At 39.2% G+C, this 72,089-nt stretch overlaps 1 protein-coding gene across 1 annotated transcript; it reads right to left on the reverse strand.

The window, feature by feature from the left end:
• Positions 1–12,967: 12,967 nt before the first annotated feature.
• On the reverse strand, positions 12,968–53,040 carry LOC149164595 (small nuclear ribonucleoprotein SmD3b-like). The gene is made up of 5 exons (XM_089432116.1): positions 52,775–53,040; positions 14,331–14,383; positions 14,119–14,185; positions 13,727–13,783; positions 12,968–13,571 (listed from the first exon to the last, which is right to left on the reverse strand). Exons 1-5 carry the CDS (start codon positions 52,931–52,933, stop codon positions 13,506–13,508), a joined length of 402 nt encoding a protein of 133 aa, XP_089288242.1. The 5' UTR covers positions 52,934–53,040; the 3' UTR covers positions 12,968–13,505.
• Positions 53,041–72,089: the final 19,049 nt, after the last annotated feature.

The following is a 72,089-nucleotide window of genomic DNA, read 5'->3' on the forward strand; positions in this document are numbered from 1 at the left end:
TGGTTATATATACGTTATATAATATAACTTATTTAATATATTATAACTATATATATAACGATTTTTATTTTTATTTTTTTTAATATGAATGATGGACAGACACGACTGTTCTGTTCGATAGCGTGGCTATTTGTACGAAGGTTTCGATGGGGAATGGATGTAGCACGTGTAAGTGTGTCGGCTCAGAAGAAATCGTAGGGGAAAATCAATGAACGAGACTGATTATAAGCGAACCACGGTCAGCGGACTGGAAAACGCAGTGAAGGGATAACGGCAGACAAGACGTCAACGATTCTTTGTAGTGGCAGGTGACGCAGTGTGAGCATGGCAGCGGATGGAAGGGTGGAAAGGCGACGGATGGACAATTGATGAGCTGTGGACAGTGGACAAGGTTGACAGGGCCGCAGTGTTCCAAGCAAGAAGATCGTCTTGCTCCGATACCAGATGAAATAAAAAACTCCTGATACGCAGAAATATAAGTATAAATATTTTATTAAAAAGATGACTTGACAGATGATGATTGTTTACAAATGGGGTTCCTAGCTTATATACCGCCATGGACACCCTTTGGGGAAAGGGCATGATCTTATGATCGTGCCCTTTCGTCTAATTTAACTGAAAATTAAATAATAAACCTAAACTAACTAATTTTTACATAACAAACTATGTGCAGTAATAACATAATAAACCATCACATGTAAGAAACACACATGAACACCAAGATCGAAGGTGGAAACCCAATGCGGGAGAAAAACCACCTGTTGTTGTCGTCTCTGTATTCTTTTTAATATAAAGAAAATATGTTTGTAATCTTGTATTGGTGCAGACTCATACCAGTATGCAAGCACCCACCTGCAGAAGGCTACAACCTTCTCTTGTTCTCTATCTTCTATTAGAAGGGAGCTACAACCCCCTAGCTCTTGTACTAGCCAATATGTTTACTAGTATATAGGCGCCAACCTACAGAAGGCTACGACCTTTTCTCTTCTTCCTGGGACCACGTTTCATAAATTTTCAGACTAGATGCTCCTGGTACACAACAAAACAATATAAAGGCCTCGTTTCATCAAATTTTCACATTGGACCCATCAGAAACTTTGAAGCTCAAACTCTATAATAATAACTGCATCAACCAACAATCAGTCAATCTGAATAGTCAGATCACTGTCACCAGAACACTGTGTTGAACCCAGAAACCTGCATCATCATTCAGAACCAACTGCAACCTCAAAAATCATACATCAAAATGCATACGCTACTTTAATGAACCCAACCTGCATGTATACGCCACTTCCTTTAACCAAACATGCGTATACCTCCAAAACTACTGAATCATAAAAACTTCTGAATCAAATCTATACCAACCAGTAATATTTTGAACATCTACTGTCAAATTACATAGATCTAGACAGTCAGCAGTAAATATTACCTTTCTCACTTAATCAATCAATCAATCAGACTCAATCTCCTTATGCATTCAGTTCTACTTTCAGATCTAAGAAGACATCATTGACAGACAGCAGTAAACCAACAGCATTGATCAGATAGATCAGTCATTTCTGAATAACAGGTTTTTATTTTGTATACGCCACTTGGAAATTTCAAACCAACGTGTATATGCACCTTCACCAAGGCGAACCAGCGTATAGATCTGCAAATACTAACTTACAACTTCATTGCTATTCCAGATTTCAGACATACCCAGATCATGACATTTAAAGAATAAAACATGTGTAAGCAATCAGATCTAGCCCAATCAATATCAGATCATTCAATGATAAGTGATTTCAAGTCTCATGGTCTTGATCCAACATTGAATTCAAGGTGCACACAATATTTCAAATTATATCATAATCATAGCACCTGCGACATAAAATATACTTAAGATAGAAGTATTCCTAAGAAACCCTTTCACTTGCACACTTGGCCCTTTAATCTTCTCCTCATATAGTTTTTGGTCTTTCTCAATACCTCAGACCAAAACAACACTTAGAACTTGTGGTATTCTCGGACGGGATCAAATAGTCGTTACTCCGCTTAATATTGTGAGATAATACCATGGTATTGACCCTTGGTATTCTTTAATCTTATATTTCCTTGATTTTCCAACCCATACGCGTTTTTCGTCTTGTGAAAGTGTGTGCATACGTATACGCTCTTTTTGTTCTATTAACCCGTGTGTATACGCTGCTTTGACAAGGTGAACCTGCGTATACAGCTTAAACTACCTTACAACATCCTTTTCCTTCAACTTCTTGATTCTGATCGGTAGACCTTTGTTCCAATTTCCTGTTTTTTTGTACCAATGCCATGTTACCTCTAAATTGTCTCGTTACAATGTGAGTTGCCCTTTATCAAATTTGAACTAACCTGTGAGTAAGTTACCATGAAGGACAACACCTGTATCATAATGCCAACAAAAGATGCTATGGATTGGTTTAGGGTAGGCCTAATCATAGCATTGATTCATATGATTCCCTCCTTAATGCTTTTAGAGAAAAAATTGGTGATAAGAAAGAATATCAATTTCTAGCAAAATCCATTAGCATCATTAAAGAGAAAGAAAATGAGACGTCTGAAGAATTTAATAGAAGGTTTAATGGTATGCTTAAAGAAATATCTATTGATTATAAACCAACTGAGAAAATGCTTCTTGAACACTATCTCGATGCTTTCAATCCTGACACTTCTTATGAACTGAGAAGGTCCAAGCCTGGTGATTACAAGGCTTGTCAAATCACAGTTGAAAAGCTTGAAAAAGATAAGAAGGATTCTGGAAAATCTGAAGTTCCTGGGTTTGATAGATCTGTTGTTAAATTAAAAGAACCTAAAGGAAAAGAAAAGGAATCTGAAGAAGAATCTACGCAACAATTGCTTAAGAAGTTAGAAAATATGGAGTTAAATCAAGCTAGGATGATTGTTGATCATGCTAAGGAGATAACTGCATTACAGTCTAGGTTGATTCAAATGGAACGAGCTCAACCTAGGGGTAATAATAATAATAATAATCGAAATAATTGGTAGAAGAAATGTCAATCTAATGAGCAGAGGCCTCCTCACCCTCTTGAAACGAATAATCTTGTGGAGGATACCCCGCCTTATTGTAGAGCATGTGATGAGCTTCATGAAGAAGCCACTTGTCCTACTATCAAGAGAATCATGCATCATCAGATGCTTGGGACAAGCAACCAGATAAATGTGGTTGGTAAAGAATATCATTTATAGCACGAAAATTGGGAAGAGGTCAAGGGAAATAGTCAACACGTCAGACCTTTCACATCTTCATCTAGCATTAATAATTTTGTTCAAGAAACTGATGTCTTGGTTAAAATTTTTAACGAGGAGCATCCTCCTAAGCGAGTTCTTGAAATTGCTTTGGACAAGGGGCTAACCTATCAGAGAAGAAGTCAAAATGATAATCAAATTAATTCTCAAAGTCTTAACCCCGTATCAACTTCTGGTATGAATATTGATTTAGGAGGTTGGTTTAATAATTCTAAAGTTTTGGTTCCTGTCATTGAAATAGTGAAGATCCCCTCCCAGAAGGCCAAGTTACTAAGTGCTATTGGCAATACCCAAGTGAATGCAACTCAAGAGGAAACTCATGAGGCTTTCTACCAGGATGCTCCTGTGTATTTGCAAAGTATGGAATCCAATAACAAAGGGCATTCTCCTTTTTTCATTACTTTGCTTGTTAATAATTATCGGTTATATAACTGCATGCTTGACTCTGGTGCTTCCGCTTGTGTGATGACTAAGAGAGTCATGGAGCAGCTTAACTTAAGGATATCTAGGCCTTACTATAACATATGTGCCATGGATTCGAAGAAAATTGAAGTTCATGGGTTGATTAAGGACTTACAAGTCCATATGTCTGTCTACCCTGATATCATGATTGTCATGGACATAGTTGTGGTTGACGTGCCTGATGCTTGGGGTATGCTTTTGTCTAGGAAATGGGCCTCTGATTTAGGAGGAAGCATTCAAATGAATTGGTCATATGCTACAATTCTTTCCCCTAATGGTCAAGGATTTCTTAAATTAAACAGAGAGCCCGAAAGGAGATTCCATGTCAAAGATCCTAAAAGTCCCCATAATGAGATAATATGTGAGCAACCTAACCCTGGGAATCATGTTATTTTATCTAATTCGATCATTCTCGTAGAGGTCAAGGTTGATAAAAAAGAGGGTGATTTAAAAGATAAGGTTTGGTATTTATACTTTGATGGTGCAACATCTAGGCATGGTAAAGGTGCGGGGATTGTCTTAAAATCTCCCCTTAGTCATATTTTCAAATTTGCCTATCGGTTAGAATTTGAAGTGACCAACAATGTGGCTGAATATGAAGCCTTGTTGTTGGGTATTGAATAGGCAAAAGCTTTGAAAGTTAAATTTATAAGTATCAAGGGTGATTCAGACTTAGTTATCATGCAAATAAAAAATAAATTTACATGTAAGAATCAGATATTAAGAAATTATAGAAATGTTGTGTGGGATACCATGGAGTATTTTGATGCCATCAATCTTGAAGCTATCCCAAGAGAGAAAAATTTCTTAGTTGTCGAGTTAGTTAGTTGTTGTTGCTTCTACCATGCAGTTGTCTGATAAATTAATTGAAGATAAAACTAGGACAGATATCATTTTTAAACCTTCTATCTCGGATAAATCTGAACATGGGCAAACTTTTGATAATGAAACATGTGTTATTCACTTTCTAAATAATTTGGATAAGTTTCAGGGTTTTCAGGTAAATTTTGCGGAAGACGGATCCAAACGGCTTAATTTTCAGAGAAGGAAGAGTCCTACCATATGCACGATTGAAAATGGCACATCTGAAAAACAGCCTATAGATTTGCCTGAAAGCAGGCAAATGCTCAGCATGCACTACATTGAACGTATCTAGTGCCATGGGGCATCCTTTGTATTGTATTCCTAACCCTACTCCTTTTATTTCAGTGTTTTATTTTGTAGGTAGATTTATGTTTTTCATGATATTGGACTAGTTAATAAATAAAGAGCTTATATCTTTCCCATGTTTAAAATTATATGATGATTTTTGGATGGACGTTACTTATGTTATATTGTATGTTGCGTGGATGCAGATTCTGGATTCTCACATTCCTCCGGTGCAACAACGTGTCCCCAAGTAGAGCCAAATGTTGATCACTATGTGTCAACGACCCATAGCAGTGCACCCCATTTTTTTAACCCCAATAGGGATAGCGTCTGATCGATATGTTTGTGTCATTTAGCTATCGTCCTCAAACTGATTTCCAAGATTTTATAATGTAAACCATTTCTGCATGTATATGATGTAAATAATCTCAGCAGATCTATTTCATGTATGTAATGGCCTAGGTAAACCTACTTTTCTGGTGACGATCTACATTCTAGGAGGTTTCTTTTCTCGCTGATCCATTCTCGGATGGTCAACAGAGTTTTCTTTTAGTCTTACCCCAAAGCCGGAATGGATTTTGTCACTGGGATCTTATGCGAGTCCTAGTGTTTTAGATCAAGTCTATGTAAAAGTGATTTAGGAATAATTCTAACTATTTGGTTAGACTATTTTATTACAAATTGTTTGGTCAGTTGGATTATATTTGTGTCGCAGAAATGGGTAGTCTATGAGGGTCTATTACAAATGGATTTTCCCCCTTATGATGTAAAACAAATGAAAATCATGATGTAAAGTGTCTTCAAGGTCGGAAAAACAATTTATCCCCTCATAGGTTAATTAGTTAATTTTTCTCGCCAAAAATTAATTAAAATCCTAAGCCAAAAATTTAATTAATTCTAAGTCCTAGGTAAATTTAAATTCTCCAAAGGCGAAATTCGTCGGTCCTTTAAAATTAAATTTTAAGAGGTCCAAGGACTAAGGTAAATTAATTATTTGGACAAATTTTAAACCTTTGATCCCTGGGATTAAGTCAAAGTCGAGATTTTGGGGAAATTAGCTCAAAATCTAATTTTGAGTTAATTAAAATGCATTTGATTGAAAAAATCGAATTTCCCCAAGTAGTTTAAATATTTCAACGGATGAGATTAAAAGAAATTTTAATCTTCATCAAAAGTCGAGATTGCCTTGACGAGGATCACTCGAACTAGCTGTTTGAGGATTTATCTTTAAATAGGAGGTCATTTGTCAGTTGATCCATCCGATCTCTGAGTCGTGTGCTAAGCAAAAAACTCTTGTGTAATTCTTTTGGATAATAAATAAAGGCTTTGGGATTAAATTTTGCTGGTGTTACTCTTCATGGAAATACTGTAAGATGTGTCGTTTTTATGCATAATTTCTTTTTTACGCCATGGATGATAACTTCTGAAGAGTGATTTGAGTACAAGTATCTTGCTCAGTCGTTGGGGTTTAAATGATAATTTAAATTTTGAATGTAATAGCAGGTATCTCTATTTGTCTAGATTTTATGGTCATTTTCTCACTCTATTTTGATGACTAGATTAAGTTTTGCAAGAAGATCTTGATTTTTAGATCCTCGGACATTAGGGAAAGTTTTCAAGTTGACCAGCCAACTCTCGATCTGTGTTTTCTGAAGAGCCCAGCTAAATTTAATCTCGAGCTTATCATAAGATTTGTATTGGTGATGCATGAAGAGTTTCAAGCTAAGCACCTCTTTTCAAATTTAAAAATTTAATTTTTATGTGCGAAATTGATAAATCTTGTTGTTGAGAGCCTTAGATTATCTTATCTAAGAGTGGAGTTTGACTCACACTCCTCAAATCTGATAGATCTGTAAAAAAAATTGGGTTTTCTGAATTTCTGGAGTTTTATTTATTTTTGTATATCTGGGTTCTACGTGTTTTTGTTTTCAAGTATAGGTTACAGATCTGAAGGTGAAGTTTGATTTGAAACTAGATTTAGGTCCTAGAGAGTAAGATCCGGCCTCAAAATCATTTTTGCAGGGATATTATCCAAACTTTTCGTAGTCCAAGGGTTTGAAATTTTTTTTCTAATCTGGAAATTTTCTATAAGGGTTTACTGATAAATCTGAAGTAGAAGTATAACATTTTAATCAAATATTCCTGTAAATTTTTCTTGGGTTCTTCGACTACCATTTTTCTTTTGTCTGTTGGCTAGGGTTTTTTGCATCTTTGTTGCAGAAGATTTCAATTTTTTTGTTGAAACCTTGTCCCCTTCCTGCAAATCTGCAGCTCCAAACGCGGCTCCTTCCTCCATCCAGCGTTGCCTCATCAAAACCGCAACCAAACCCCCTCAAAATCGCGTCCCTCATTGCTGCTCTCTCCTAACCCGCAACCCTCATTGTTGTGTACCCTCTGCCAGCCCATCCCTCAGATCCCGCGTCCATCCCACAGCTTCGTCGCCCTCCTCTCTGTCTGCGTATTGCCTTCTCCCTTCCACGCAAACCTGCAACAACTCCTTCCTCTATCCGCAAACGGCTCCATCTGCACAACAGCTCAAAACGCTTCGACCTTTTTTTGTTTATCTTTGATTTTGTATTCGATTTTAGGTTTCAGCATATTCGACTTTTCTTTTTTTATTTTTATTTTCATTTGCATATGCATGAGTTAGGATAGCTTCTTTTTTTAGATTCGATTTTTATTTTTTAATGTTTCATTAGGGCTAGAATTTTTAACAAATTCGAATTTTCTTAGTTTTATTGTTTCAAATTTTATTTTGTGTTTGATTTTCTTCAAAAACTTAGAAGAAGAAATAAATAAATAAAAATAAAACAACCTTTTTAACCTTTGTGACATTTGATTTTTTTTTTTTGCCTTTGGTTTTTCATATTTTGACTTTTTTTTTTACAAAATTAAAAATCATAAAAATTTATAAAATCTAAAAATTTAAAAAAATTGTGACTTTGGAATTGAGAATAAAATAGATTAAAAAGGGGTTTGCGCTTTCACATTAAATATTTTAATGTGGCCTGTGGCTTATTAAAATTTTATTTTATTAACCCTTTGATTTGTTGTACTGCTTCATTTATCACATTAAAGTAATTGCCTAAGGAATAAATAAAACTCTAATTTAAAGTTCCTTGGTGTTTTTGGTGATTAAATGCATGTGATTTTCTCTATTGTCAAGGTGCGATAAATGTTTAAAAATCATATTGACTGTTAGAGAAAGATAATTTTGCTGAATTATCCTACATGCTAAAGTTTTGAGCATTTTACATTTAATTGTTCATGATCGTCGCTTTGCCACATTATAAATTGCTGTTGGTGACTTGTTATTATTTAGTCTTTGGTTAATTCAAATTAAAGGCACTGGTCTGTAAGTCATTTTTATCTAGTGATTAGTCATTTTTATCTAGTGATTGTGTCTTATTTTGATCTATCTATCTCAATTGACCGAGACTTGTTTTAAATTCATCAAGTTGTTCATCCTTAAAATCTCTTAGAGTATGTGTTCCACAGGCTATCATCATCCATTCACCATAGGGAATACCCCCCTTGACTTGTCTAAGAGAGTCTAAACGAAGTGAGTAGGGATTAGAGTGACAACCCTTACTTTGAGCGTTGTCGCGGTGCCTAGACACTTGGTGCGACAACATGACTATTTGGTCAAGAGTTGGATCCAATTGTGATCTATTTTGATAATCAGAGTTGCATTAAGCTCCCCGAGAATCCGATATTTTACGATCGATCCAAACATATAGATATCTGATATCATCATTTATGGCACTATGTGCATAGGAGGATAATATTGCTACAATACATTCCAACAGAGGAACAAGATGCAGGGGCGGGATAGGGGTGATTGAAAATCACTTTCTTACTAAGGAGTGTTGAGAAGTGTAGAAAGAAAGGTTCAATTTGAATTTGCCTTGGTCAAATTGAGTAAATTTGAAATTTCCACATAAGCAGGCAACTTGGAGGCAGTTAACTAAGGTGACATGGTTCTTGTCACTCAGTTAACTTAGTAAATTCGATAGTGGACTTGGAGTTCATTTTGTGTATACTGATTGCTAATTTGTAACAATCTAGTTCAATTATTTTTAGTTGTACTCAGTTAAACTAGTTGTAATAGTTAATAGAACTAGTTGGAAGTCAGTTGTGCAGTGGGACAATAGTCTAACTCAGTGATCATCCAGTTAACTAATCAATCAACCAAAAATAGCTCATGCATGCAAGGAACTTGAATTGCTTAGCTATGGTGGAGATTCCAAGGCAGTGTAACATCAGTTATAGACTAGTTTTGAGTATATAGGTGTTGCATGCAATCATTGATCAATTCCTCAAGACTTACGTAAGGAAATAAGAGCTTAGGTGGAGGCAGAAATTGACGAAGTTTGGGTCAGAGCTTTTCATAGAGCAAAGAGAACAGTTATTCACTTGCAGGTTGAGTTCATTGCGAGCAAGCAATTGTAATACATTCTCTATTCATCTGATTAATGTAAGCACACTTAAGGGGTTTTTACTAGTTGGTTTCCCATAGATAAATATGTGTATTTGTGTATGTGATTGATGCATGTTTGCGAATGTTGTTTTAAATTGTGAATTAATTTCAGCAGAGTAGTAGAGTAGAATTGTGTCTCATGATTTAGATTAAATTTCTTGAGCAGTTGCAATTCTATCACCATATCTCTACATTATGCATTTCTTTCTTGGTATTTAAATCTTGCCTTTGAACGATGGTCTCTTTATCTCTCAATCTAAATATGTATTGGACTTGTTGAAACGATTTATGATGGACTATAAGCCATGTGCCACACTTTTCAATTGGATATCAAGTTGACTAAAGAGTGTCCCTCTCTGAAAGTCGATGCTACCCTCTATTGATAACTGGTCGGTAGCCTTATTTACTTAACTCATAGTCAACTTGATATTTCCTTTGTTATTAGTGTGGCTTCCCAGTTTATGCAGTATCTATGAAAAAACCATTGGAAAGCTACGAAGCATATTGTTTGTTACATTAAATGTACTTCTCATTTTGGTATCAAATATTGTCGAAGTTCAGATTTGTTGGTAGGCTTCACCAACTCTAATTGGGAAAATGACAATGATAACGAAAAATCCACTTATAGAGTATGTGTTTCACCTCAGTAATGGACCCGTGAATTGGTTGTGTAAGAAACAATGTGTAGTCTCACTATAAACTATAGAAGCAAAATAGCAAAGTCCTACATCACCCAACTCTTCTATTGCAAGGGATGCAACTTTGGAGATAGTCAAGGTAGCTAGCAATTTCAGAGTTCATAACATCAATTAACATAATGGACAAGTTTTATACTAAACAAAATATACTAAATATATAAGAAAAAGAGTTGTAATGCCCATTTAGAGCTTTAGAAGCACAATCCTACATCACCAAGTCAATGGCAATGTATGTAACTCTGAAGTACCCATTGTAGATAGCAATGTCAAAGTTCATAGCACCAATCATCCACCAACACCATTGTGTTGCCAAGTAAAAACACAAGCAAGACCATTGAGCTTTCTAATTTTCCTTAAGAGGTAGGTTTTCAAGCACCGTTATCCATGTCCAGAGACTAGGTGAGTGAAGCCTCTAGAGAGATATTATTGTGAGCTACTATGTGCCATCTTTCTCACACTAAAGGGCATGGGAATTGTTGCAATAGGGACAATGCTCCATAACTCTTCCCAACCCTCGATAGATAGACTAGTTGAAACTAATGTAGTGCATAGCCTATTTATGATGTGTGCAATGATGTTGACAAATTATTTGAAGGCAACACATGGACGAACCTCTTGCATCTAAACCCCATGAGTCAAGTTGAAGTACACTTGGAAGTTTAGCATTCCCAATACTTGGAAGAAGGCTACATAATCTAATTATAACCTTTTAGAAATGGCTCTTTGGCATAGTATGTTGAATTTTAAAATTGCAAGTGGCTTTCTAAATAGGACACATATAATTACCATTTGAGTTGTCAATCACGGTCACTTTTTTAAACACCTTTAGTTTTTAGAGCAACTAATCTTTGTAAGACAAATATTGCCTCTGCTTCATTATTAACGTGTATTCTCAACCCCGTCCATCTTTCATTGTCTCTATCCATCTACGTCATAAACAACACCCCTCACCTCCCCTACCTTTACCTCTAATTTCATTTAGCCATATTATATGTTATCAAAATAATCAATATATGTACATATTTTAGTTGGCTAACTTTTCAAATAGAAATAATAACATCCACTCAATTTCAATACATCACATTTTTTATGTCACAACATATCAAAATGCAAAAACAATAAAACACTAAAATAAGATATCATAATATTATAAATATTCATTGAAATGAAATAAAATTACATAAATAAACATAAGATGAATCTATAAACATAAAGTTCATACCATCCTTTCCTCTATTTATGTTAAAATTCTAGTTTTAAAATTCATTAAAAATGAATTAATTATTATCTCTCATGTTAAAAATAATAAAAACAATATTATCACTCAATATTACATAATGAACAATTAAATAAGTTGATTGGTATGCTTACTTAATGAGTACCATACTCCAATTATACACAACTCATTAATCCATTAGCAAGACGCTTACCCATCATTAGGACATAAGACCTTCCTCTTTGCTGAATAGCAAGAAGATATTTAAACCCTAAAGTTTGACCACTTAATCTTTAAAGGACAATAATATTATAAATATTGCAAATTCAACATCCTAACTAAAATGCAACACAAGAATTTGAAGCAAAGAAATTGAGAATATTCAAAATTGGGCTTGACTTAAAAAATAATAATAATAATCAAAATTATCACCAGTTAACATGGGCTTGACTTAAAAAATAATAATAATAATCAAAATTATCACCAGTTAACATTAATTTAACGAATGTATGTGAAAATATCCAACAAACACACCCATTGAAGAGAATAGCCTATCTTCGAAAGACTGCAAATATTTTTCAATGAAAATTTTCAAATTATCTTAGTGAAATCCTAGAATTATGAGTTTGTCCTGTATTTTTGGGCAGATTTTCTGCTCAAATCTGTCCAAAATCCAGTTAGAAATTAGGAAAATCATAATTTCAAGTTGTTAAGTCTGCAAAACCTGAGTGACCCAGGAGTTTTCAGGGATGCTGAATCCATTCAAGAATCATGTCACCACATTCTAATGGAAAAGCCCAAAAAATCACCTCATTAAGACCACACCATCAATAGTTTGTAATAGAATTTTCTCAACACTTTGACAATGTTAATGGCCAATGTCAATTTAATGAAAAAAACTCAAAAATTCACCTCATTAAGACCATGCTATCAACAATTTGTAATAGAATTTTCTCAACACGTTGACAATGTGAATGATCTATGTCCACTTAATGAAAAAAACTCAAAAAACCACCTCATTAAAACCATGCTACCAACAATATGTAATAGAATTTTCTCAACACTTTGACAATGTGAATGGTCAATGTCCATTTCAGAGAATCAAATACAGGACACACTCATAATTATTTTCATATCGATATTCAAATACAGGACACTCATAACTATTTTCATATCGATATTCAAATACAACACACTCATAATTCTAGGATTTCACTAATTTATTTTAACCACTGCTCTTAACCCCTCGGGCAAGCATGATCTTCCTCACAAGATAATGGGGGTTGATTTAATTAGTCTTTTGAATAAACTTGAGAACATGCAGCAACATTTAACTGAAAAATTACTCATACGTTAGCCTGTTAAATTTTCAACTTTTCAAGTCAAAATTTGTCAATATTGTAATTTTAAACAAACTGTTTATTGTAATTTCTAACAGGTATGGTTGTTGAACATGTGACTAAAGGAAACAAATTTCTACCACCTTCTGCTTCTTTAGGCCTTGCCAAGGTCATAACTGACAGATGGGCACGTACACTTTTTACCTAATGGAATTAGCACATCACAGTAGCATTCAAATCATTTCATTTATAAACACAAAAATATACAATAGATAAAGAAGATAATATAGGTCGTTAAAAAAAAAAGATACTACAACCTAAAATGAGCTCACCAATGAAAATAGGGAACTGTCCTACACAGTACAAGATTTTTATGGTTTTCCGTTAAATATGATTCTACATAAATTGTGTATACACCTATTATATAACAATAGCCATTCTCGACTTCGGTTCACAAAGCTTGGTCCCTTTATGTTAAGATGGTTGACATATTCAACGTATTAGCCAATCTTAATTTTGGCTTATAAAGCATGGTTTCTTGGCAAAACGGTCTGTTACATTTCATGGCCAGGTTCTGCCATATGTCTCAGTTAAATGGGCATTTTCATCTAACTATTACTGCACTCTATAGTCTATACTGCTATATTCAATGTGATAAATGTTAGTGTTACCCCATAACCTTCTGACATTCAAAAAAAATTAAGTCTCCAGACATTTGCAAGAAAGTGCCAATATCTGAACAATCTTTTCAGAAGATTTGAAATTGAAAACATGCGACATGTCTATGTTACAAGTGTTTCCAAGGAGGCCCAAAGTAATTAAGGATGTTATCCTTTGTTGAGGGCTTAATGAAAGATATTTTAGCTCTCTTATGATTACCTCCTCACTGGAGCTGGACCCGCCCTCCCTGCTGGAGGGGCAGCACGTCCTGCAGCCTGAGCCTGCGTTATTAGCAACAAAGGATTAGGGGGGATTCTAATTATAATATTGCTATCTACATCTCAAACACACCAACTGCCTAATTTGAAAATCATGATTCTTTTGATCATGGCTTCTTATGGTAGTAGGTAAACCTGCTCTACTTAACATCACTTACCCTAGCTCGCATTGCCACTGCACGTCCACGACCAACACCAATTGATGAACCTTTGCCCTGTCTCAAATTAAATTTTTCACAAATGGAACATTACCCATGATGAGTGCACCATTTCCATTAAAATGAAATCAAGTTGTAAATTAATTATACCTGACAAGTATCTCTTACCACTGTCAGCCAATTCAAAAGCTAGACAAGTTTGTTTTAAATCTCAAGTTATCATATGTTAGATTAAGCCCATGGGCATCACAAAAGCTAAAAGTTAAGAACTTCTCAAGGAAATTCATTTCAAATAAGAAAAATAACGATGCCAGATACTTCTAGTGCAGTTTGTAAAGACTTTGGAGGGAACTTATTAGTGGTGTTAAGATTTCAGAGTTTGGCAAACATACCTTAATCCTTGCATCTAGACGCCTGAACATAGGAGCATTCTTAAGCATATCAGGTATAACCATAAACCTGAGGAAATCAAGGCGTGAATTTTATCTTTCAAACAAAAGAATTTGAAGCATACCGTCAAAGTCACAAAGATAAGGATGTGAATCTACTTCAAATAAACATAGATAAAAAACCAAGAAAAGATCATATCATAATTCAAACCTACCTGACTTTGCTGCCTCGAATAAAGACATGCTCCAATTGGGATACTTTTCCATCCTGCAAAGGATACAACTCCATAATTATTAACAGCAGTAGAAACAGATGTAGAAAAGAGCTGAAACTATCTCACATGACCATCAACACATTTACCCAACACCACCTAGAATGAAAACGTATAATTCAACCTGAATGAAAAACTAAACAAACTCATCACAGCCTCTTTATACTTCACTGTACGTAATATGGATTTAGCAGAAACAGGGACAAAGCAATACTTTTGATTCATTTAACATTGTTCATATTTCAAAGTTGTGCTTCAATTGCAAACAAGATCATTTATCTAAAATTTAAACAGGGAATCCTCAAACATCTATATAGTAATAACTTAAATAAAAAAAGATGATCAACCAAGTCTATGACTAATATACTCGCGCTACAGATGAGTTCACCCAAAATTTGTCCATGTACAAGCACACAGATTTGGTTGTCATCAGATTTGCATAATCATCAAAGGATGCACATTGCAGGGGACAACTTCGGCACAGATAAATGTGGAAAATTGGTGCTATATCATAGGCACACCAATATTCATGGTTACACAGTTCGAGCGGCACAACCTAATCACACTAATACATTATTATGATACTTTGGTATGTTGACTTCTGGTTATGTTAAATTTTGGAAACAATGGTATGTTCTATGCTTTAGAGCATTTTTACTTCAATTTCTCTATCCATATCCAGATTAGCAATCACATCAACATGATAGTTGAATGCAGATAGAACATAAACATAAACATAAACAGTAGAAGACAAGCCAAGACAAGAAGACACAAGATGTGGCACCAGCCAGGGACAAACCCCAATGTGGGGAAACCCTTGATCAATTCTTCTTATATATTCTTTGATAGTTCAGCAGAGAGAGAGAGAGAGTACAATGGTTTAAAGTCAATAATCACTTGCCAAATAGGAGATCTTACATCAAAGATCTTAACTATGAAGTTGACTCAATGAAATTGCAATTCTGGCACCAAGGGCTGAAGACTGCAATTCTGAATACCTGTCACTGTTGTTCATGGACTGAGCTTTGATTACAGGTTAGGGCTTCAACTGAAACCTACAGCAGCCCACTACATAATTTGATGCAGCTTCCTTCCCTTTATCATATCTGGGAACTCGCTCTCCTAGATGACTATTCCTGCACCCTTTTTAAGCTTTGATTAGACCTCTAAACAACTGCTACAGGACTGCAGCAAGCTCACCATAGGTATGTCTCCTATTTAGAAGAATTCCCAGCCATAACTATCCCAGAAAAGCCTTCTTCTATTGCTGCCTCCCTTTTATAAGCTCCTATCCTCCAAGCTGATTGACCTATCAATCAAAACATTACCAAGGAGTCATCTACAACCACCTTGCTGTTGCCTCCTTGTCATGATTTCTGTGCTTTACTGCTGTAGCTTCTTATCTCTGGTTAGGGCATCCAAAAACCCTCCAAAAATCTACCACAACAGTCCTCCAATCACTGTGTTCCCTTGTCACCCTTTGCTATCCTTCTAGGCTTCCAATCTGCTGTTGTATGTCCCAAAGAAACCACCTCAAGGCACCCTACAGATCTCGGATCTGCTACAGCAAGGAGTTTGACATTTAGACAAGGGTTTACACCTTTAGTTTGGGCTGCGGTGTCTCCTTAGGAGCTGCGGCTAGGCAAGAGGACCCTTACTAGGTCTCTCGGCCTCTCAACAAACCTCCACGCATGCTGCTGTAACATCATCACCTGCGGCCCAAAACAGAATACCTAAATACTGTAACCTTAGTCACCAGGTTCGAATTCGAGTTCGAGTTCGAGGACCTTGAAATTCGAATAAAGTTCGGCAACTCAAATTTTGTCGATAAAATTCGACATAAAATTCGACATATAGAAATTCGAAAAAAAAAATGTATATTAAAGATAGAGGGCAGATTTATACAATTATAAAGACTATCTTATTGTTAGAAATACGGATTCTAAACCCTAATTGGTTTGCAATACACATTTTCATGAACTTATTTGTATATATTGTTTTATATTTTTATTTGTATATATTTTTAATTTTTTTTATTTAACTCCAAAAAAACAATCTAATTGTATGAAATTTCTTTATATAAATGTTTAGATATAGATATCCATCATAAACTCAATTACAATTTAAATACCCTCTCTAATAATCATATCAATCACCTCTGCATCAAATTAAATAACCATACATTATTATTCATATGCCGCATCTCAAACCATGTTAATTGAGTAATGACATTCCTGCGTTTTAATGTTGCACATAAATTATTTTATATATTCCTAAATTTATAGTAGTATACTCAATCTTTTTAGGTTATGACATTATATTTTATTAATAATATTAAAGTTTTGTATATTTATATACTGATTCTAAACCCTAATTGGTTTGCAATACATATTTTCATGAACTTATTTGTATATATTGTTTTATATTTTTATTTGTATATATTTTTAATTTTTTTTATACTTTGTAAAAAAAATTGAAAATTAAATATTAAATAATATTTTTTCTTTTTTAAATAGAATTAATTTTGGCTATATTGTTTTGCAAAATGAAAGTTAAAATTTTAAAAAATGTGTTTTTCTATCCATTAAATAAAATTTAGTTTTTCAACGAAATTCATACCACATACTTTCCAGCAGAAAGAAAATCTATCTACTTATGACATTGATGATCAGTTTTCATACACGCTGCTCAACCACTTCTTTGAAAATTAATTCATCATTCTCAGGTCATTGGTTAATAGAATTTCGTCCGAATCACAAATTCTTAGCAGGTGCAAGTCGTGCTTAACGACGAAAATTTTTAATTGAAATTGCCGGAAAGGTCAATCTTGATTTTCAGATCATTCGTTGGCTACTCAAATCATCATTCTAAGGTCATTCGTTGAATATAATTTCGTCCGAATCATAAATTCTTGGCACGTGCTTAAAGAGAAAACTTTTGATTCTCAGATCATTCGTTTATGAAATTTCGTGCGAAGACCATCTTCTCAGTAGCTGGAAGAAATGCTTGAGGAAGAGATACTCTGGTTTTGCATTCAACATTTGAACTGGAGTTGTTATTGTTCCTTTCACTCTTTTCCAAAATGGGAGGAGGAATCCTAAGTTGAACCGAGAAATTTAGTGTACACTCTAGCACACTCAATTCAGACGGTGGCTTTTGGGCTTGCCGGTCCATACACAAGAAATTCGTCGCTTCTGTCACTCTCAATTTCCTTCTTGTAGTTATCGGATCTTAATCCAAGTCAGTGAAACGATTCAAGGGCGCTATGGCCCGTTTGCCGGTCTGGCAACCTACCGAATTGCTCCCGGATCTTAGAATCCGTATACTCTGTCTCTGTCGTGCGGCGGCAATGAAAACAACAATAAAACCTAATCTAAAGCCTAAGTTACCAACACGCATGCCCGAAAAACGAATTTGAACGCATTAAAACGAATTTAATCGATTTTAATGTCGAATTTATTCGACAAAAATTCGAATACGCATTCAAATTCGAATACGCCATTAAATACGCCGAATTGAAACGAATAAATTCGACTGTCCATTAAATACGCCGAATTTCGAATTTTTTCGATTAAATTCGCCGAATGCGGTGACTAAGACTGTAACTATGCACAGAAAACCCTTTAACCTTACCGCTGATCTGTGGTTTTGTTTAGCAAGGGAGACATGCCACAAACTGTCCACAGGTCTGCTCTTTAGGTACCTTCTAGCTGTGGCTTTCTCCACAGAGAAATCTGCACCAAAACGCAGAGAAGAACCTCTCCTAAACTTGGCTGCACTCTCCTCATCCTTGCCTCAGATCCACACTTCAAACGTAGAGGTGTTCTTAACCTTTTTGATTCTCTTCTTGGATGTGTATGAGTGAGGGAGAAAGCACCTCTATATACTAATCGGTGGGGGTCAAGAGACGTGACTACTGGATTAGGTGAGCCGACATATAGAAGAGGCCGACCTAGATAATTTGATCATAATCAAAATAAATTCGTAACTTCATTTGTACATGTCGGAATCAGATGATCTTTAGATCAATCCTACACCTCTCGGAGAGAGGAATCCAAGAAAAATATCAGCTGTCATAAATAAGGTGACCCATATGGAGTTTGGCCCAAGTTGCCAATTTTAACACTCCCTCTCAACTAGGGAAAACTACATCATCTGTCAGACGGTACTATCTCTGCCATCAATGCACTGCTGAACTATGAAGAAGAAGTGATCGAGAATGTATCATACCATTCTCTACTAACCCGAAGTCAGTTCCAGATAAAAGAGAGTGTGTCATACCACTCTTACTAACCCGAAGTCAGTTCCAATTGATCTTAGATCAATATAGGTCATCCTAGCATAGGGAGTACAGTAGTACACAATGCGTCCATCGGCAGTACTATGGTCCCTATCCTCATTTCCCTACTCATTGGCCAGATGAGAGGTACTTCCCATGAATCCCAGACTGCATGGGTAGGATGTCTCAGCAAGAGAAGGATGAACCACTCATTGTGCCTACATGTCGCCACGAGGCATCACAGGGGAAGGCTGAACCACTCACCCTGTACACAGCAAACCACTAGGGGAAGGCTGAACCACTCACCCTATGGTTGCTCATCGCTCCAAGAAGTACCCCAAGCCCCCCCCAGAGCTCCCAGAGCTCAATGTCCATATCATACAGGACCCTCAGAAGAGGGTCTCTCCACGACTCGAAGTCATTCTCGAAAGGTCAAGAATTTGACCTTTCCTAGGGCTTTGTCAGAATATTGGCGACCTGCTCATCAGTCCCAATGTGATATAGCCTTATTGCTAATCGTTGTACCATATCCCAGATAAAGTGGTACCTGATATCTATATGCTTGGCGCCAACATGAAACGCGGGATTCTCTGATAATCAAATCCCACTCTGGTTGTTGCAGAGGATCACAGTAGCATCCAGCACATGTCCAAACAGCTCACTTAGGAGCTTCCTCAACCAGACAGCTTCACAAGAGGCCATACTCGCAGCTATGTATTCGGCCTCAGCAGTGCTCAAGGCAACTGACTTATGCTTCCTGCTCATCCAAGATATCGAAGCAAAACCCAAAGAAAAACAGTGTCCAGAAGTGCTCATGCAATCCACCATACTGCCAACCCAATCAGCATCAAAATAACCATGCAGCCTCACATTTCCAGCAGTGTATCTCAGTCCATGAGTGACTGTGCCCTGAAGATATCTTAGAAGATTCTTGGCACCAATCCAATTTATATGACAAGGCTCAACCATATATGGGCTCAACGTGTTAACTGCAAAATATATGTCCGGACGAGAGTTCACCAAGAACATCAGTGCTCCTATGAGTTGACGATACTCAAAATGTTAAAATTGGCAACTAGGGCCAAACTCCATGTGGGTCATCTTATTTATGGCAGCTGATATTTTTCTTGGATTCCTCTCTTCGAGAGGTGTAGGATTGATCTAAAGATCATCCGATTCCGACATGTATTTATGGAGATATGAATTTATTTATATTATTTGACAATTTGTCAAGGTCGGCCAGCAACCAAATAACCCCCAGCTCAACCTCAACGTTGCATTTAAATAGAGGAGGCCTCAAGTCATTTGTTACACACATCTCTCATGATCTCTCTCCACTCGTTTGGGTTTGGTGGCAAGAGAGGTCAAGTGGGAGATTTAGCCACAGTTCTAAAGAGGAGATCTAGTTGTTGTTCTAGAGAGGAGATCTAGCCCTAGCCACAGTCACAAGCAAGCCCTAGCCGCAGTCATGAAGAAATCCCTAGCCGCAGGTGAAGAGAAGACTTAGAACAGTTGAAGGAGAGCCCTAACAGCAATTAAGGAAGGGGTTTGGCCGCAGTCAAAGGAGGCCTAAATCCGCAACAAAGAAAGGCCTAATCCGCAGCTAAGAGGAGCTGCAATACGCAGCCAAAAGGGAGCCCTAATCTGCTGCCTAAAGAAGCCCTAATATATTGTCTAAAGGAGGCCCTAAACTGTAGTTAAGAGAGGCTTAATTCGTAGCAATAAGGAGGCCTTATACCAATGTTTTACAACTCAGACTCGGACTCGGACTCGGCCGAGGATCGACTCCGACTCGGACTCGGACTCGGTAATGACTCGGCCGGCTCGATTTCAATGACTCGGTCGTTGTAAAAAATACATTAAATATTTATTTTTTTTTATAAAAAAACATAATTTTAAATATTTTAAACATAATTTTAAAGATTTTCATTCATGTTTCCAAACACACAGCATTATAATATAGATGGAAGACAACATATGATCAAAGTAGGCTCATGAATCAATCCATTATATCAAAATGGTACCCAATGGGTGGGCAGAGACTCAGCCCAAACTATGGGTGGGCAGAGACTTCAAGCCCCCGACTTAGTTTCCCAGCTTATATTTTGAGATAAGTGTTTACCACAATTGATATGAGCAATGGATGTCATGTTTATATTTCTGGAATGGTTTATATGCTAATTAACTGTGTGCACTGTGAATTATGCTTTCTTAAGGGATTGGAATTGCTCATGTTATGATAATGCTTTGATTGTTGATGAAAATGTAAATGATTACATGTGTTGACCTCATGATATGCATCTGATCATGTGAAAATTGCAGTACTCTATATGCATGTGCCATGGACTCTCGAGTCTAATTAATCTCAGCATTAAGGGTGCTTATGGACACTATTCAAGTTTAAGATGCTTGCATTAATAGATTCCTGTGTGGTAAAAGGAATGCTACAGTTCATAGCCTAGATCTTTATTAAATAAGTCTACACTTGTGTGAAATCCTACATGTTGTGTCTACACTGCTGAAAGAATGGTGATCATAATCATGAATTAACTTTAGCTATATGTGCCACAAGAATGCATCACAGTCATTGAGTGGCTGATTGTAGTTACTATGTCTAATCCTGGGCTGCAAGAGCATAGATGTACATATACCCAACTATTTTATTAACTGTTCTTGAACACCTATTTGAAACCTAAATAATACAAATGGCACCTAGAGCCTTAGTCACCAGGTTCGAATTCGAGTTCGAGTTCGAGGACCTTGAAATTCGAATAAAGTTCGGCAACTCAAATTTTGTCGATAAAATTCGACATAAAATTCGACATATAGAAATTCGAAAAAAAAAATGTATATTAAAGATAGAGGGCAGATTTATACAATTATAAAGACTATCTTATTGTTAGAAATACGGATTCTAAACCCTAATTGGTTTGCAATACACATTTTCATGAACTTATTTGTATATATTGTTTTATATTTTTATTTGTATATATTTTTAATTTTTTTTATTTAACTCCAAAAAAACAATCTAATTGTATGAAATTTCTTTATATAAATGTTTAGATATAGATATCCATCATAAACTCAATTACAATTTAAATACCCTCTCTAATAATCATATCAATCACCTCTGCATCAAATTAAATAACCATACATTATTATTCATATGCCGCATCTCAAACCATGTTAATTGAGTAATGACATTCCTGCGTTTTAATGTTGCACATAAATTATTTTATATATTCCTAAATTTATAGTAGTATACTCAATCTTTTTAGGTTATGACATTATATTTTATTAATAATATTAAAGTTTTGTATATTTATATACTGATTCTAAACCCTAATTGGTTTGCAATACATATTTTCATGAACTTATTTGTATATATTGTTTTATATTTTTATTTGTATATATTTTTAATTTTTTTTATACTTTGTAAAAAAAATTGAAAATTAAATATTAAATAATATTTTTTCTTTTTTAAATAGAATTAATTTTGGCTATATTGTTTTGCAAAATGAAAGTTAAAATTTTAAAAAATGTGTTTTTCTATCCATTAAATAAAATTTAGTTTTTCAACGAAATTCATACCACATACTTTCCAGCCGAAAGAAAATCTATCTACTTATGACATTGATGATCAGTTTTCATACACGCTGCTCAACCACTTCTTTGAAAATTAATTCATCATTCTCAGGTCATTGGTTAATAGAATTTCGTCCGAATCACAAATTCTTAGCAGGTGCAAGTCGTGCTTAACGACGAAAATTTTTAATTGAAATTGCCGGAAAGGTCAATCTTGATTTTCAGATCATTCGTTGGCTACTCAAATCATCATTCTAAGGTCATTCGTTGAATATAATTTCGTCCGAATCATAAATTCTTGGCACGTGCTTAAAGAGAAAACTTTTGATTCTCAGATCATTCGTTTATGAAATTTCGTGCGAAGACCATCTTCTCAGTAGCTGGAAGAAATGCTTGAGGAAGAGATACTCTGGTTTTGCATTCAACATTTGAACTGGAGTTGTTATTGTTCCTTTCACTCTTTTCCAAAATGGGAGGAGGAATCCTAAGTTGAACCGAGAAATTTAGTGTACACTCTAGCACACTCAATTCAGACGGTGGCTTTTGGGCTTGCCGGTCCATACACAAGAAATTCGTCGCTTCTGTCACTCTCAATTTCCTTCTTGTAGTTATCGGATCTTAATCCAAGTCAGTGAAACGATTCAAGGGCGCTATGCCCCGTTTGCCGGTCTGGCAACCTACCGAATTGCTCCCGGATCTTAGAATCCGTATACTCTGTCTCTGTCGTGCGGCGGCAATGAAAACAACAATAAAACCTAATCTAAAGCCTAAGTTACCAACACGCATGCCCGAAAAAACGAATTTGAACGCATTAAAACGAATTTAATCGATTTTAATGTCGAATTTATTCGACAAAAATTCGAATACGCATTCAAATTCGAATACGCCATTAAATACGCCGAATTGAAACGAATAAATTCGACTGTCCATTAAATACGCCGAATTTCGAATTTTTTCGATTAAATTCGCCGAATGCGGTGACTAAGCCTAGAGCAACCGTGGGTTCTTTGACTCGGCCGAGTCAATACGGACCCGGCCGGGTTGACCGAGTCATAGTTGACTCGGTCAACCGAGCCGGGTTGCTGGCCGGGTCATTAAAATTTGCTTTGGCTCGGTTCGAAACGGCCGTTTCCGAGTTGACTCGGCCGGGTTGTAAAACACTGCCTTATACGCAGTCAAGAGAGGCCAGATCCACAGCAATTGAGGAGCCCTAATATGCAGCCAAGAAGGGACTCTAAGCCGCAGCAAGAGGAGCCCTAACGCAGCTAGAATAAACCTATTAACAGCGTAAAAGTAGCATGAGTTGTTGTACGTGACAGCATTGTAATAGAGGCTATGTCTAGGCATGGGTTAAGGACTTGTTTGGGCCTGTTGAAGGAGACCGCAGCTACAGCTAGCTGCTTTGCTAGGCTGCAAGCCATAGCAAGCAGCTAAGGTTGTTCCAAGGCAGCATTGAGGTGTACATTGCTTGCAGGAGGCAGCGCAGATAAAGGGGAGACTCTCCTAGGTGGACCGTAGTCCTAGAAGGGTTTAGTTTGCTGACAGCATGGAAGGTTAAGGGCTGCATATTGTGCCCTAACCAGAATTGCATGAGTAGCAAGCAATCAGAGGAATGTTGCAGCAGTGTTATGTGGAGGGCTTCTAGATTGATGATCTACTCAAAGGATATGCTACAACACTCTTAGTGATTGGTTGCAGATTGTCATGAGGATTTCAGGGTTGCATCTTTGAACAGTCATCATTAGCAGAATGATGGACTTTATGTTGCTGTTATAAAATATCAGTTTTGTATATTTGTACTATCTCTATCTCTCTGCTGGACTATTGAAGATTATAAGAAGATTTGATCAAGGGTTTCCCCACATTGGGATTTGTCCCTCGCTGGTGCCACATCTTGTGTCCTCTTGTCTTTGCTTGTCTTCTACTGTTTATGTTTATGTTCTATCTGCATTTTACTATCATGCTAATGTGATTGCTAAACTGGACATTGATATTGGGCTAATTGAAATTGAAGTAAATTGCTCTTAAGCATAGAACATACCTAAAATTAACATGGTATCAGAGGTGAGGTGAAGACAAAGCCCAAGAAAGAGTGAAAGAGCAATCATCGAAGACAGTTAGAAAGGACAGAAGACTCAATGGGTTCCTCATCCCACTTCCCGACTGAAGACAAGCTCTGTGAAAAGTCTGAATATCATGGATAGAAGATGTCTCTTGATCTGACATTCGAAGAACAAGAAGTGTTGGATTATGTGAAGGGTAAAATCCATGAGCCTTCATCAAATGCACCAGCTGCTACAAAGAACAAGTACACCAAGATTGAAGTCAAAGCGAAGAAGATTATCAGAGATTCCATTGACAAGTGTCTGGTGGCTTACATCTCCGATATAAACATCTCCAAGGAGATCTACGCCAGATTGGTAAGCATGTTCAAAGGTTAGTGATGCAAATCAAATTTTGTTTCTCAAAAATAAGTTGAAAGATATTAAGAAGGGCAAGGACGAGGATATTCAATCCTACTTCTTAAGGATCAATGAGATCAGGAATGATCTTCTATCCATTGGAGAAGTCATTCCTGACAGGGAACTTACTATCACTACCCTTGGAGGACTCCCACCCGAGTGGTATATATTTAGAACCACTATTCTCAATAATGATCGAATTTCGGGATTTGAAGAATTGATGTCAAGATGCATTCAGGAAGAAACAAGAATGGTGGAGCAAGAAATGTCTTCTAATAAAGGCAACCGCACTGCTTTCTCCGCTCATGCCAAAAGGAGAAATAACGCAGGGTCTAAAGGACACTTCAATGGAAAGCCCGGATCTAAGGGTGGAAGGAAAGGTAGGTGCTTTGTTTGCAATAAGTATGGCCACTACGTGAGGGAATGTCCAAACAAAAGGGACACATCACATGATGATGATCACAACCATTCCAGGGCCAACTTCAACAAAAATGATCGAAGGAATGACAGGTACAATGACAAAGGAAAAAGGAATGTAGGTCATCAAGGAAATGGTCGACCCTCCAAGAAAGCAAGGAACTCCAGGTATGAAGAATCAAATGTTGTTTCTGATAAGCAAAAGGAGTATTATCTTATATCGGCCCTCTCCACTACCTCTCCTTTGGACACTTTGGAAAATTGGCTTATTGATAGTGGTGCTTCAAGGCACTTCACCGGATACAAGGAAGCTCTCTCTAATCTGATAGAGAAGGAAACTAACTTGGAAATTATTCTTGGAGACGATGCCACCTATCCCATAAAGGGTGTAGGGAATGTTACCCTTCAATTGAATCAGGCTAACACAATTCATTTACAAGAAGTTCTATATGTACCTAATCTCAAGAAGAACCTATTGTCCATTTCAGCAATGGAAGACAAAGGCTACAAGGTGGCATTCACCGATGGAAAGGTACATGTTTGGAAAAGGAATTTTAAAAATGCTTTTACTCTTGGGTTCATGGTTGGCACTTTGTATCTGTTAAAATTGGCAACTAGGGCCAAACTCCATGTGGGTCATCTTATTAATGACAGCTGATATTTTTCTTGGATCCCTTTAGTCGAGAGGTGTAGGATTGATCTAAAGATCATCCGATTCCGATAAGTATTCATGGAGATATGAATTTATTTGTGTCAACAACCAAATAACCCCCACATGTGCTCAACGTTTTAGTATAAAAGGAGGTGAATTGATAGTCATTTCCACACACACTTCACTCTTGATTTCTCTCCACTTGTTTTGGGTTTTAGTGGAAGAGAAATCTAGGAGGATAAAGCCCTAGACGCAAGAGGAAAGGAGGCTAATCTAGTTGCCCTAGCCGCAGTCCTAAAGGATGGTCTACCCGCAGTCCTAGAGAGAAGATCACTGCTTCTATACACTGCCTAAAGGAGCCTAGCTGCAGTCCAAGCATGGAGATATAACACCGTCAAGAAGGCCTATACTCGCTGCCCTATACACAGGCTTGTCCTGCCCTAGCCGCAGGCCTATCCTGCCCTAGCCACAAGAGATGACCGGATTGTTGGAAGGAGGGCCGAGGAGTTCTGCTACAGGAAGCCGAGGTGCATTTGGTGACTATCTTAGGGCTGAGACAGATCCGAGAGGGCACGCTGCTAGGCCGATAGAGGAGGAGCTCAGCGTTGGCAAGTGGGTGACTGTTTTGGGCTTGATGTGTGCGTCGTAAGCTACAGCAAGGGACAACGTGCGCTGTTTTGGGGTCATGTTATGCCCTACTCTTCAACGTGGAGGCAGAGGGTTCACACTAGGGCAGGCCACAGAGATTAAGGGTTGTTTGGGTGACTGTTTGAGGGTTGTTGCAACAGCCTGAGGTGCCCTAACCAGTCAATATCACAACAATAGCAAGTGTGGTGTGTTTGGGTCAATGTTGTGACTAGATTTAGATCAATTCATGGTGCAGCAATGTTCATGTGCAGCAATGGTACTTGGTGCAGCAAGTAAATGGTTCATGGCAAGCACATGAGACAGCAGTGTGGCAGCATGGTGCAGCAAGCACATGAGACAGCAATGTGGCAGCATGGTGCAGCAAGCACATGGGACAGCTGTGGCAACATGGTGCAGCAAGCACATGGGATAGTTGTGGCAGGAAGGTACAGCAGTATGAGATGTGACAGCATTGTGATAAGGTGCAGCATGATGTGGAATGTTGCTACATAATGATGGGCATCGTAACGAAGGGAAGTATAGCATGTTGTGTGCAGCACTTGCAAAGAGTAGTACAGTGATATTAAATGCTACTATGAGATCCAGCATGATGGGCACAGTGAGGTACAGTATGAGGCAGCACTGGTGAGTGCAGCAAGATGATAAGGTATAGCAAGATGTTGCAGTACAGGAAGGTGCAGCAGTATGATGTGTGCAGCATGGTAATGAGGTCCAGCATAGTGATGATGGGTGCAGCATGGTGCAACACAGTGAGGTGCAGCATGATGATGAGGTGTAGCACAATGATAGGTGTAGCATGGTGATGGAGTCACCGTGGAGAATCAGTTGAAGCAACGTGTCTTCAACTGAGTTCAGCTACCTCATGTATCATCTTATTAGAGATGATATATGCTCTTATTTAGATAAGTCAAAGTGTTGACTTCTGTTGTAAACGTACTATCTCTCTCTCTCTATTGAACTATTAAAGAACATATAAGAAGAATTGATCAAGGGTTTCCCCACATTGGGGTTTGTCCCTGGCTAGCGCCACATCTTGTGTCCTCTTATCTTGGCTTGTCTTCTGCGATTTATGTTTATGTTCTATCTACAATATACTATTATGCTTATGTGATTGCTAATCTGGAAAAGATATTGAGCTAACTGTGAAAATTGAAATAAATTGCTCTAAGCATAAAACATACCTAAACTTAACAGTATCAAGTTGCAGGAAGTCCATTGGGGACCATGTCTTGTGACACATCTCTTCAATCTGAACTATGGTATCGGAGGTCTGCCCATCTTTATTGTAAGGCCCTACCCAATGTGAAATAGATGGTGACAGGGATGTCTGAGTTCAAAGAAAAGCATGAAGGTATATGTCCGGGATGTATCGAGGGACAGATTACAAGAGGACTATTCCTCTCTAGTAATAGCAAGACCACGGATGTGGAACAACCCGAGGAGTTTGAGGTTCATGACCAAGAATCTCATATATGCAAGTTGAAGAAAGCTCTCTATGGTTTGATGCAAGCACCCCAGGCTTGGTATGAGAGGATCGATAGCTATCTGATGAAGTTGGGATTCACTAGGAGTGAAGTCGATTCGAACCTTTACTTTAAGGTTGAAGATGATAGATCTCTCATACTGATGCTTTATATGGATGACATCTTTCTGACAGGTGCAAACCCTCTCATTTACAAACGTAAGAGGGAGTTGGATTCCGAATTTGGAATGGTGGACTGCAAGCCTGTGACTACCCCGATGGAGCTTAACTTTAAGAAGTTATGTGGTAGTGCTGCCGGACCTGAATTGGGAAATGCTTCTAAGTATCATCAACTCATAGGAGCACTAGTGTTCTTGGTGAACTCTCGTCCGGATATATGTTTTCTAGTTAACACGTTGAGCCAATATATGGTTGAGCTTCATCACACACATTGGATTGGTGCCAAGAATCTTCTGAGATATCTTCAAGGCACAATTACGCATGGACTGAGATACACTGTCGAAGATGAGGGACTGCATGGTTATTCTGATTGGGCAGGTAGTGTGATGGATCGCAAGAGCACTTCTAAGTGTTGTTTCTCTTTGGGTTCTGCTTCGATATCCTGGATGAGCAGGAAGCAGAAGTCGGTTGCTTTGAGCACCGCTGAGGCCAGATACATAATTGCGAGTATGGCCTCGTGTGAAGCTGTCTGGTTGGGGAAGCTCTTCAATGAGCTGTTTGGACACGTGTTGGATACCACCGTGATCCTCTGTGACAACCAAAGTGGGATCCGATTATCAGAGAATCTCGTATTTCATGATCGCTCCAAGCACATAGACATCAGGTACCACTTTATCCGGGATATGGTACAACGAGGAGCAATAAGGCTCCATCACATTGGGACTAATGAGCAGGTCGCCGACATTCTGACGAAGCCCCTGGGAAAGGTCAAATTCTTGACTTTTCGAGAACGACAAGGAGTCGTGGAGAGAGCCTCTCCTGAGGGTCCTGTATGATATGGATCAGTGTTGCGGGGGAGCACCCGCCCCCCTCGCTCCCGCTCCCGATCCGCGCTCCGGGCGGGAGCGGGTCGGGAGCGCGCTCCCTAAAAAAAATTTCGCTCCCTGCCTTTTCGGGAGCGTTTTGCCTTTTTTGCATTTTTTTTTTTGTAGTAATGTTCGAAATGCAATTTTTTTTGAAAGAAACAAATAGTTTTTGAGTGGGGCAACTTAATGATCAAGTCTAGGCCCTAGTATTGATATGCTATTCATGGTAATGTTAAATTCTTAAAGTAAAAGTGACATTTTCTTTAATTTTCATTTTCATCCTTTTACTTAAATTTTTAACATTACCATGAAATGACTCAGGATGTTTGAGAGTGGTTTCGTCCTCATTGGATTTCATATGGAGAAAGTAGAATTTTAGATTTCATTCAAAATCCAGCAGACTTATCAGTTTTTCAGGATTTCAGGATTGGGAGATTGCAATGTTTCCATTGAATTTTGTCATGTATTAGGGTATGGAACTCATATTTAATCAAGAGTACCAATCCCTCTATGTACCTTGATGTTAGTGACATTGGTTGTCGAACTCCTCTATCATGACCCTTCTAAAAATGTACGCATCACTCAAACAAAATCTTGACTTGACATGCTATGCTTTTTCTATATTATGTTAATGCTTAGAGGGTGATATTAATGACAAAGATCCCTATACAGATACAAAGGTAATGACAAAGATACCTCTGGATATTAATGCTTGGAGGGTGATATTAATGACAAAGATCCTGATTTTGCAACAAGACTAAAAAATTAGACATTTCTCGTGGTGGCAAGAGGCCCAAGCATAAGAAATAGATAATAGATTTACTTCTCTTTTCTAGTTTCTAGTAGCTTTTATAACTATTGACTCTTTCATATTTATTATGATATTTTTTTAAACAATATATGACAATTTAAGTTTGAAGTTGGCAATTATAACTCATTAGTAATGAAAGTTGAAAGTTGAAAGTTGTTTCATTTCATTTCATTTTATAACATTTCATTTCATGTTAGATATTATTTGTTGTAATGGTTACACTTAGCTTACAAGTACAACTTTGGTGATCAATGATGATAAATGTTATATATTGAATTTTGAAAGCTTGAAACTTTAAGATTGATGAATCATGAGACTCAATATGTTGTATGTTACTATGTTACTAACTTGCGGACGTGGTTGATGAAGATTATAACTTCTAGATGATTGTTGTTATATGGTTCAATCTATGCTTTTTTATGTTTTTTATATCTAATTCATCATTCTACATGTTTTTGTTGACATATATGTATCAAAAATTAAAAAATATAAAATATATATATATATATTTTTAAAAAATCGCTCCGGGATTCGCTCCCAAACCGGGAGCTTCTGAAAATGGTCGCTCCCGCTCCCGCTCCCAAGTAACATTGATATGGATATTGAGCTCTGGGAGCTCTGGGGGGTATGGGGTACTTCTTGGAGCGATAAGCAACCATAGGGTGAGTGATTCAACCTTCCCCTAGTGGTTTGCTATGTAGGTAGGACGAGTGGTTCATCCTTCTCCTGCTGAGACACAATCGTAGGGTGAGTGGTTCAGCCTTTCCCTGGGATACCCAGTGGTGACATGTAGGCAGGATGAGTGATTCATCCTTCTCCTGCTGAGACATCCTACCCATGCAGTCTGGGACTCATGGGAAGTACCTCTCATATGGCCAATGAGTATGGAAATGAGGATAGGGACCATAGTACTATCGATGGACGCATCGTGTACTATCGTACTCCCTATGCTAGGATGACCTATATTGATCTAGGATCAATGGAACTGACTTCGGGTCAGTAAGAGTGGTATGAAACACATTCTTTATTTGGAACTGATTTCGGATCAGTAAGAGTGGTATGAGACACTCTTTATATATGGGACTGACTCCAGGTTAGTAGAGAATGGTATGATACACTCTCGATCACTTCTTCTTCTTCATAGTTCAGCAGAGCATTGCAGGGCACTGCATTGATGGCAGAGATAGTATAGACTAGCAGATGGAGTTCTCCCTAGTTGAGAGGGAGTGTTAAAATTGGCAACTAGGGCCAAACTCCATGTGGGTCATCTTATTTATGGCAGCTGATATTTTTCTTGGATTCCTCTCTTCGAGAGGTGTAGGATTGATCTAAAGATCATCCAATTCCGACATGTATTTATGGAGATACGAATTTATTTATGTTATTTGACAATTTGTCAAGGTCAGCCATCAACCAAATAACCCCCAACTCAACCTCAACGTTGCATTTAAATAGAGGAGGCCTCAAGTCATTTGTTACACACATCTCTCATTATCTCTCTCCACTCATTTGGGTTTGGTGGCAAGAGAGATCATGTGGGAGATCTAGCTGCAGTTCTAAAGATGAGATCTAGTTGTTGTCCTAGAGAGGAGATCTAGCCACAGTTCTAAAGAGGAGATCTAGTTGTTTTCCTAGAGAGGAGATCTAGCCCTAGCCACAAATCTAAAAGGAGACCTAGCCACAGTCACAAGCAAGCCCTAGCCGCAATCATGAAGAAATCCCTAGCCGCAAGTGAAGAGGAGACTTAGCCACAGTTGAAGGAGAGCCCTAGCAGCAGTTAAGGAAGAGGTCTGGCCGCGGTCAAAGAAGGCCTAAATCGGCAACAAAGAAAGGCCTAATCCGCAGCTAAGAGGAGCTCCAATATGCAGCCAAAACGGAGCCCTAATCTGTTGTCTAAAGAAGCCCTAATCCGTCGCCTAAGGGAGGCCCTAAACTGCAATTAAGGGAGGCCTAATTCGTAGCAATAAGGAGGCCTTATACGCAGTCTAGAGAGAGGCCTAAGACGCAGTCAAGAGAGGCCAGATCCACAGCAATTGAGGAGCCCTAATACGCAGCCAAGAAGAGACCCTAAGCCGCAGCAAGAGGAGCCCTAACGCAGCTAGAATAAACCTGTTGACAGCGTGAAAGAAGCATGAGTTGTTGTAGGTGACAGCGTAGTAATAGAGGTTATGTCTAGGCATGGGTTAAGGACTTGTTTGGGCCTGTTGGAGGAGACCGCAGCTACAGCTAGCTGCTTTGCTAGGCTGCAAGCCATAGCAAGCAGCTAAGGTTGTTCCAAGGCAGCATTGAGGTGTACATTGCTTGCAAGAGGCAGCGTGGATAAAGGGGAGACTCTCCTAGGTGGACCGCAGCCCTAGAAGGGCTTAGTTTGCTGACAGCGTGGAAGGTTAAGGGCTGCATATTGTGCCCTAACCAGAATTGCAGGAGCAGCAAGCAATCAGAGGAATGTTGCAACAGTGTTATGTGGAGGGCTTCTAGATTGATGATCTACTCAAAGGATATGCTACAACACTCTTATTGGTTACAGACTGTCATGAGGATTTCAGGGCTGCATCTTTGAACAGTGATCATTAGCAAAATGATGGACTTTCTGCTGCTGTCATAAAATATCAGTTTTGTATATTTGTACTATCTCTATATCTCTGCTGAACTATTGAAAATTATAAGAAGATTTGATCAAGGGTTTCCCCACATTGGGGTTTGTCGCTGGCTAGTGCCACATCTTGTGTCCTCTTGTCTTGGCTTGTCTTCTACTGTTTATGTTTATGTTCTATCAGCATTTTACTATCATGCTAATGTGATCTCTAAACTAGACATTTATATTGGGCTAATTAAGAAATTGAAGTAAATTGCTCTTAAGCATAGAACATAGCTGAAATTAACACAAAAGCATTTCCTAATTCAGGCCCAACAACACTACCACATAACCTTTTAAAGTTAAGTTCCATTGGGGTAGTCATAGGCTTGCAGCCAACCATCCAAATCTTTCACAACATATTTTCCTTGAGATAGGAAATTTTTCCTGGCTTTTGCCAAACCTCCAATCCTAGGAACTAGTGCCTAGGTCCTTTATCTCAAATTCAGAAGCAAACTCCCTCTTACATGAGAGGATCTCAATAAACATCATGGCTCCCTTTAAACATTGGAAATGTATGCTTGTTCAAGGTATATCCATCAAGCCATCTGCACCCTGCTATTCATCCTTCAGTCTATACATCAAAGTCAGCCAAACATGTTGCCTCTCAAGTAACAAGGATATCATTTTTAGAGTCACCAAATATCATATCAACTATCACGAATCAGCACCCTTAGACATGGTTATCTTTCTTGAAATACTCTAATTGCTCCCTCTGAAGCCCATACGTCAGATGGTCATTTATCTTTTCGCGATGAGCTTGCTAAATGATTTCTGCCATGTGCATGAAACTACTCAACAAGGATGATTTTCTCATCCAACCATTTGTATCCATATGACCATGATAAGTGACTTCAGAATTTCATCATCTCCCTGTGAATTGAGGAAGTATAACATCAACTACTGCACGAGGATAAACAATGTTGCTATATCAAAGATATCCAGTTTCAAATCATTTGATGAAATGAAGCCATTCCTCACCAGGATATTCCGTTATGTTGTATTCCTCCCAAAACTTGTTACACAGCGACTTTTGTAATTCATCAGAAGTCGTTAGTGCAAGACAAAGAATTAGATTTGTCCTTAAGTTCATCAGACTATCTCGAACTTACACATCTTGTTCACAACTTCGATTGTGAACAAGATTCATTGCCAATGCTTCTGTCATAGATGACCTTCCATGCTTGTTGTTGAGTTATTGCTAATGTACTGAAGTACTTCCAAGATCAAAAGGAAGGTACTTTAAACCAGTGAAGATAATATCGGCGATATATTGCCGAATATCAGAAATATCGCGATATTTTCGGCAAGCCGAAATATCGCCAAGAAAATATCGCGATATTTTTGGCTCCCGAAAATATCACGATATTTCCGAGATATCGGCGATATCTCGGCAAAATATCACGAGACGATATAAAATATCGCCGGGCATGTTTTGCCGCGGCTAGAAAAAGGAAAAATCATTTTTTTTTCTTCATTTTTGTTTCTGAGTGTTGGAGAAGGAAGGGGAAGAGTTTTGTGGTGGTTGTCAAGGAGGGTTTGAGGATCAAACAACGATTATCACCACCAACTAAGATTTTTTTGTGGATCAAAGATTGAAGAATAGTGAGACAAACTTCATTTCTTCCATTAACAAGTACGTTCTTAAAAACCCCTACCAACTTTTTGTTTCTTTGTTTTTTTCCATTTGCTATGATTTTCATGCCCATGAGCCAATGCAAGGGTTTTCTCCATATTTGGACAGCAAGCTTCATTTTTTTTTCAACTTTCTTATGCACCCTCTTATTGCCATTTTTCATTCACATTGCAAAATGCAAATAATGTAGTAATTTTTTTTAAATGAAGTGGTTATTACTTATTATTTTTTGTGTTGGGGGGTTTAATGCCAATTTTTTGTTTTTTTTGTGCCCTAGGTTTGAATTAGTTCACTACAAATGTCAAATATGCCAAAAGCCTTGGACCTATTTTGGGAGTATGGGGAGGCTGTTCGTGGGGCAAATCAGGCATATATATCATGCAAATTGTGTAGGACTGAGATGTCAGGAGGGGTTACACGATTGAAATACCATCTGGCTAGACTCTCTGCACATGATGCAGATGTAATGCCTTGTATGGTTTCTAGTGCAGAGGTTATACAAAAAGCTCTTGAAGCAATTGTTGAACAAGACAGAAAGAAAGCTGCTAGGGAGAGGCCAATGGTCTCAGATAGATAGCTGCTAGTTTTATTTGTTTTGCAACTTTTGCTACATATAAGTTTATAACTCATGATGATGAAATACTTTTAAAGTTTTATATATGTGATGTTATTTTGTTTGAGTCCTTGATTGGACAATTATCAAGGATCAGCAAGATATGTGATGTTATTTTGTTTGAGTCCTTGATTGGACAATTATCAGGGATCAGCAGGATTTGGTATCGCCTTTGAAGTTTGATGTATCATTTCTATTTGACATCATATATATCAGTGCTTTCTTCATATTTATGTGCCAATGTGTTTAGTTCATGTTGTTATTGCTTTATATGTTTAGAAATCTGAAAAAAAAAATGAATATATTATGCATTTTTATGCTTGCTGATATTTTGCCGATAATTTTGCCGATATTGCCGATAAGATATTTTCTGGACCCTCGCCAATATTTTGCCGATACCGATATTTTCAACACTGCTTTAAACCGATGAAGAGAACCTGACTTCTCCCCTCTAGGTTCTGGTGCTTGACATGGAATGATGAGGGACTATGAATACCTGTTGGAGCCTTGATTTATTTCATAAGCCAATGGAGGATCCAAACCAGTGTTTTCAGGTATGGGCATTATGAGTTGGTCCGAGCCAGACCCCCCAGCTATGACCCGGCCTAGGAAACAGTTCGGCCGGCCAGGTTAGTACTGAGCCGGCCGGGTTGTCTAACGACTTTGCCGGCTTGGTATTAACCCGGCCAGCTCAGCCGAGTCTGTAATATCTCGGTCGGGTTGCGTACTGGGCTCTTAACAGTTAACACACTCCTAAATTCTAATATATACAATATGTGCATATAATTAATAGGAACAAAGTATGATAGAAGGATTATATGAATATCGATTAGTAGCTAAAGCCTAAAAGTGGCTAATGGGATTGTGAAGGTACATTGTTTATAATACTACATCTATTTCAGATTCAGCATAGAAGTTAACAGATTAGTATCTGAATCAGCTATGAGATGATGAAGGATTAGTGCCTAAATCAGCCCAAGCCATCAGTCTTCCTAAAGAGTACATAGTCATACTAATCTCCCAAGATTCACTTGAGAATAACTGCAATCTATGGAGAATAATTATCAAATATAAACAAGCATGAAGCATAGCACCATAGATCATGCTTCGGAATTCAACTTAGTATCTTTAAATTTGCAATGATTGATTCAATCTAGTTGACTGTTGAACATAATCAACCATTCCCTTGCATTATTGTGACACTTGGAATCTTTGAACGCAATACAATACAAGAATAAAAGGACATGGCAAGTCTGTGGTTATTAGTCAAATTATGATTAGTTGCTTATTTAAAGTTTAGTACAGTGCACACTGGGTGCCATTTTGATATAATGGATATATTCATGAGCCTACTTTGATCATATGTTGTCTTCTAGCTTCTATCTATATTCTAATGCTGTGTGTTTGGAAACATGAATGAAAATCTTTAAAATTATTATTTTTATATATAAAATATATATATATATATATATATATATATATATATATATATATATATAATGTATTTTTTACAACGACCGAGTCATTGAAATCGAGCCGACCAAGTCGACACTGAGTCGGAGTTGGAGTCGGAGTCGACCCTCGGCCGAGTCGAAGTCCGAGTCGGAGTTCTAAAATATTGATCCAAACTGCTTGAGGCTTGTAGATCTCTTACTCTTCAATGTGCTCAAAAGTTTGCTGATGAATAAAAATATTGCCGCTGTAAGTAAATAACATTTCACAGGTCAGCTTGACTGACATAAGAGATTCAGGCTGTGAATCCATGTATGAGATGAAGGCACACTTTATGGATTTCATCACCCAGGATATGAGTAGATGTTTAATCCTTTTATGCTATGAACCGATACTGAGGTCAAGGTGATGACCTTACTGGAGTTCATGCTCAAAGTGTCCTCAAAGTCAACTTCGGACTGAGTATTTACGCAGGAGTAAACTCATAATTTTAATTCTTTTCTTCTAGAGTATGAATAGGAAGGCCTTAAATGCCTTCCAGCATTGGAGATCAGACCTTCTCTTTCTATGACATGCGAGTGTCCAGAGGATTGTACTTCTGTGATAATCATTTTGTGATATGACATCTCTGCGAGCTTTCAGAAAATTTGTCCTCACTGTGTCTTAGATGCAGAGATTGGATTACATACCAAAAAGTGCAATCAAGAGAGAACTGATAAATTAGCTTTGGGTTCCTTTGAATAGGGCTGAAGTGCCCTCAATTAAACATGATTTGATCCCCTCAACACAAGTAGTCTATACTTCATCAAGTTCTACACTTCAGCCTTCAGCACTTCAACCTTGAAGAGGAATTCAATCTCTTGTCATGTCTACCTAACTTGTTTCAACAAGGTATGCTCCTTGGCATTAGCATGTGCAGGGGCCATGTCAACAAATGGTATTAATGCCTTGCAATCTTTGTAGCTACAGTATCCAGCCTTATGCAACATTCTTCAGATGTTCATCAAGACATATCACTGTAATGTATGGATTTGTATTTTCAATATTCCAGCCCATATCATGCTTGAATATACTTTAGACTGGCAGGAGTCAAGGAGGCTTGTCAACGAACTCTTAGAGATTGCTTTCTCTCACTCTTGCTTGGGCTTTGTCCTAACCTAGCTCTGATACCATGTTAAATTTTGGATACAATGGTATGTTCTATGCTTTAGAGCATTTTTACTTCAATTTCTCTATCCATATCCAAATTAGCAATCACATCAACATGATAGTAAAATGCAGATAGAACATAAACATAAACAGTATAAGACAAGAGGACACAAGATGTGGCACCAGCCAGGGACAAACCCCAATGTGGTGAAATCCTTGATCAATTCTTCTTATATATTCTTCGATAGTTCAGCAGAGAGAGAGGGAGAGAGAGTACAATGATTTAAAGTCAATACTGACTTTCCAAATAGGAGATCTGACATCAAAGATCTTAACCATGAAGTTGACTCAATGAAATTGCAATTCTGGCACCAAGGGCTGAAGACTGCAATTCTGAATACCTGTCATTGTTGTTCATGGACTGAGCTTTGATTACAGGTTAGGGCTTCAACTGAAACCTACAGCAGCCCACTACATAATTTGATGTGGCTTCCTTCCCTTTATCATATCTGGGAACTCGCTCTCCTAGATGACTATTCCTGCACCCCTTTTAAGCTTGATTAGACCTCTAAACAACTGCTACAGGACTGCAGCAAGCTCACCATAGGTATGTCCCCTATTTGGAAGAATTCCCAGCCATAACTATCCCAGAAAAGCCTTCTTCTATTGCTGCCTCCCTTTTATAAGCTCCTATCCTCCACGCCGATTGATCTATCAATCAAAACATTACCAAGGAGTCATCTACAACCACCTTGCTGTTGCCTCCTTGTCATGATTTCTGTGCTTTACTGCTGTAGCTTCTTATCTCTGGTTAGGGCATCCAAAAACCCTCCAAAAATCTACCACAACAGTCCTCCAATCACTGTGTTCCCTTGTCACCCTTTGCTGTCCTTCTAGGCTTCCAATCTGCTGTTGTATGTCCCTAAGAAACCACCTCAAGGCACCCTACAGATCTCGGATCTGCTACAGCAAGGAGTTTGACATTTAGACAAGGGTTTACACCTTCAGTTTGGGCTGCGGTGTCTCCTTAGGAGCTGCGGCTAGGTGAGAGGACCCTTACTAGGTCTCTCGGCCTCTCAACAAACCTCCACGCATGCTGCTGTAACATCATCACCTGCGGCCCAAAACAGAATACCCAAACACTGTAACTAAGCACAGAAAACCCTTTAACCTTACCTCTGATCTGCGGTTTTGTTTAGCAAGGGAGACATGCCACAAACTGCCCACACGTCTGCTCTTTAGGTACCTTCTAGCTGCGGCTTTCTCCACAGAGAAATCCGCACCAAAACGCAGAGAAGAACCTCTCCTAAACTTGGCTGCACTCTCCTCATCCTTGCCTCAGATCCGCACTTCAAACGCAGAAGTGTTCTTAACGTTTTTTATTCTCTTCTTGGATGTGTATGAGTGAGGGAGAAAGCACCTCTATATATACTAATCGGTGGCGGTCAAGAGACGTGACTATTGGACTAGGTGAGCCGACATATAGAAGAGGCCGACCTAGATAATTTGATCATAATCAAAATAAATTCATAACTTCATTTGTACATGTCGGAATCGGATGATATTTAGATCAATCCTACACCTCTCAGAGATAGGAATCCAAGAAAAATATCAACTGTCATAAATAAGGTAACCCATATGGAGTTTGGCCCTAGTTGCCAATTTTAACAGGTTATAATACTTTGGCATGCTAATCTTTTCCGTAAATACATAGTCCAAATCAGTACCAGCACACACGGATGGGCAGCTCAGCATATTCTCACATGTGGAAACCCAACAGTAATGAGTCATGACAGAGCATCTTTTTCTGTCTCTCCTCTTCCAGATTTCCTATACATTCTTCAACAAAAGGGAAGCAAAGTGCTTCATATTCCCTTAGTTTGTAAACAGGTATATACTTTGTTCTTATAAAGATTCATGCAATTCAAATCCCATTGTACAGTTTTGTTCAATCGATAAAAATTTGGAGTTAAAATGTCTTCCCAGTTCTATTGCAACAACGTATATTTGAAGTATGAATTCATTTGTCTGAGTTTGATTCAGTATCTATTGCACCATCAATTTGTGACAGAGTATGTTAAGCTGATCTCATTGCAAGCTTGTGCTGTGCTTACACTAATTCCACTAGTTCAACCCCCCTCCAAATCAAATTGGTATTGAAGCATCATTTTGCACGTAACCATTGGAATTCTGTTCCATATCAATAGTCCTCTTCTCTTCTTTGATGAATTTCTTACTCTCTATGATATCTACTGAGAAGAATGTACTAATTGAAAAAGAAATCAAGCAAACAGAAAAAATTGAGGGCAGTGACAAGCAAGTAGAGAAGGAGAATTTACAGCTTGAATCTTCTCCGTTAGAAATGTTTTCTCAAACCCTCCAATCAGCTTTCCACATCTATGTGGATGATATTTTTTTATCACTTCGACCTTTATCAGCTCACTGAATGAGTTATTTTAGTTTATCAAAGAAGATTGTTCTTAAAGCTCCTGCCCATTTGAGTGGGATGCTTATGACTGAATTCAAGAGAAGGCCAAAGAAACACGGAAAAAAAAAAGGTTACATGGGCAGGCTCCGTGTTTCTTTGGCCTTCTCTTGAATTCAGTCATAATCATCCACTCAAATGGGCAGGCTACGCTGAATCTGTACAGGCTTCTGTAAAAATTATGGCAGACATCTTGATGGTAAAAAGCCTTGGATATGTTCTTAAAGTATGTTAACAGGAATGTTTATTGCATTATGGGCTCTTTCAGAGCATTTGACTTTATGGGAGCTGCAAACGAGCAAAACAATGTAGAAAAAGGTCACAACAAGTTTCAACCTCTACCATGAAGCAACCCTAGTGTTGCACTTGTAGAATTTGGGTAAAGGGATGAAAGCGTGAGTGTTATTCCTAATTAATTGTCAACGGTGCAATATCTCAAGCAACTCTTGGGTTTAATGATCTTGTGCACAATAAAGGATTATGGAAGTTGGATAGAGCTAATTATTTTATTATTACATGGAAAAATAGATCATACGTTTACAAATGCACAACAGTTTTTAATGGTACTGTTACCCACCAAAAGTGGGCGACCCTATAGGAGAAACTCTTCTCCCACACCTCGCATCCAGCCGGCCAGCCAGCAGCCCCTAACAACCACCACTAGGCGATGATGTGCCACTATTCATCTCTGCCACCTGCATCAATCATATGACTTCTCACCCATCTCGCAGGAGCACATGAACGAAGGTGGGCTTCCAACCAAAAGCTACTTATGCTTGTTTGTACTCTGGGCTTTTGGCATGGATTATGGGATGACCTGGAAGAAGGAAGGTTTTTGACTGTGATCTTATTCCTGTTAATTTTCTCTTAGGGCTTTATTGTTCTTTGCTTTGATAATTGCATTTCATCATTTATTATTTTCACCCTATATCATATAAACATTATTAGCAATTATACAGAAAGAACAATATCATCAACAATGCAACAGAACACAAACAAACAACAGAAGAAAATCAAGTACACATAAAGACACCAGAATTGGTCGGAGACCAGGGCAAAACCCCACAAGAGGGAAAACCCAGAATTCAATTCTTTCTATTAGATTTCATCAGTTGTTCAGCTGAAATACAAAGTACAATATCAATCATATTAGGCCACCTAGGGATCCTCATAAGACAATCTATACCAGACCAAGAATATCACTGTCACGTGTGCTGCCATACATCCCTGTCACTATCATACTGTCTTCAAGGTCATTGTCGGGTTACTGTCATCAAGGGAATTGTCATAATACTGCATTGTCAGTCTGTCAAGACCGGTCAAAGTTACTGTGATGATATCCATTAGGGTTACTGTATAAATCATTGATATATACATTATATGGATCACTATATTGAGGCCCCTGTCCAAACATCACCTCAGACAAACAGTGTATATAAAGCATGCCATAATAGTGTATATAGAGTATTGCCTTCAGAAATTATAGTCTCACAAATATGTAGATCACAATCCTGTGATATGCAGACCATAATGGGTCACCAGTCAATGTGAGACATGGGTTGAACAGAGTACAATCCAATGAAAAGTGCAGGCCATTGCAGATATCCGAGATGCAAGAGAGACTTCATTGTGATATCTAGATGCAATAGAGAGTGACATAGTATCATTGCAGTGATGCGAGACCATACCACCAGACATTACAGAGATGTGAGGTCCATATGTTTGTGAAATGTAACGAAACCTTGCCAATCCAACGATGTCAATCTATCAAGCAGTGCGATGCCATACAAGTGATGTGTAACATAGTAATATCAAAATATAATGGGATCCAACGATATCACTATAGTGCAACCAAAGCAATAATGTGTTGCGATGCTCATATGATTTCAGTGATAATTCAATGCCCATTCAGTAATAGAAGACTGCGATGTTCATTCAATTGTAGAAGACAAAGGGATGACATTGCCATTACAAAACCATACTGTGATGCAATCGATGCCTCAGATTTAATATGCAAGAGCTCTGTACGATTACAGTTATGCCAAAAACCCATGCTGAGAGCAATTAGCCTATGCCATATGTGAGCCACGAGTATATGTCATAAGCGTGAATATAGGAGATGCCATCAGCCCTTTTGAGTGCCAGCCAATGAGACTCAGAAGTGTAAGCACAAAAAGCGAATCATGGAACGAGTCTTAGATAAGACAAAGCGACCTAGGAAAAAGCGGAAATATTGGTGAGAACGATGGAAAAAATGGCGCTCGCTCCTGCTAGGTTTTCGCGCTCCTTCCCCCGGCAGTTCGGCCCCATCGCCTGGGCTCCATCCTCTGTCGCGGTCTATGGCGGCCGGGGGTTTCTGGGCACCGAGATTTCTAAAAAGAAAAACTGCTTAAGCGGCCATAGAATGAACTCTCTGACGGAGACATTTTTGGAAATATGGCATACTGTTTCGAGCTTTTCTCATGAAACAGGGGAGCGTATGGATGAACCTTGCTTTGTGGACAGTCAAAAGACCGAGAAGGGCATTCTTGCTGTTGCTCAAAGATCCGAGCCCATAGCTAAGGAAGGTGTTTTTTACCTGTTGTTGGGGGCGACGAAAAATGGTAAAGCCGCTGGTGCGTGGGTAACCTTCTCTCCACGTTTTTTCCTTTGTTGGTGTCTATTATTAAGGTTTCCCCGAATGTGTCTCCTCTTAGCAGTGGGGAAATACGAATGCCTTTTCCTTCTGCAGCATCATCGTGTTGGGGATTATTCTCACCTGGATGCTGTTTCAAGATTTTTAATGGGGAGGGAAAATCGAACTGTTTTTCTCTGGAATTTTTTCAAGGGAAAGACTGATAAACAAGGAAGGGGCATGAGCATTGATTTGTGGTTCAAGTGTTTCGTTGTCCCCCTGTTCACATCCAAACAGATGCGAGAGCAAGATCTCAAGGCGGAGAAGAATATAATGCCATGGGTCATCCCCTCCAAAATCGACACACGTCCAAAGGACAGGATTCCCCTGTTACGCACAGGACCTGTGGATATTTTAATTGAGCAAAGGAGAAATAGCCTTGGGGAACCTGCTCCCCTTTATGCTTTTGTGACCCAAATAGCAGTAGTTTCAGGGGGTAAAAAATCAAAGCTAGCCCTCAAGGACCCAGAACAGGAACGAACTCAAATTTTCATCAGAACCCTGTCAGGAAATACTATCTGCAAGCAAATCTGGACAGGAATGCTGATAAAAAATATAAAGGATGAAATACAAGAAGATATAGGCATCCCAACAAACCTGCTAAGCTTGATACATGCAGGTAAAATTCTGCAAGATAATTTCATAGTACAGCGCTATGGCATTGGCCGAGACTCAACCATCATTCTAAGCACAAGGCTAAGAGGTGGAAGTTTTGGTTTCGGCTCAAAAGGCATTGGTTCTTTCAAAGATGTTGTCAAAGGGAAGGGGGAAGCCACAATCAAGCCAACACCAACACCAGATCTTCCTGGTCCCTACATTGTGGAGCAAAGATCGCAGACTCCTGTACTGCAAATCGACTTGCCTGAGGTAAACAATTTTCATTTTGATTTTTCTTCATTGGCTGTCATATGCAGATTCAACGGGTTTTGGCCTAAAACAGATGCTTTAAGACAATGGATCTTCTCCACATGGACTTCAAATTGTGACATCCATTTGTGCTCCAAGGGTTTCTTTATTGTTAAATTCGACACGGTTAAGGAAAAAGATTTTGCCCTCCATGAGGGGCCATGGTTCTAGGGCAATGCTGGTCTCTTCATGACCCCCTGGTTCCCGGGTTTTGACCCCTCCTCTATGGTGGTCTCCAAAATGCCGGTTTGGATCAAGCTTCACAACCTTCCATTACATTTCTGGTTTCATAATGTTTTTGCAGCGATGGGGAATGCCATAGGTACATACATCAAGCAAGATGTGGAAAGAATTGAAAGATGCATACATACTTTTGCCAGAATCTGTGTGGAGGTTGATCTTAGTCAAGGGCTACCTGACAATATAATTCTGATCCATAACAACACTCAGTGGAAACAGCCACTTGATTATGAAAACACGACCTTCAGATGTCGAGGTTGTCAACAAACAGGACATCTCCGTAATAACTGTCCACAAAACAAAAGAGAAAACAGAAGGAACAAGAAACAAGTTCATAAACCAAGAGGCTGGCAATGCACAGTGAATCCAGAAGAAGAAACAGAGGATGAGGGGGCAGTTAACTCCCCACCTGAACAACATGATGAACCTATTGGGGAGGATGCCGCGGCAGCCACCCCCATGGCAAACAATCAGGAACATTTGTCCCCAGATTCCGGAAAAATTTCAGCTCAGGCTTCGATGGACTCTCTGGCGGAGAAGATACCAGATTTAGAGGACATGAGTGGTGCTAAAAGACAACATTCTCCAGAACACTCCGATTCGGACAAGGACAATCCTTGCATTTTGGGGGACTCTTCTCTCATTCTCTTTTCATCCTCACCGGCTCTGGGGGAGTGGCAAAAAGTAGAGAAGAAAAAGGGGAGGAAAACATAATTCTCACCCCTTTGTACTATATTTCTTGGTTTTTTTTCTTGTTTGAGAATCCTTCTAGTGCTTACTGTGGATTCTCTGAGGGCGTTGTTTGCCTTGCAATTCTTTCGGACTCTCTTCTTCTGTCTGTTTTCATTCCTCTCTTGTGTGTTATCCCCTTTTGGATCCCGGGAGGTGTGAATGGGCAGGATGGGTCGTTCTGTTTGTTTTGTTGTTGAGACTGGTGTGCAGTTAGTCATCCAGTTGAGACTTTTTTTTCTCCCTGTTATTCGGCGGAAAACGAGTCTTTCCGAAATGCTCAGCATTTGCTTTGTAACTCTCTATTTTTAATAGATGGTTCGCTTTTTTCTTGTGGAAAAAAGACAAAGCGAACTAACCAACTTCAGAAACTTATAACTCATCTACTATATTGAACCTTCCTTATCTCTTTTTGAATTGCCCATATCCATATTTATATACTTTCATGTGATCATATTGGTGACCAAGCCGACTTTATGATATGGAGGGAAAATTCCTAAATTTGAATTTCATTTAACATTATAACAATATTTTCTTTTGAGTGAATTCAACTTTGGGCTCATTTTGGGGCTTAGAGTTTCCCTTTGGGGAAATTTGTCCTGACGCTACCCAATTTTCAACAGTTCCCTCACCTTAAATGGGGGGTTAATCTTTGATCCTAGTCCAGTGGGACCTCCCCTTATGGCCCAATGGGTATAGGAGGGGAACTACTTGGCAGACCCTGATTGAGATAGCGTGTTCCATCTATCTCAATTCCATACTTACCACTTTCCATCTTACATTACAAGCTATGTTGCAAGAAACGTGGGGCAGGAGGGCGTTTCCGTACGGAAACGAGTACGAAACGCTAAAACGCGTTCGGTACGGCCCTGAAACGCGTTTCAAGCCATACTGCCACGTTTCACGAAACTTAAACGTGGCCAGCACGGCCTGAAACGCGTTTCACGGCCGTACGACCCACGTTTCAGCATTTACTTGTGTTTTTTTTTTTTTCTAATCTATTCTTACGTTAGCCTAGTGACTTCTAATTCCTTCTAGATGCCTGTCTAAAGTTATAAAAGTGATATTCTCCTTTATTTTTCATTTTCATGCTTTTACTTAAATTTTTAACATTACCATGAAATGACTCAGGATGTTTGAGAGTGGTTTCGCCCTCGTTGGATTTCATATGGAGAAAGTAGAATTTTAGACCTCACTCAAAATCCAGCAGACTTATCTGTTTTTCAGGATTTCAGGATTGGGGGGATTGCAATGTTTCCATTAGATTTAACCATGTACTAGGGTATGGAACTTGAACGAAGCCCTCTATGCAGGGGAGACTCCCAATAATCAAGAGAATGTAGGGTACTAGGGTATGAAACTTGTATTTAATCAAGAGCACTAAGGTCGTTCGACTATGTAGGAGTAGACTCCTAATCAAGCACGAGACAAGAAATTGGAAATTTCTCGTGGCTGATTTTGGATATTTCTATTTTCATTATGTGATTATTCATGAGTAAATGTGATGTAAATTTAGATACTTATAGTTTATGCATTGACAATTGACAATTTTATCATAATGTAATAAATTAGAATGTATCATATATGCTTTATGATTTCACATATTTCTTAAATGTCCTAATATATATATATATATATATATATTCGCATTTCCCCGTTTCCAAAATTTGGGGAGGTCGCGTTTCGTATCGTTTCCCATTTCGGAAACTCGTACCTGTTTCCCCGTTTCGTGCAACCTTGATTACAAGCCCTATATTGTCCACCTCCATTCTTTGGGTTCAACTAACCATTGGTTCTTTGGGATTTGGCAACCATACATCATCAATCCTAGGTAGGGCCCGAAATTTGGCCCTAGGACGTTGATGTAGCTAAAAGAAAAGGAAAAAACATATATTAGCCACAAGAAAAATAAAGGAAAGAATATTAAAATGCAAAAGATGGTCGGGACATTCACATTAGCACATGGTCAAAAGCTTAGCATGAGCTCGACCTCACCCCTTATGGCCATCACCCAGTTGTTAAGCACCATATTGCTCCTGTACATTATGAAAGGAACCCTTGCATGTCCCAACCCTGATGGGCAATGAGTTGCCTCATCATTGAGAGGCAATACAGCTACTATACATCATACAAAGCAAGCTCTAACCCTTTGAGCTACGAATAGTAATACAAAGAAAAAATCAAGAAAGGTAAAAGGTACACAAGATGGGTGAAAAGACAAAGGCCACGTTAGTACTTCATACATCCATGATTGCTCCCTCCTCACATCTATACGCCCAGGATGTGGATCCCGGCCACGCTGGTCCCTTTGACCATGACACTTGGCCATGAAGTCTTCTCCCCTTCGTTACCATCATTGTTCACATAACACCTATGGATTGAAGCGTGAACTGAGGAAATGTCGCTTCCCATTGGGAGTTGGAAACACCTAATAGGGTTGTCCTTTAGCCACTCCTACCTAGGGAGGTAAACACCATTGCAAGTTCAACACCCCAAATTTGGAAGGAAAACCTTGTTTGAAGTGTCCAATAGCCCTTTTCTCTCAAGCTTGGTCCACTTAAACGCCTTTCAGTGTTTCGGAAATGGAAACGAGTACGAAACGGCACTGAAACAACGCTAAAACGTTTCCAGTCTGTTTCGATTTGCTGGAAACGCCGGATCCTATTTTTGAAACGTTCTTGGCATTTTAAAAGGTTTTGGATCTGTTTCCGGAAATCTGGATACAGATCCAAGAAAATTGTGATCTTCCGGAAACAGATCCACATTAAAAAGCCTTGCCTTAAATGCAGATGTAATATACATGTATACCAGTGAAATTTCAACAAAATTGCTTCACAGTTTGTAATGCAAGAACCAGAATTCATGGATTTGTTGGTAAATGAATTTAGTTGAATCCATAGTAATGCTAACTAAGCCTAAGTTGGGAATTTTTTTACAGTAAATTGGAAACGCAACCTCTATTTCTGGAAATTTGAATCTATGCAAACAAATTTTCTAGTTATAAAACCAAAATGCTATAGAAATGCATTTATAGTTACAAGAATTGAAAATTTAATACTGCATTATTTTACCAAGAGGTGCATTTGACAGGGGATATCCATCAAACATTTTTAGTAGCTAACATAAACATTATTTAACCACACCAACTAGATGTGAAAACATTGAGACTGGCATCTCATGCAGTTTGATATCCAAGGTGCCTAATAGATTCGGGGTTAAGATGGATCTGTGTTGCTGTAAACTGAATTATGGTACATGATTTTCATCGCTCTCTGAGGTCATGGTATTCGTCCCATTTATCATCAGTTATGGGAATCTGTGCAAAATCCAAGAGTCAACTTGCAGCTGGGCAAAAGTTTTAATACACAGACTTTCATACAGGATTGACAGAAGGAAGAGATAATTCCATTCCATCACAAATTGAAGTCCATTCCAAATAAAGATATGTTGTGTATATACCATACATGTGTCTGACACTATAACACGCATGGTTAGTTTATAAACGTTGAAAGTTTGTAATCTTCAAGTTGATGACAGACAGTTTGTAATTACTTAATACAATGCACAAACTCTCAAAGAAAAATTACCCAAATATCCTAAAATTACTCCAGTCTTCTTGAGAAAGGTGCCTTCAGTCAAGGAAGATTAAGCATCCAAGGATCAAGCAAATTATTGCCCAAGAACGACACTACAAATGGTTGCTGCAATTGATTCTATACTGCAAAGTTGGGTAACTCAATGGATGTTTTGGACCAACTCCAGAAGAGGAGGATAAATGGTGGTGGAATGATGTATGGAAATTAAAAGTACCACTCAAAACAAGGGTGTTCATATGTCTAGTAATTTCTAACAAAATTTTGACTTGGAATAATCGCCAGAAACGGTCTTGGAAGGGCCCAAGCATATGCCTAATGTGCAGAAAAACTGGTGAAACATTTCAACAACTTCTTTAAGATTCTCTTTTTTCTAGAACAGTTTGGAATGTTGTTTATAGTATACAGATGGGAAAGGAATTTGGGCAGGAAATAGTTCATTTTATAATTTGTACTATGTAGCGTGCATTTAGCATTATTAATTTTGGTGATGATGTTGATGATTGAAATTGGAAACAGAAACTTGATGATATGTTGAATGTTATAATAATCACTAACGATGATGACAATGTTTATGCTGAATTCATGATGATGATTTGCTTATGTTGAATTCATGATGATGATTATGTATTTTTAGATATAGAATCTAGATTCTAAAAGATGAATGGTAATATGAAACTTTTATTTTGTCATATATATGTGTGTGTGTGTGTGTGTGTGTCTCGTTTCCTTGCCGTATCGTATCCAAATTTTTTGAAAATTTGCCATATCCGTTTCAAACCCCATATCTGTATCCATTCCCGTATCTGTTTCAGTGCAAATTACAACAATGATTATTGTACCTAATGATTTGTTGCTTGCTAGACTTTGTGATGTGATTATTAGGTTGTTCCATAGTCATTACTTGGGCACCTTAACTGGGGCCCAGACCTCCAGAGAAGCATTTTGACACCCATAAGTGAAGCTTTGAGAGCCATGGGACTCCAAGCAACAGTAGAGCATCATACATATCTTTGGTCACCTCCAGCACCCACAGCGTTTTGGCACTTTGCCCTACATTTGATGACTTTTTGGGATGATGCACCTAGACCCAACAGGCCCCCAACCAGCTTAACACTTCATGAAGGATGGCAGCTGATCGAGGGCCCAAATGAGGATGGTCTCACCCCTTGAGACATGGGAGGGCTAGCACCACCTTGGAAGCCCTCAATGTTGGAGCAGAGATTGACACTATGACCATTTGGAGACCCATGAGACCACCTTTGTGCCCCAAGATGAAATTTGAGGTCCACTGAGGGACATTGACAGAGATTTGAGGGCCAACCCTTAGAGGATGAATTTTAGATGCTTCTACACCAAGTTTGGCACCCACAAGCACAAACACATACACTAGATGGCCTAACGCATGGATAGCGTCAACATATCCTGCCTTACAACTTACATGTGTGGGAAATTGTGTGATTTTTCATCTAAGCTAGTGGGTCAACCCGTGACCCAATGCATCATCATGACTTAAGTTATTGTCCTAGGGGGGGCTTTAGGGCCAAAATAGATGTTATTCCTCCTCATATAAATGGAGGAGAGGACTGTTGTATTTATCATCATCACTTGGAGATTTCAGCCTCTCTTAGGAGAATTTCAACATCTTTGTCTTGTGGAGGAAATTGGATATATGATTGCATTTTGATATATGGAGCTACTCGCTTGTCTTTGGAGCTATTGTCTTGGATCAATGGATAGAATTTCACGCATGTTATCTTGTAAGTGAGCATCTTGTTGGATAAATCTAGGGTTTTCTATTGTGCCCTAATTTATTGAAAATCTATTTGGTAGAATCTAGATATCATTATTGCATGCATTATTCATGAATAACATGTGAATGATAATCCTAGTGGTGAACATTACTTAGCTCTCCCATGAAACTTCTTGATCCCTTGCATGGGTAATTGCAAGGGTTTTTGATGCTAGGGCATCAATTATTCTTCTTCCTTAGCAACCTTTGGCTATCTAATCAACTCATAGACTCCATCCTCCCAAGAAGTTAGGCACTGGTCCTCCTTTGTTGGTGATCAAATAACTTTTCATCCATAAAAAAAAAATTCTCCTCTTTCTAAATTCGGCCCCTTTAAGGCCAAGCATCCAAGCTAGGGCATGGTACGAATTTCTAGGGAAGAAGGAATTTTGGGAGTGGAGAATCTAAATGCCAAGGGTATAGTTGGTTGCCTCAAAATCAATTCTCTTGGCAGGCATTCACTTCAGTTTTGTCCATAAATTTTTTGCCCTAGTTGTTTGTCCTAGGGTAAACCCTAGTCTAGATCTACCTTCAACTTGGGGGCTTCTTGGGGGTTTCATGTACAATGGCTTTGTTGGAAATCCTTTCTCTTCACGGTGACCTTTGGCCATCCCAACTATCAACTCATAAATCAAGCCTTGGAGAAGGGTACCCTACAAGGCTATTACTAGACCAAGAGACAACAAGTACCATTGGCATATGTTGCAAGGGGCAATAAAAATTTATCAACACATTGCCAAGCAAATAAAGTTTAATACACCTAGATATTATGTGATCAATAGAAGCAATGGGCACCTAGTTTACATTTCTACATCAGAGACCATGACACTAACATTGGCATTCCCCATCTTACCAGGGGCAGATTTCAATGAACATTTGTCCAAATACATATCCCCAGGTACTAAATAGTTAGTAAATACCAAGACCTTGAGGTTTTGCATGCAAACCACCACACTTACACCCTCATTACAATAGATTCTCTAAGCAACATTGTGCAACTTGTGGCAGACAATTTGGAAAAAAAGGGATTGTCAATCCTGCAGGTGTCAAGGGTGAATAATTTAGACCTCTTCAGATGGAATAAGAATTTTGGAGAAAATCCACTTTGACCATTGAAAAACTAATTGAGAAGTCTCACATCAGAACTGATACAAATAGATGACATGTGGTCCATTCTTGCAAATCAATTTCCCAAGATTTAGAGAAAGATTACCAGAGTTTTGTGTGAATTTGAAAGTCCATTTGTAAATGAATAAAGCAAACTATCAAAGGATATAATGGAGTCAGTGTGAAATTTGGAAAAATATCCAACTTATATTCTACGTTCTACTTTGGGAGTTCAAAACAAAAGGCATCAATAATAATTTTGTAGAAACAAGCTCTTATATGGGATAGAATATATTGATTTCATAATCAAACCAAGCTGTAACATATTAGTTTTTCATCATAATGGCATTCTTCTTTAGCAAGTTGAAAGGACCATCACTAGAGACAATATTTGACATCCAGTAGAAATTAGTCGATTACCAATAACCAAGAGTTGAGAAATGTCCCCGAAAGTTAGTACCTTAAAAATCTGCCTCATTTTACTGAAGAGGCTCAATTGTAATTTGTGGGTATTAATCTAAAGGTTTAAAAAGAATATTTCAGATGCCAAACCGGTTTCCGTAAAATCTTTCCGGACTTGTCAGGATTCATGCATAGTTTATACTTGCAAATTTACAAATAATTATATTCAGATAATGAGGATCCTTCTAAACTACGGGTATAATAAAAAGGGCAAGGAAATATATCAAAGAAGTTTGGTGCTGTGGCTGGAAATTGTGCATTAAATGTTAAACATAATTCCTCTACAAGACTGGGTCTATTTGATGTAGAAGAGTTAAGTATGCAATTAAGAATTCTCAAATAATAAGCTCCTGTTGTTAGACTTTTTTTCTTATACAAACATAACAATCCGATCTATGGCAAATGCCTAACTTATCTAATAATCCCTCCAAAGATCTTGTACAAAATTGGGACACACAGCAATTAGGTTGTAGAATCTATGCAACAAGAACATCCATAACCAACAATCTTCAGGCCAAAACCAGGTTTTTGATTAACTCATCAATCAATTTATGGAGATGTTAAAGAAATTCACCTCAATAATAGCATGGTTATTAAATATAAAAGATGGCAACATGCAGCCTTAGACATTCTCTCAAAATACACCTTTTCGTCCTGATAATGAAAGTGGCTTGAGGTTTGAAATCTCGGCCCTGAAAATTTCTGATGCGTCTCCCTCCAACTTACTTCTTCATGGATAATATTACAAACCACAAAAACTTAAAGAATATAGCACATTTTCCATCTAAATGACATGTTATTCCTTGCTAATGGACATGCTACAGGGGATATACATTATAGCATATTTTGATCTAGGGCGAGTATAACTAGCAAGAAAAATGGCAGCAATTGACTCAGACTGAAGAGTGGGAAAGTTGCAAATGACTCTCTGTCAGAGAAGGATATAAAAAATTCAAACCTTAGCTCCAGCCCTAAAAGAAACTAAGGACTTGAGATAGGATAATATTTCAAATATAAGTCATCAAAAATGTTGTACGTCCCATTGAAATTCAATACTTGAAGGACAGAACCCCGGAGGTTCTAATCCACAAGGTGTCACTCTGCAGTGCAGAAATTTAAGTAGCTTTCCTAAGGTAGTAAAGTAAAGCGCGAAGTTTCTAGACCTTAACAACATGTCGACGAAGGTGCTAAACAATAGTCAGATTTGAATGTAAGCACAAGCTCATAGAAATCCTATCAAGGTAAACAATAAAACGCCACAGCAATCGCAGGTTTTTGCTTGGAATTCAAGGTTGACAGTGTCTTTCTAATAGCAATTGTTTCAAATGTTAAAAGTTCAAATACTCTTACCATACTAATTTCAGTTATCGTATCAGGAAGACCATTCTAGAGACATGCACCTTACACCCACTGCATTTTTCTTAAAAAGAAAATCCTTGAATCATGACACTATAAATAAAAATAAAATGCGCCCTAAACCCAATGCGCCTACCCATATAATCGCTAAACTACTCAACGGATGTAAATGGCAATGAATATTCGTTATGTGTACCTTGGCAGTGTAAGTGATGCCCTCGAGCTGGCAATTCCAGTTATCTTCGCATTCGATCATGCTGCCCCTGTACAGCTCGCCACTTTTCAGTTCAACTGTCACAACATGCCCGGCTGCCTCGTGGAGCAACTTCACAGGAATCCCCAAACTTCTGCTCATTTTTTGTCACTGCTCAAAAACCCTAAACCCCAAATAAAACCCTCTGTTCTGTGCCTTTTATCCCCGGGTGGCTTATTGTTGCAGTAGTTGGCAACGGCTAGACTTACTTACAATGTTTAAATAGTATTTCTGTTTAAAAATTTCACTGGATTTAAATAAAGTTTTATATTTTGAAATCAATTTTTATATATAGTATTATAAGAAATGTTATTTTAATATGTATTAATTTTTTAATACATTTTAATATAATATAATTTAATGTGTTTTTAATTTTTTTTATTAAATTTAATAATTTCTCTTAAAACTAAATTATGTATTTCATTTTAATTTATTTGGGAAATATCTAATCAATTTCATAATTTTAATATAGTTAAAAAATATTCAAAATATTTTTCAATTATCTAACTTACTCCAATTTCTTTCTACTAAATATATTTTTTAAATTTGTATGGGAATAAAGTTATGTGTTTTGTTTTAGTCATAAGTGACTAGGGTCGTCATCTCCTTAGAATTCGAAATCAATGACGTGTCATATTGTTTTCAAGTCATAATGAAATCGATGAGGCATCATATTGTTTTCAAGCCACAATGGCACTTCAGGGATGTATTAGATTCAATTTTAAATAGATTTAGCAGTTATATAAGAAAAAATGTCATAAAATAAATAAATAAACAAGAATATATAGTGGCTCGGTCTTCATTAAATGTCATTAACCAGAGATTGGATGGAGGGTTTGGCAGCAGAGCATCGCAGGGTTGGGTGATGTGATAATAGGGTTGGGTGATGTGATAATTGATTAGCCATGGATGACGTAGAGTAGAAGTTGCTTGGCTAGCTATGGGTACGGAGCAGGGTTGGTTGTTGTCCAGGGTCCACCATGGACGCAAAGCAGAAGTTGCTTCGCTCACTATGGGTGCAAAGAGTTTGATTTTGTCTCTGTTGTTTTCTTTTCCTTGTTTTTTTTTTGTTCTTGCTTTTAGTGTTGTTATCTTTTTCAATTTTCTTTTACATGGCCATGCAAGTTATGGCTTTAATATCTTGTCTTTCTTGTTATCTGTTGTTTTCACAGTTATATTTTCTCTTGGTTTAATGGTGGAGAAGTTAAAGCAACCCAAATAGCCCAACTGTTATAAATTTCACAAATAGAATGGGAAAATTTCACAGATACAATGGCCATACGACAAGGCTATGAAACATATGATTGTTTTTTATTTTATTTTTTTTTGGATATAAATTATAATATATTTTGGTTAATTTCCTCTTGGTTTAATGGTGGAGAAGTTAAAGTGGCCCAAGTAACCCAGTTGGTGTAGATTTCACAGACACAATGCCCAAAGGAAGATATGATTGGTTTCATTTATTTTATATTTTGGATATAAATTATAATTTTAAAATTTAAAACAAGAAAGGTGAAGAATAGATGCCTAACCCTCCTACGGAATATGTCACCATGTTAACAGGTCACATAATACATGTGTTGTGCATGCTATTTGGAATAGATGTGTCATTGTCCCAAGCATTGCACCCTCTTGATTTGCTAAGTATAGGAACATAATTGTTGATCATTGTGCCCTCATTATCTATTAGAAGCACACAACTCACCCTACTGAAATGCACCCTCGCTTGTTCTATTGACTTTGTGTATAAATAGAGGGAGAACTACCAGATGAGTGTGCCCTTCTCGTACAAGAACAACACACATGCCTGTGTCTAGAAATGTGTGAGGAGTGTGCCCTCACCACTATAATACACACATGTTTTTCCATGAGAAAATGTGGAGAAAACCTAGTAAAAAAATAGATATGGCCACCTTAGGAAACCTCTCTTCTCCTTTATTGAATCTTTGTGTGAGAGGGTCGGGGAAGGTGAATTCTCTTTTGTTGATTAATTTCATTTATTTTATTTTTGGACACAAATTATAATATATTTTGTTTTAAAATTTAAAATGAAGAAGGTGAAGAATCTATTGAATATTTGTGTGAGAGGGGCAGAGAAGGTGAATCCACTTTTGTTTTTAAAATCATGTGATGATCCTCATTTCAGGAACCATTAATCTCTTTTCTCCTTACTCATTTAGGGTTTTTGTTTTGTTTTATAATTTTATTTTTTAAATATGTTACAGTTTGGTATTTGTTTTTGCAAGCACAGGTGCAGTGGAGGTAGGCGAACGTGAAGTTTAGCCCCAAAAAGTCAAATGATAAAGATTTCACATGTTACGATCTCTTTAGCTCTTTCATAATTTTAAAGATATTTTTGGTATTTGTTTTTACAAGTGCAGTGGGAGGGGGGAAGGTGAAATTTAGTCAAAACAAGTCAACTCGTGAAGATTTCACCTGTGCAGCAGGGGTGGGCCACAACAGGGCAAGGCAAGGCAAAGAAGGTATTGTTCATTCATATCAATAACCATTAATCTCCTTCCTCCTTGCTCATTTAGGGGCTTTTTTGTTGTCTCTCTTTATATATTTTTATAGTATGTTACAATTATTAAAGAAATTTTTGGGTATTTGTTTTTAAAAGTGTAGAAAATTTCATAGTCTCTTTACCTCTTTCATATTTTTAAATAGATTTTTGGTATTTGTTTTTATAGGTGAAGTGGTGGCGGGGGGAAACAAAGTTCAACCTATAAATATTTCACAAGTATCTTTGATTTAATTTAACTCCTATTCTTTTATATGTGAATTTTTTGAAATCTAAAGATAATGTACTTAATTATGTCACATGTTTTTTTTAAATCTAAAGATAATGTAAGTAAAGATGGTCAAGGAACATTGTTGAATATTTCATGTGAGAGGGCAGAGGGTAGAGTATGAGTCATTTTTGGTCCAAAATCCTTGTAAGCGTACTCACTTCAAATACAATTGTTCTCCTCCTTCCTCATGTATCTATAGTTCAAGATCTTTTGTTTTTACATAGGTTGTAGTTACTTTTGCAATACAATTGTTCTCCTCCTTTCTCATGTAGTTACTTCTGCATTTCATGAGATTTTTAGTGATATTTTAAGATTTATCATAAAAAAAAATTATTGTCTAAAGTTAAGAATTCTTATGAACTTTTTGTGTTTTTTTAGGTTTTGTTTTTGTTGAGCTAGGTGGATCAGGGAATTAAGGCAAACCCAAACAACCTAGTTGATGCATATTTACAAGTTTACAAGTGTAATGGGTGAAGGTATGGGCTAATTAGAAGGTATGTATGTTCTAATTTAATTTATTTTATGCTTCATAATTATTTAATTTTTAAGGATTTTGGTCTCTGTTTTTAAGGTATATATAGTACGAAAAAATTAAAATATAAATATATAGATGTATTTTTTGCACTCCAAACAAACTTTGTCACTTCTTTTGCTTTCTTAGATTTAATCAAAAAGTTGAAATGCCATTGTGTGTGTGTGATATTTTAGGAAGAAATTAAAATTAAAGTATATAGATTCCTTTTCTGCACTCCAAACAAACTTTACCACTTCTACTACTTTCTTAGATTTAACCAAAAAGTTGAATGGCTACTAACGAAACTAGTGTATTAAATAGTCTTCCAAAGTTAGAAGAAATAAATTGTTTGCCTCATTATACAAAAAATTCAAAACATAAAAGTAATTTTAAATTCTTCTAAGAAGTTCTAGATTCCTCTAACAATAAAATTGTTCCTTTATACAATGAATTAAAACAAGTCAAAGTGAATTTGTTGACCAAGCAGGTATATTATTGTACAACCGCCCCAAGCTATTGAATTGTCAAAATGTTTCTATAGTCTACCCTAAAATTGAGATGTAAGAATCTAGGTTATCAAAATCCTCAAATAGGGCATCAATTTCTTTCTCTAACTTAAATTGTTTTCTTGATGCCCATAATCTTGAAGAGCAACTTCAAATTATACATTGAGGATCCCTTTAGTACCCAACAATGTTGTCAGATAACATCTAGCACTAGCTTGGGGACATGTGCTCTTCTTGGGAGCACATGAGAACCCTAGAATCTCATCATAACTTTGATATATCTAAAGTGAAATATGTTACCCACTGCAGCCTCCTCGAGATTTCTATAGTACAATGCCCTTTACCCCTATGCTTAGTCATTATAAAAAATAGTGCCACAGTGAACTTTAAGTGTTGGTATTTTGGAACTTCTATGATAGTTGGCCCAATTATGGGGTAAGGTACTTTTACATCCAAAATATCTTCCAAAATGGTCACAATCTATGTTTTCTATTGTGGTTTTACCCTTTGAAAAATTAAATTGAACAAGTTTCATTGTGTTTGTAACATGAGGTAACCAATCCAAATCGACTACATCAATCCATGTTTTATTTGCTTTGATTTGCTTACCCACATAAACAAGGTTACTGTAACAACCCCTGGCAGATTTCCTATATAAATAAATAAAAATAATAACCAAGGTCATGGGACATGTATTCCAAGTTTAATGTTGGGCAAAACATAGCGATGGGGATCACTTGTGATTAATAAATGGCTATGGAAATTGACAACTACATTGGAAAAGGCAAAGTGGCATTTATTGGCATTTATTTATGAAAATAATGGAAAATAGGAGAAAAGGAAGGTGAAAGGTCACAAAATTACATGTGAGGAAAATTGAAGGAAAAATAGAGGAAAGTGAAGAAAATAGAGGCCTCAATGATAAAAAGGCTTATGAGGACTAGTTCACATCTTTTGTCAGTTCAGTCTTTGGCACTCTCATTCTATTCTTTCTTTCGTACTCTTGCACACTTGGAGAAATATTGGAGCATTGTTAGGGCATGCTTGGAGCACTCCAGTTTTCATTGGATTTGGAGAAAGAAGGCAAAGGAAAAGCAGGAAAGCGCAAGGGACAACGAAATCAAAAGCTACAACGGGATTTCCTTGCAGGTATCGAGTTGCATGTATGATTTCCTTGCTAGTTTTGGCATGCATGGTATATGCATGTGGTTATTTGGTTATGGTATATCATTCGCATGGAGGATTGCCTAAATTGACAGTCGTTTTGCCTAGACTTGCCATTTATTGGATAACCATGCAGTTGTGGGTTTTTCCACTGGATTTTTCTGATTGGTGCTCAAGTTCCTTATGGTCATGGGTTGAGTTATTAGTTCCTAGAGCCGTTGGTTGGAAAAAGTGATTTGGAGCCCTGGAACAACTTGGGTTGAGTTACTAATCCTGGAACCTTGGTTGGACAAATGCTTTGGAGCCTGTTGACGATTTTCGACTCGCCAACGTTCAGGGGATCTCCCTGGTATGAAGTCCCAACTAGACCTCACACTGTTTGATGTAGGATTCCCATATGGTATGATGGCCCAGTTGCCATTATCTTAAATATTTTCCTTAGCTCTTTCTTGTCAGCACATGAGAGTGGTTTACTTTGTCTTCAAACATTGAGGTTCGTGTGCCTAGTGAGTGCTTAGTGAGTGCTTAGTGTCGCTTGTGTCAAGGTTCTTTCACTGCAGAGGGAGAGGGTGAGAGTCAGTCTCAAGTTGAAAGGGAATAGTCCCAACTATGTTAGAGACACACAACACAGCAGGACATGCGTAACTTCTGACGGAGTAGTCCACACGGATGCGGCAGTCACAAACACAAGGTGAACAGATAGTATGTACAACACCCGACAAAATAGTCCACACGAGTGTGATGGTCATTATAACAAGTTTACGAGAATGAACCTGTCGAGTGTCTAGCGGAATAGTCCACACGGGTGAGACAATGTTAACAACTGATACAACACATTTCCAATAGCATATGTACTAGAACAACCGAAATAGTTCAGTTGTCTTAATACAAGTTAAAGCAACATGCATTACAAGCGTCGAAACAATAGTCTTACAAACGAACACAATACATGTGTGAAAATGTGATAGTCTTTTAACATGCTTCTGAATTAAGCGAAAGTTCCAATACACATACGTACACCATTACATCACTAACCTCGACAGCGGGGCGTTAGAGCCACTGCTCGCTCTTCAAAGAAAAGACTACAGATTCTCAAGGCTATGTGGGAGGAACCAAGGTGAAAAGTCTTTTGCATGTACAAATGAGGGGTATATATAGCCAAGGGTGAAACTGACCCTTGAGATTGTTTGACTTCCCTCATGACTATTCGGTTTACATGACTATTTGACTTCATCCATGGGTCTCTTCGACTTCCACGTTACATTACATTGATTACACAATTATGACCCAAAGTAGTGATGTGGTCGAGGCGACTCATGACACAACTCGACCTGACATTGTTCGTATGCACATGCTAGCTATGTTGTTTGTGTCGAGCTGCTGTGTTGTTAAGCAATGAGTGTGCCTGTGGTGTACCATAGCTTCACCTCAGTATGGCAGAGTGCGCAAAGTCTTCAATGGTCTTGGTGTTCGCTTGATAATTCATGCATGCACATGTGTCTCCTTCGCTTGCTACTTGGTATGCTCTGTGTGTTCGTCCAACCGCGAGCACGTCTTCTAGCATGTGCTCCTTGTTCATCTTGTTTCTCGTCGTGCCATGTCTCATCCATGTACCTGTTTCTGCAGTAATTATAATGAGACAACATCAAATCCAGAAATCCCCTAGTCTACCATGATGCATTGTCTTTTGTTTCTAGGTGCAGGTGTCTGGGAGAGAGGACAAGGATCTGAAATAGCGTAGAGCACATGTTAGGATGGGATGCAAGGCTCCTCGACACTGTCAAGAAAAATTGCATAGAGGCCACTGGGAGGCTGGGATGGGCTTTCCAGAAAAATAGTGACATTCTGCAGGATCTGGCTCAGCTAAAAAGCAAAACTACGCATTTTTTTCCTGGGAAGGGAGTGCGGGCAACAAAAGACACTAGTAGTGAGAACTGCAGAGATTTTCAGGGGAGACTGGGAGCGAGTTGCAGGAGCTTGCTGGCCAAAACTGCGCATAACTAGGAGGTAGTCACGTTGAACATGTCTGCGCGATTTCCGAGCTGAGTGGGGTGTCGGGCAGCTGGTGGGCAGTCCAAGAAAACTGCGCAATTTTCAGGAGGAGCAGCAGGGTGGCTGGCAGGGGGACTGACTGATAAAACTTCACAATTTTCAGAGGCAATGTAGTGACAGACAGTGGGTGCATGTCCCTCTTGTCTGCATAATTTCTCCAGTCAGCAAAGGTAGGCATGCTGACATCTTCTGTGCAATTTTTGGGAGGAGTGAAGCCCAAGGTCACTGCCCAGTCAAACTCTCTGGTTGACCAGCGGGAGGCTTGATGGATTGGCCTGTGGAAGCGCAAATTGAGATGGCTTATTGGGCAACTTTTGCATTGTTTTGGGTGACAGTCAGCTAGGTCAATTCCAGGATTGCACAGTGCAGACTGCCTGGGAGGCAGCCTCAAGCTCTGCGCAATTCTGGGCAGTAGTACTTGGTCACTGAGGGTTGAGACTGTGTAGTGCAACTCAACGGAGGTCCAGTTGATGGAGGGTGGTCTGGTCGACAAATCTTCGACAAAATGGTTAAGTGTGTGAGCGAGTGAACTCGTGTATACATGACCTTGCGAACACACACTCAACATGACTTGACGACAAGACATCTCGAACCAACAAGACAACATATGCTCAGTGTGACTGACTATGGGACTGTCTAATGGTGAAATCGAGAAATGTGCCACTTCGGATAGACCTTCAGATGACTGTTATGACACTTGCGCGACAATGTTCACAACATCATGTGTGAGTGTGATAGATGTTTACATAGCGAACACAACTCAAACACAAACCTTCAACATCACCAGAACAAGGTCGCAAGCATGACATAGCAATCAACATGTCGAAGATGACAGTTGGCCAAACAAGCGAAAAGGAAGCAAGACATGTAGAGGAAACACATGAAATGACCTTTTGTGTTTGCGCACATGCATGTTACTAAGGACATGATGATATGACAATGACAAGTAGTCCTACAAACTCAACTAAGAGGTGTACTTCGAAAGGTGTTCTTTACTTACCATACTTACCCTCGAGATGATCATGCATCCGACGGAGTTTGCATGTGATCTTGATCTTTTCCATTACTTGGTCTCTTGGTCCTTCTCCTCAACTCCTTGGGAGTGATCTCAACATGTCACCTTTTCCTGTTGTCACTAGGCAATGGATCAACACAATTTCAACGAAAAGTGACTATTTTCGGGATGAGGCCCTGGGTGTCACGTCCCTATCTTGGCAGTAGTCTTTCAACCACACATAGGCAAGTGCAACATCGCTACCCGATTTCTTTTCACCAATACTCTCAAGTACGAACTACGCCTAACATTCAACACTTCGAATATTTTTAAACTTTTAATAAGCATTCATCTTTTTAACATAGCGAAAATACATTCATCATCATCATTTATAAAAATGCACAGAAGATACAATCTTCTTTTAATGGGAGGGGCAACTCCCTGGTTAGAGTCTGCCCAAATAATAATAATAATAATCGTTTACAAGTAAATATACATGTACAGTGTTTGCAAAGCAACCCCAAGTTCACCTTTACAATTTTGCCAATTTTCAGTTCGAGCTCGTTCAGAGTCGCCCCAACCCAGGTTGCCCTTCGTTCAACCTTGCCCTTCTGTCTGTTCAGGGTGGCCTTCGTTCAACCGTGCCCCTCCATCGTTAAGGGTCTCCCTTGTCATTCAGCAGTGCCCCCGTGTTCATTCAGGGTCGCCCCTTCGTTCAGCAGCGCCCCCACACTTCTGTCTGTTTAGCGTGGTCCTCGTTCAACCGTGCCCCTCCATCGTTAAGGGTCTCCCTTGTCATTCAACAGTGACCCCGTGTTCGTTCAGGGTCGCCCCTTCGTTCAGCAGCGCCCCCATAGTCATTCAAGGTTGCCCTCGTTCAGCAGCGCCCTCCATTCAGCTCACCGGGCAGATGTGCCCCACTGCAACTCATCCAAGCAGGCACGCCCCTCTACAGCTCGTCTGCGGGCATATGCGCCCCTCCACAGCTCGTCTGGGTAGGGTGGCCCAACCTGCAGCTCGTCCAGGCAGGGTCGCCCCACTGCAGCTCGCTTGTTCAGTTTTCTATTTTTCGGCCAAGTGTTGCAGCCCTTGGTCTGCCTGCACTTTCAGCCCTCTTGTTTGTTTTCCCTCCTTGCTTGTCCAAGTATAGAGTACGCCTTGAACTTGCTTTTGAAGCTTGAATTTCCTTGCCTTATCTCTTCCACATGTTCACCAATATATATGAACTCTCCAAGTGATAAAGTGGGTCAGCCTGCCCAGGCCAACCACTCAATTCGGCCATCGCACAACATCTTCACATTGGCGGGCAGGCCGACCACTCAATTCGGCCATCGCACAACATCTTCATGTTGGCTGACCCCCATACGTTGGCTCGTTGGGCCACCTACCCAACTGTCCACCTTATAAGCTTGCCATTGCAATTTTCCATACTTAGCCAATTTTTGACCTCTGTGTTGGCTCGTCGCAACTCATGTCTCGGGTGCGTTTAACTGACAGCCCAACTCATCACACACCAACTCGTCCCATCGTCGTAACCTTCATGGCATGTGACTCATGCGCGTTTAACCGACCGCCTGACTCGTCGCCTTTAACCGAAGATGCCTGCGCCCCACCATCGCACATCACGTGCGCTCAACTCGTGGGCGTGACATACTCCCCCACTCTAAACGGTTGTCGTCCTCGACAACACCATCATACGACATCGCAAAGTGTCTCTAGCTCCAACATTCAAAATCTCCATGTTTCCCACCTTTGCTCCACTATCGCACAAACCATCAAGGTTCATGTCTCCATGAATAGGAAAGTCTCCTCAATCCATGATCATCAACCACATCTGTTGCAATCTCGACATGTTGCCCCACCATGGAAGGTTGGTCCCTCCAACTCAAGCTACATGTTATCACATCAACATATATCATGTCGACCCCGTCATGTATCGTCATCATGTGAACTGATGCCATGATACTCCAACCCAACTCAAAAATATCTCGGTACACTGTTGACCCCCATGATTCGAACTAGTCAGGTGATCAGTCCAACTGTCACGCTCAAACCATAAGAATGCACCTCCTCATGCCATCATCAGTCATTTCTCTCAACATCCTGTCACAACATCAACTCGATCAAGAATCCATCCCATCTCCATCAAAATGTAAGTAAGCCATGCGCAGAGGTCCATGAAGTAGTCCTCATCTCGTCTGTAACATGTTTTCCATGATGTTGGTGTCAATGTGTTGCATGTTAATCAATCACATCTATCCAAGCATCATCATCCATATGTCCATCTCCTCAAAATGAAGAGATCCTCTCATCAAACTGACTCTCAATGTGCCACATCCAGGTCCATACCTCAAGTCTATCAACAGACAAGTATACACATGTCTCATCATCCATGTGCTTCCCATGGTCATAAACCAATCAGCCATCATGTATCAAAAGTGGTTAAGTCTCGATTCAACCCGTGCCTAAGTGTTTCCACCAAGGCATCAACATCGTTGCAACTCCATCAACTCCAAAGTGTCTCATGTCGATCATCCCCATCAAGTCACTCCCCCTGAACACACCCCATAAATGTGCCCAAAGGTATGCATACCATGCTGCATCAAAGTCAAGTACACCACTGACCCGAACTCCTCAATGCATCAAATCCTCCAAGACCACTATAACATGAAGTCTCCAATAGCTACAACAATCTCATGTCATCATGAGCTCCATGAATCTTCTCCATCCAACATCTCGGCAAGCATACTTGTCTCGGCCTCAAAGGTCACTGCAAGATGCCTTAGCTCTCCATGTAGTAGGAATGCTCTCATAGACTGCTCACAAATCCAACTAGTCCATGGCCTTATTGTACAAAAGTGCACAACATCCCCATCGTCTCATAAGTACAATGTCTCCATGTTGCATCAGAAAATCCATCTGCACAACATCACTGTCTTGGCACTCCTCATTGGATGCCCATAAGTGACATCTCTACAAGTGCTTCCACATAATGTCCCTACATAGTGTCTGCCATGCTCCATCTATCCAACTCGATGTCCATAACTCAAGCTACCCATGTTGTCCAACTAAGTAGACCCATCACAACATCAGTCATCTCATCCTAGTTCTCAATCAAGTCTAGTGCCTTCGGTCACTCAAACCATATATATCATCAAGTCATATCATATCACATAGGTCCCTTCCATCATCGCTCCCCCACTAAAGGTCCACCAAGACTGCCTCTTGGTCTCAGCCATGAAGAAGTCCACCCAAGTATAACTTTGGTGTGTGCCCTTTCTCCAATCAATCCATGAGTAATGTTGGGCACTTAGCCAATTCTTCCATATGGCTAAAGCATGACCCACACCCCTCAATAATCATCATGTTCCTCCCTTGTCATGAGGATTTGCACCTCTTGCCATGAGGTCACAAATTGCTCCAACAAGCTTTGCAACAATCAATGTTCCTTGCTTCTCCACACAAGGTCTCATCGTAGACATCCATGGTAAGGTTGTCCATCATATCAAAAAATTGTATTTGCTCTTCACTGCATATGGCCCATCCTCCAAAAGCTCCAATGGAACACAAGTAGTAATAGGAATACTTACTTTATCATGAGGCTCCTCCATGTGGGTGTCCTTGTATGATCCTGGTTCAACTTGAGCAATTAGAAGTGCCCCAAGTTCTTCCTCCATCGTTATCACATATGCAACATCTTCATAGATCATGACTTCATCTTCTTCATCATCGTAATCTACAACTACATCCTGCTCCATTACCCAACCAAGTCGAAGAAGTTCGTCTCCAACATTTTTCTCCAAGACTTCTAGGTCATCTCGAATCTATGGGTTCTCTTTTTCATCAACTTCAACCTGTATAAGGTAAGCAAGAGCCTCCCTTGGCATTCTTCCCAACTTTCCATGTCTCGTCATTCAGCTTGGCCCAAGCACAATGCTTCACCTCTGCTAAACCTGTCATGAAGTGTAGCAGTAACACTTCAATTTGCAAAACTTCTTAATACCAACTGTCACAAAGTGTAGTTGTACCACTTCACTTCTGCAAATCTGGTTCGACTAAATCAAGCTATGATACCATCTGTCGTGCCCCTATCTTCGTGGTAGTCTTTCAACCACACATAGGGAGGTGCGGCACTGCTACCCTTCTTTTCACCAATACTCTCAAGTACGAACTATGCCTAACATTCAACAAATATTTTTCAACTTTTACTAAGCATTCATCTTTTTAACATAACAGAAATAGATTCATCATCATCATTTATAAAAATGCACATCGGATACAATCTTCTTTTAATGGGAGGGGCAACTCCCTGGTTAGAGTCTGCCCAAATAATAATAATAATAATCTTTTACAAGTAAATATACATATACAGCCTTTGCAAGGCAACCCCAAGTTCACCTTTACAATTCTGCCAATTTTCAGTTCGGGTTGTCGTTTAGGGTCGCTCCAACCCAGGTTTCTCTTCATTCAACCTTGCCCTTCTATTCGTTCAGGGTGTCCCTCGTTCAGCTATGCCCCTCCGTCATTCAGGGTGGCCCTCGTTGTTTAGCAGCGCCCCTGTGTTCATTTAGGGTCGCCCCTTCGTTTAGCATCGCCCCCGTGGTCGTTCAAAGTTGCCCTCGTTCAACAGCGCCCTCCGTTCAGCTCACCGAGCAGACGTGCCCCACTACAACTCCGTTCGGGCAAGCGCGCCCCTCTATAACTCGTCCGCAAGTAGACGCACCCCTTCGCAGCTTGTCCGAGCAGGGTGGCCCCACCTGCAGCTCTTCCGGGCAGGGTCACCCCACCTGTAGCTCGTCCGGGCAGGGTCGCCCCACCACAGCCTGTCCGGGCAGGGTTGCCCCACCGCAGCTCGTCTGTTCAGTTTTTTGTTTTTCGGCCAAGTGTTGCGGCCCTCGGTCCACCTGCACTTTTGGCCCTCTTGTTTGTTCACCCTTCTTGCTTGTCCAAGTCTAGAGTATGCCTTGAACTTGCTTTTGAAGCTTTAACTTATGCCTTATCTCTTTCACATGTTCACCAATATATATGAACTCTCCAAGTGATAAGGTGGGTTAGCCTGCCCAGGCTGACCACTCAATTCAGCCATCACACCACATCTTTACGTCAGCTCACCCCCATACGTTGGCTCATTGGGTCCACCTACCCAACCATGCACCGTATAATCTTGCCATCATAATTTTCCATACTTAGCCAAATTTCTACCTCCGTGTTGGCTCGTCGCAACTCGTATCTTGGGTGCATTTAACTGACCGCCCAACTCGATGCACACTAACTCATCCCATCCTCACAACTTTCATCGCATGTGACTCGGGCGTGCTTAACCGATCACCCGACTCGTCGCACCCAACGACTTGTCGCCATTAACTGAAGATGCCTGCGCCCCACCATCGCACATCGCACATGCTCAACTTGTGGACGTGACACTGGGAGGCCCATCTACATAGTTTTTGCATGCAAGACCGACATGACAACTTGGACAACACTGTAATTTTGAGGCACAGGACACTGGTGTGGGATGGGGGTCCTAGGAGGACACATTTGCACAATTTCTTAATGGAGGGTAGTTAGACTACTCTGCGCATTTTTGGAGAGCAGTGCTGGTTGGGGTCTCTATGGGTTGTGGGGTTTCAGCAGGCAAGGGAGGAAGCTTGATGGTTGGAGAAGCAAAGTGAAAAGTTTCGGGAAGCTGAATGAGGCTAGGTTGCTTAGGAAATGGCTAAGTGTGAGATCAGTGACACAGATGTAAACAGTGATAGGACTCGATTGTGATTGCACATGGACACTTAGTGACACAACGTAGACCATCCAGAATGCATAAGACATACTTTTCTCGATGCAACAACCTTCGTGACAAGAGTGCGTGAAGTGAGTGTGAAGCACGTTTATGTGATGACAACCACTCATGTGCACATGCTTTCCCTTGAAGCAAAACAACATCCCCTTTGCATGACAAACAACGACCCCTATGCCTAAAGATGAGAACATAGACAACTCTTAAGATCAATGAGGGGAGCTTGAAATCATCAGCTTGCCAACAAGTGACCAAGGATGATGGATCATAGGATCCAAGGTAGGTTCTGAAATTTGTATGCGAGCCAAAATTTTGAGGGTGGTTGTAGCCGCTATAACATTGGCGACACACTGATAGAACTCTAGCTCTCTGCATGGACCTTGTTTCGTGAAAAGCAAACCTAACCCTTTTAGAAGTATTGCTCAATTCTTTGATCGTGATGGCTTTCGCACTAGCTTGTGTGAAAGATGTAGTCCCTACCATTCTCTTGATCGGTCAACACACATTCCAAGCCAAGTCAACTTAGTTTTTTCGATTGGGGATGAGGGATATATTGATGCAGAAGTAATATAGTTGTCAGAGTTTAAGTTTCATCTCTGGTGTTTCTTCGCTGCTAGCAGGCTTGGACAGTACCCCGACGGAATCACGTAGGAACACAAGCATCACTTTGCTGCCAACAAGCCTGGTCAATACCCCGATAGAGTTACTTGCATCACCTCCTTGTGCAGGAATCCTTTCTCTTCTTTCACCTTATTCATTTTTCATTTTTTCATTTTTTCAAAACTTGTGCATAGACACTTATTTATTTCAAAGGCGGAAGAGGGATCTAGACATATTGAGAGCAAAAGAGGTTGTTCCTTCAGAGAAGTATGTTATGTATACCTCTGACATACTTGTTAAGGTTTCCCCCCTCACCTTACTCTACTTGACCAAGCTAACAAGGGTTAAACCAAAAGAACCGATTAGATTAGGTGGTACTAGTTAACAGTGCAAGCGTTGTGTTTTCACTAAGACTCACTCTGAATAAAACGTATTCTACATCAAGGAATCATTGACTGAAGACAACAGGCTCTTCAAAAAGAGAGAGGACAATAAATAACCAAGTGTTGATAGTTGTACAGGTCCTCTTAGATTTTCCAAACTTGTCTCCAGAGCCAAACATGGTTTCATGAGAGGCTAACCTACAGGTGCAAGTAAGCAAAGAAAGAAAAAAGAAGAAGTAGAAGTAAGGAGAAAGCAAAAACAAGTAAGCAAAGAAAGCAAACCAGGCCAAGATAGCAAGAAAACATACATGTAAACCAGAAAGAAAAGGAAAGCAAGAAGTAAAGACTACTCCTACTCCTACGTTAAACAGTGTTTGGGCCTACTCACGTGAAGTGATATTTCCAATGCAACCACCGATGAATTGGCTGGCCCATGTTGGTGAAGGCATGAAAAATATGCATGTAAACCAGTGAACCAGAAGATTGATTGGAAAAGACCAATAAGCTCCGAGTTCTTAAACATCCACAGAAAAGAAAAGAGTGAATGCATAAGATAGACATTCTGCGGACTTAACATGGTGTTGTGACACACTACATGTAGATGATAAGCATGCACTCTTTTCCGACTGTGACAGAAAAGAAAACATGAGAAAGAGATATAACTTATGCCTTGCAAGTGTGCTTGTTGTGTATGATTCCTCCAGTGCATAAGTGATGGGATCATGTGATTCAAGTGGAGGAGAGAAATCTGTGTGTTTGGTTGATCTTCAATGTAAAGCAAAGAGTGATGAGGAACCTTAGGTGTTTTGGAAATTCTCTGATCAGAAGTGGAACTAACCTCAGGACAACGAGGGCCTAACATAACCATCATCCTAGGCTAAAGTGCCTCCATAACCTGCGAGGTTTCCACTCCGTCAATAGATAGATCATCGGAGACCAATGTCTTAGACAAATTAACGGCAAGTGAATCAACATCGTGATCAAATGAAGTACAGAGATCACGACAACCATGATAAAAAAATTTGGCATGTTCGTCGACATCCTCATGATTTGATGAATCTTGCAGAGGGGTAGATGAGAAACAATGATGTTCACCCTCTGTGTTTTCAGAAATGACAGATGATAGATGGGATGTATTTTCGGAGGAAGATGTGTCCTCTTTGCAATGTAAGGACAGGATGACATCCGGTGTGTCCTGTGAACGATCGGAAGTAGAAACATTCGGAGATGAGTTTTCACAAGAAGAATCAAAAGTGGCAAAATCACAAGGGATGTCAGGATAGAGCGGATGAGGCGCAGATGGAATGGAGTCATCCTTCACCATGGGTTTTTCTTTAGATTCTCTCACACACTCATCATGAATGATAACGCAGGTTGGTTGCACAACACGAAATCCGTCAACAACTTGATCCTCGTTCACAACAAGTGTGGAGTCCAAAATGGAAGAACACAAGACTATACAGCCCGGAGGATCAATGGAATGTGGGGACGGAGGTTAAGGGAATGAATCCACGTGACAACAAGCAGGCTTGCAAGACAAATTTGTGCAGACATTGAGAGCAGGTGGGGTGGGAGGATGTGACAGTTCAATAGATGTGTGCACACCTCCTCCCACCTCGCACTGTGGAGTTAGAACTGTTTGATGAGAGGAGAACGAGTAGTCACTTGTGACAGTGACCTCGTTCGTCTTAGATTTGGCAGCTCTAACACCGAGGTATGATGGGAGGGGTTTGAATGATACTAAGAATTGCATATTTTCAGATATGTAAGAAGATACTTAAATCTTCCATTGGGAAATTCCCAATCAATCTCATCTTCATGAAATCGGTATGGAAGATTACAAATGCGTGTGTGAAATTGATTAATGGATTCATCAGGTGCTTTCCGTAATTTCAAAATTTCTTTATTGAGTTCTTTATGGTCAAAATGATTGAAAGCATTGTCTATCTCTACAACTAGATGAGGGAGAGAGTGAATAGATTTTTTGGGCAGCGTGGCACACCAATGCAGTGGGTGCCCTCAAAGCGTGTATGCGAACAATGCACAGGTCATGTAATCTTCAAAGGTTTCATGCCTTTCACAGGAGCCTACAACACTAACTGCGTGTCTAACCAAGGCTACTTGGTCTCCACCATCGTATGTTTTTCGTGACAAGATATTCCAGAGCTCTTCTGAGATTTCAAAGTCGTTTCCATAAGACATACACTCTGGAAGAGAAATTTTGTGGTTAGTCATGATAAGAATGAGAATATTCGAACAGGTTGTGAGGACTCAGCTTGTCATCTGGCCCTCCTTCTAGCGACATAAATGTTGATGCTGCTGGACCCGCCGGATATCCCCGATATGAAGTCCCAACTAGACCTCACATTGTTTGGTGTAGGAGTCACATCCGGTATGATGGCCTGATTGCCATTATCTTAAAGATTTTCCTTAGCTCTTGCTTGTCAGCACATGAGAGTGGTTTACTTTGTCTTTGAACAACGAGGTTTGCATTCTTGGTGAGTGCTTAGTGTCGCTTGTGTCAAGGTTCTTTCATTGCAGAGGGAGAGGGTGAGAGTGAGTCTCAAATTGAAAGGGAATAGTCCCAACTCTGTTAGAGACGCACAACACAGTAGGACATGCTTAGCTTCCGGCGGAGTATTACGCACGGATGCGGTAGTCACAAAAACAAGGTGAACAGATAGTACGTACAACACCCAATAGAATAGTCCACACGAGTGTGACGGTCGTTACAACAAGTTTACGAGAATGAATCTATCGAGTGTCCAACGAAATAGTCCACACGAATGAGACAACGTTAACAACTAATACAACACATTTCCAACAGCATATGTACTAGAACAACCGAAATAGTTCAACTGTCTTATACAGGTTAAAGCAACATGCATTACAAGCATCCAAGGAATAGTCTTACAAATGAATACAATACATGTGAAAACGTGTTGGCCTATTAACATGCTTTTGAATTAAGCGAAATTTCCAAGACACATCCGTACACCATTACATCACTAACCCCGATAGCGGGGCGTTGGAGCCACTGCTTGCTCCTCAAAGAAAAGAATACATACTCTCAAGGCTAGGTGGGAGTATCCAAGGTGAAAAGTCCTTTGCATGTACAAATGAGGGGTATATATAGCCAAGGGTGAAACTGGCCCTTGTGACTGTTCAACTTCCCTCATGATTGTTCAACTTACATGACTCTTTGACTTCATCCATGGGTCTCTTGGACTTCCACGTTACATTACATTGATTACATAGTTATGACCCAAAGTAGTGATGTGGCCGAGGCGACTCATGACACAACTCGACATGACACTGCTGGTATGCACATGTTGGCTGTGATGTTCATGTCGAGTTGATGTGCTGTTGAGTGATGAGTGTGCCCGTGGTGTACCATAGCTTCACCTCCGTATGTCAGAGTGCACAAAGTCTTCAATGGTCTTGGTGTTCGCTTGACAGTTCATGTATGCGCATGTGTCTCCTTTGCTTGCTACTTGGTATGCTCCATGTGTTCGTCCAACCGTGAGCACGTCTTCTAGCATGCACTCCTTGTTCATCCAGTTCGCCATCACACAATGTCTCATCCATGTACCTATTTCTGCATTCACTTATGACGAGACGACATCAAATCTAGAAATCCCCTAATCTACCATGATGCATTGTCTTTCGTTTTCGGATGTAGGTGACTGGGAGAGAGGACAAGGCTCTGAAACAGCACAAAGCACATGTCAAGTTAGGATGCGAGGCTTTGGGGCACTACCAAGAAAAATTAGGCAGAGATCACTGGGAGGCTGGGATGGGAAGTCCAGAAAAACATTGACATTCTGTGGGACCTGGCTTAGCTGGGAGGTAGAACTGTGCAATTTTTCCTCAGAAGGCAGTGCGGGCAGTAGCAGGCCGACTGACTGATAGAACTGTGCAATTTTTAGAGATAGTGTAGTGACAGGAAGCTGGTGATTGTCCCTCTTATTTGCGCAATTTATTTAGTTAATGGAGGTAGGCATGCTGACAAATTCTACACAATTTTTGGGAGGAGTGAAGCCCGGGCTCACTACCCGGTCAAACTCTCTAGTTGACCAGTGGGAGGCTTGATGGATTGGCTTGTGGGCAACGTAGATTGAGATGGCTTTTTGAGCAACTTTTGCGTTGTTCTGGGTGACAGTCTGCCAGGTCGATTCTAGGATTGCGCAGTGCAGACTGCCTGGGAGGCAACCTCAAGCTTTGTGAAATTCTGGGTAGTAGTACTTGGTCACTAAGGGCTAAGACTACGCAGTGCAACTCAGCGGAGGTCCAAATGATGGAGCATGGTCCGGCCGACAGATCTTGTGTGATAGTGCTTACAACATCGTGTGTGATTGTGATAGATGTTTACATAGTGAACACAAATCAAACATAAATCTTCAACATCACCAGAACGAGGTCACAAGCATGACATAGAAATCAACATGCCGAAGATGACATT

The sequence above is a fragment of the Pinus tabuliformis genome, chromosome 5_1 (genome assembly GCF_031772625.1).
Source record: "Pinus tabuliformis cultivar Carrire ecotype Pingquan chromosome 5_1, CPIR1, whole genome shotgun sequence".
NCBI classification, from domain to species: domain Eukaryota; kingdom Viridiplantae; phylum Streptophyta; class Pinopsida; order Pinales; family Pinaceae; genus Pinus; species Pinus tabuliformis.

What these genes read in the sequence shown, in the direction of transcription:
- LOC149164595 (XM_089432116.1), bottom strand. Translation starts at nt 52,933, where the DNA reads ATGAGCAGAAGTTTGGGGATTCCTGTGAAGTTGCTCCACGAGGCAGCC. An exon ending in GCATCACTTACACTGCCAAG is followed by an intron (nt 14,384 to 52,774) that starts GTACACATAACG and finishes TATCCTTTGCAG; the next exon opens with GATGGAAAAGTATCCCAATT. An exon ending in CAGTGGCAATGCGAGCTAGG is followed by an intron (nt 13,572 to 13,726) that starts GTAAGTGATGTT and finishes CTAATAACGCAG; the next exon opens with GCTCAGGCTGCAGGACGTGC.